At 43.6% G+C, this 70,112-nt stretch overlaps 13 protein-coding genes and 1 pseudogene across 13 annotated transcripts; 9 read left to right on the top strand and 5 right to left on the bottom strand.

The window, feature by feature from the left end:
* The first annotated feature begins 5,619 nt into the window (after window positions 1-5,619).
* Window positions 5,620-6,878, top strand: LOC131294386 (uncharacterized). The gene is made up of 3 exons (XM_058322435.1): window positions 5,620-5,628; window positions 6,050-6,551; window positions 6,649-6,878. Exons 1-3 carry the CDS (start codon window positions 5,620-5,622, stop codon window positions 6,876-6,878), a joined length of 741 nt encoding a protein of 246 aa, XP_058178418.1.
* A 2,447-nt stretch (window positions 6,879-9,325) lies between these two features.
* LOC131294387 (cuticle protein 19.8-like) lies at window positions 9,326-12,787 on the top strand. Its single transcript, XM_058322436.1, has 4 exons — window positions 9,326-9,334; window positions 9,413-9,787; window positions 12,266-12,346; window positions 12,437-12,787. The coding sequence occupies exons 1-4, from the start codon at window positions 9,326-9,328 to the stop codon at window positions 12,785-12,787; spliced, it is 816 nt and encodes a 271-aa protein (XP_058178419.1).
* A 1,868-nt stretch (window positions 12,788-14,655) lies between these two features.
* Window positions 14,656-16,995, top strand: LOC131294388 (histidine-rich glycoprotein-like). The gene is made up of 2 exons (XM_058322437.1): window positions 14,656-15,045; window positions 16,555-16,995. The coding sequence occupies exons 1-2, from the start codon at window positions 14,656-14,658 to the stop codon at window positions 16,993-16,995; spliced, it is 831 nt and encodes a 276-aa protein (XP_058178420.1).
* Window positions 16,996-18,417: 1,422 nt separating this feature from the next.
* LOC131291412 (cuticle protein 19-like) lies at window positions 18,418-18,810 on the bottom strand. Its single transcript, XM_058320623.1, has one exon. It carries the CDS (start codon window positions 18,808-18,810, stop codon window positions 18,418-18,420), a length of 393 nt encoding a protein of 130 aa, XP_058176606.1.
* Window positions 18,811-22,459: 3,649 nt separating this feature from the next.
* LOC131294389 (cuticle protein 19-like) lies at window positions 22,460-22,846 on the bottom strand. The gene has a single exon (XM_058322438.1). It carries the CDS (start codon window positions 22,844-22,846, stop codon window positions 22,460-22,462), a length of 387 nt encoding a protein of 128 aa, XP_058178421.1.
* A 1,103-nt stretch (window positions 22,847-23,949) lies between these two features.
* On the top strand, window positions 23,950-24,336 carry LOC131294390 (cuticle protein 19-like). Its single transcript, XM_058322439.1, has one exon. It carries the CDS (start codon window positions 23,950-23,952, stop codon window positions 24,334-24,336), a length of 387 nt encoding a protein of 128 aa, XP_058178422.1.
* A 1,537-nt stretch (window positions 24,337-25,873) lies between these two features.
* On the top strand, window positions 25,874-26,266 carry LOC131291421 (cuticle protein 19-like). The gene has a single exon (XM_058320634.1). It carries the CDS (start codon window positions 25,874-25,876, stop codon window positions 26,264-26,266), a length of 393 nt encoding a protein of 130 aa, XP_058176617.1.
* Window positions 26,267-28,186: 1,920 nt separating this feature from the next.
* Window positions 28,187-28,579, bottom strand: LOC131291391 (cuticle protein 19-like). The gene has a single exon (XM_058320600.1). The coding sequence runs from the start codon at window positions 28,577-28,579 to the stop codon at window positions 28,187-28,189; it is 393 nt and encodes a 130-aa protein (XP_058176583.1).
* A 1,143-nt stretch (window positions 28,580-29,722) lies between these two features.
* Window positions 29,723-30,172, bottom strand: LOC131294391 (cuticle protein 19-like; annotated as a pseudogene).
* A 1,130-nt stretch (window positions 30,173-31,302) lies between these two features.
* LOC131291432 (cuticle protein 19-like) lies at window positions 31,303-31,744 on the top strand. Its single transcript, XM_058320645.1, has 2 exons — window positions 31,303-31,311; window positions 31,376-31,744. Exons 1-2 carry the CDS (start codon window positions 31,303-31,305, stop codon window positions 31,742-31,744), a joined length of 378 nt encoding a protein of 125 aa, XP_058176628.1.
* A 1,148-nt stretch (window positions 31,745-32,892) lies between these two features.
* LOC131294392 (cuticle protein 19-like) lies at window positions 32,893-33,361 on the bottom strand. The gene is made up of 2 exons (XM_058322440.1): window positions 33,314-33,361; window positions 32,893-33,252 (listed from the first exon to the last, which is right to left on the bottom strand). The coding sequence occupies exons 1-2, from the start codon at window positions 33,359-33,361 to the stop codon at window positions 32,893-32,895; spliced, it is 408 nt and encodes a 135-aa protein (XP_058178423.1).
* Window positions 33,362-33,763: 402 nt separating this feature from the next.
* Window positions 33,764-34,196, top strand: LOC131291443 (cuticle protein 19-like). Its single transcript, XM_058320657.1, has 2 exons — window positions 33,764-33,772; window positions 33,843-34,196. The coding sequence occupies exons 1-2, from the start codon at window positions 33,764-33,766 to the stop codon at window positions 34,194-34,196; spliced, it is 363 nt and encodes a 120-aa protein (XP_058176640.1).
* A 1,484-nt stretch (window positions 34,197-35,680) lies between these two features.
* On the top strand, window positions 35,681-45,366 carry LOC131294394 (pro-resilin-like). Its single transcript, XM_058322441.1, has 3 exons — window positions 35,681-35,689; window positions 35,775-36,187; window positions 44,868-45,366. Exons 1-3 carry the CDS (start codon window positions 35,681-35,683, stop codon window positions 45,364-45,366), a joined length of 921 nt encoding a protein of 306 aa, XP_058178424.1.
* A 6,975-nt stretch (window positions 45,367-52,341) lies between these two features.
* On the top strand, window positions 52,342-55,613 carry LOC131294395 (uncharacterized). Its single transcript, XM_058322442.1, has 2 exons — window positions 52,342-52,458; window positions 54,519-55,613. Exons 1-2 carry the CDS (start codon window positions 52,342-52,344, stop codon window positions 55,611-55,613), a joined length of 1,212 nt encoding a protein of 403 aa, XP_058178425.1.
* The last annotated feature ends 14,499 nt before the right edge of the window (window positions 55,614-70,112 follow it).

A 70,112-nucleotide genomic window follows, 5' to 3' on the forward strand; every position in this document is an offset into this window, starting at 1 on the left:
TTAAAGCTCTTCACGCTTTCACGAATTGCTTAGTACAACAAGTTTAGTAGTAACGAAACACACTAACTAACGCTTTAACAGACGACTAAGAGATAAAAAAAGATTAGTATAGCGAGCTTCGTAAAGCAACGTAAATCGATAAAAGAAATTTACTGTTTCATTAAATATTCTTTATGTTTTGGCAAAACTAATCAATGCACACCTAAAGAGGTAAAACATGGTTATCTAAGATCAATTTTTAATTTGATTTGTCAATCTAATCAATTCAATTAATAATTAACAATCATACAGTATCATATTCATTGTACGACATACAACCCATCCAGAGTCCAACCTCCACAACATTGGGAAGAGCCATTATGCAACTGCCACGATTGGCCGATTGTAATATTCCCCATCGACCGACGAAGCACCTGGAAAAAACTCCAACTGGTCCGGTTTTATTGTTGTTCATCTCCTTCTGGAAAACAACATCTTGACGAACGCGCGTGGACAGGTCTGATATAAGAAACAGCGCTCGGCGTGCCCAACTGAAGTGTAGACCTGACTCCCTCAACAGCGTCGGGCGGGTGGGCGGGTGGAAAACTCTCACTCTCATTAATCATAAACAAACCAACCAACCGAGGGCCCCGGCGCCAACAACAACGGCCAACGCAAACAAACGCTCTCGATTCACCAACGCCGTTAAGCCAAACGAGAAGCATAAAGTGAAAAGCTTTACCAGAGCATCACAGCAGGGAAGATGTGTTGACGCCACGGAGGCTGGGTGAGGGTGCAATAAAAAGCAGCGGGCGGTGGAGCAGAGGCAAGCATGAAAAACGAATGCCCGCGAGGGGTAAAAGAAAACTAATAGCACAACTTTAATGCTCACAGAGAGCAGCCGAGGCAGTTGTTGAGCCAAGTTGCAGGCGGAGGCGAATTCAAGTTCAACATAATTTTCTTCACTTTCAGCTTCATTCGCGCTCGCTTATTGCATCAACCGTGCGGCTGAAGGCTCCCGGGCCACCGCTGTCGAGAAGTAGGTCAGTCGTTCTGCGCACGGCGTCGAAAGGCGAGAGTCTCGAGGGGGTCTCGAAGATCGGCGCATTTGTTGACGGTAGCATACAGTGGCCACCACATTAGGCACGCGTCGTGCGCGATTGTTTCCGCGAATTAAATTAACGTGGATCGTTGACGGCGCCGGCGCAACGCGGGCTTTTCGCGAACCACGCGAGCGACTTAACCCCGGACCCAGTGAATATATTAGACTACCTTTTGCATGTTGCTGCAAAACCGTGGTTCATTTGGGAAATGAAAGATATGCATAAATTCAATTATGAAAATTTAAAAAGCCAGGCCCAATCGGACATCAAAGGTTACTTGCCGCAAATTGTTTACTGCATTTTGTATTGGATTGGCTTCCCTAGAAATGTATGAATTTGTTTTGGAATCTCTAAATAAAATGGCGACAATCAAATATTTTTCAGGGTACAAAAATCATTAATCTTTAGGATATAAAAACGTCCATTAAAGAGATCGGAAAATCAATTCTTATTGGTAAGCATGTTATAACTAGAGTTGTGTAAATCCGATTCAGATTCATGAATCTGAATGAATCTATGCCTTATAAGGGATTCATGAATCTTTCGCCGAGAGATTCATGAATCCCAAAGACACACCAAATGGTGTAAAGTCACCAACCAAAAGTCGGTTGAGGGACCCCCCTTTTTGAATCTCGCCAAAAGATTCATTAAGCACAACACTAGTTACATATAAACATTTGCTCTTCAAAAAAAAACGTCGTGAATTAATTCGCAACCGAGTTTTAATAGAAACCTTCGCGAAATTAGCCTCCTCAGTGCGGTAATGCAATCGTTCCAATAGGCATCTATTAAAGTGTCATCAACGCACGCGTCTTGAAGCAGCGATTGTAACCGTTTGGCTCGCTGGAAAAACGCTACGATCACAATCCGGGTGAACCGCCGAAATCTACCCCACGGCCATACGCCGAGAAATAAAGCGATCAATCAGCACGCGCTCGATGCAGCAATTAAGCCCTGTTTTTCTACGATTGATCCATAACGCGGAACCCGCGCGAGCCCTTGCCCAACGGTGCCCTGGAGCTGGTGCAATCGGTGAGGCCATCGCATTCGCAGCATTTCGTTGCCGGGCGACCGCGAACGCGAAGCCTTTCCCGTGTGTCACCGGCGTTGGGTTGACTCGTGCGTGTGTGTCTCTTATGTTCCAGCGACGCTTTTTCCTTTGCGTTCGCGGGGAGTCTCCGCGGGTGGGCTGTGGAAAACTAGTAACAAAGATCACAACCGCTGCTGTCCCTGTGCCTAGGCCCTAGCGTGCATAGATGTACCGGCAGCAAAAACAGAGGCATATCTGTAACTGTTTCTTACTGCCCAGCCATCACCGGTTCGGTGCGCTTTTTGAAACATACTTTTTTTCCATGTTTACACTAATCGATCCGCCGAACAACGATGGCCCAGGCTCGCCCGCGCGATGGATGCAAATATGTATGGACGTTGCAACCTGGACCCATTTCAACAAGTAGCGGCAGTTACCGGTGGACCAGAGCATGCGGTTTAATGCTTATGCTTTTAGCGATTGCTTCACTAAATGGATCGAGCGGGAATTTGTCAATTCTGGTCCAATTTTGTTGTCGAGGTTTTCAGCATAAACTCCTTGTTTTCTCACACTATGATGAATCGTATTTATGTTGCTCGGTAAGCATATCAATGGTTGACCAAGTGCAAAAAAAGCCCTGTGGTTTTGTATTGCAAAATTTGGGTTGAACGCATCGTAAACGGTAGCATTCATTTCTATGTTTCATATGTGTATTTGCAGAACACAGTTCAAATAAAGGGAGATTGATTGTGTCATACACAAACTCATTTCTTCGGTATATGATAAGGAGTAGACAACGAAGTAGTTTTCAGAAAAAAAAATTAAATGAAATAAATGCTTTTCATTTTACTCAATGTTTAAATTCATATTAATGCTATATTCTACGTTCGCATACACCGGAATATTTCAAATCCATACCAGATTTTCGTTTTATAAAACAAACATCCAACCCTAAATCAAGCTCACATCATCACCTTGAGCCGCGCCGCTGGCGACCACCATCGGTGGTCAAAGTTTTTCCACGGCTTCACTTTTTCCCTCGGTTGCCTTGAAAATGGAACATCTAAAATTGCGCTGGTCATGGCGCGACACAAAACTTTCATCATCACAGATCGTAAAAAACCGAACCCCCCTTCATCATCAAATCCGTTACAACCTGCCCGAGCTTGACCGAGTGCCGCAGAGTACATTGGTGTACGCTTTCGTTCATCTGATTCATATGAGGTGCGATTTGAAGAAAAAAAGGCCAACCAAACACCAAGGTAAATGTGCTCTACTGGTAGAACGCGAATAATAATGGTGGATGTTACGTAATGTTTAATGTCGCACTCGGCGTTCTTCAGAATGGGATCTAATGGTATGTAATGAACCTATTCGCATTTGTTTCATGTGCTGTTTAATTGTTCAGCGGCGCAGTATCAATGGCGAAAGCGTACGTAAGGTAAACGATCAAAAAAATTGTTATCCTTTTTATTAATACCTTGGAAAAATAAAAGTTCTTGTGTGGAGCTCCAACTCATCTACCCAAGGAAATTTTTCACACTCCAAAACATTACCATTTTACATTTCTTACGTCGCTCCGGCTTATTTTTTTTCATCTTTCCTCCGCTCGGTTATTTTTCCTCTTTCCTTTGTCAGTTTGACGGAATTAATAATATCAGCACTGACAGCTTGATCGTATCTTGTAAAGGCCACCGGTCAACTCGATCTCGTTCCATCGGTTCGGTATATTGAGGGGGGCCACATAAAATTCCGAATCGTCTCGCAATGCAACGGCCATAGCCGTCGGCAAACGGATGGGAAAGCGATACTTTATGAGCGGTGGACACCTGTCATGGGCCGTTTTTCAACCGATCGGTTGACGCATTTCCGGCGCAAAATGGCCCCTACCTGTTGATGGCTCGTTTTCCGAGCTGATAATTAATTTTCGATTCCAAAACGCTCGGTTTTATCAATCGATCACAAAGCAGGTCAATGCTCGCCAGGTTGTCGGCCAATGGAAAATGTTTTGGAGGGGTTTTATGCAACTAATGCGTTAATCAATTGTATAAGACGACATAAGAACCAGAAAATAGTAACAATAAAATTAATCTCACACCAATTCAATATAAACAAAGAAATTGAACGAAATTAATCATACTTTGAGATAATTGTAATGTGATAAATTTCGAAAACATAATTCAAATACAAAGTATAAAGATGTGCTAAAACCAAGAGAGTCGTGAACCAAACGAAATTTCTCAAGTAATCATTTGATAAACAATAATAAAAGCCTTTTCATATATTTTCAAATGCAATTGGTATGAAAATGCATCGTGGCCAAGGGTGTGCTCCTTCGCCCTTCAATTAGCTCAAATTAAGGATACAATTTGCACATTCCACAGAACGATTGACACATAAACGCAAACACGCACCAGTTTAGAAGTTGATCAAGGTGGCAACAACGCTACAATTAATTCTGTTCACTTGTCGGAAAATTCATTAAGTGTTCTCACGCCTCATTACCCCAAAACTGAATGCATTTTCACGCACGATGGTACGATGCACAAAAATGCACTGGCAAAAATGTAGCACAAAGCATTCGGAAGCAAAGGGTAAAAGGGCGTTTCCGTCGGACAAGAATGTTACCTTGCAATCTACTTTAAGTGCCCCTCGATTTGACCCTCTCTGGCAGTGTATCAACCAGAAAAAATAACAAACCGAACCGAATCGACCAGCAATATGGTGGGTAATTAGCGGTGGCTTACCACTACATACCCTCTTTCGGTTGGAAGAATTGAACCTCGCGAGGTGTCGTGGTGGAGCAGACACGTGGCCTGGCAGAAGTTGATGGTACGCGTGCGTGCATTGCTTTTCATCACCCCAAACCGGTGCGGTGGAAGTGGAAAAATTAATCTCAATGGCTTCACGGTGGCTCACTGTCTGCCCTATTCGAACACACTGTCAGAGTTGTTAAAATCATTCGTTTTTTTTTTTCATTCGCTTTTGCTAAGCGGTGGAAATGGTGGAAAACGCCCGCTGAAGAAATCCATTGTACAGTCAACGGAGGTGACAGAGTGGGGGTTGAGGGTGGGTGTTGGCTGCGCTTTGGCCCAGAGGCGATGCAGTGAGAACGCGCGATACACCAACACCGCCATGGGTGGTGTTTCAATTAATTGACGGTGATGTCCGTTTCCAAGTTCTTTGAACCGGAGCGTGGGCATGGCGTTGGCAGTGAAGGAGCAGGGATGTCCTCGAGAATCAATGGCGTACGAACGGTTGTTCTGCGTTTTTTTTTCTTCTCCACACTAGTACCCTGATGGCTGAAACCATCGGAGGCGAAGGAAAAACCGTACCATCGTATAAAACCGTTGCGCCGAGCGCAGAACACCATCAGACGATCCGCTTGAGGTGTAGAGTGCAAAACGAACCAGTTCCGCCAACAAAGTTCCGAGTGTTAACCTAAAGTGTTTTAGTTCAAGAAGACAGAGTTCAAACCATAAGTGGAGTAAAAGTTCGAGCCTGAAAATGCTGCGAGTGAGTTTCTAGTGCATCATATGATGATAGAGTTTTGATCCGAAGTACTAAAACATGCATCAACCAATGAACAAAGAACATTTGACTATCCAATGGAGTCAAAGTGATGAAATCAATAGCGTATAACGTTCTCCAACCAAATAAATTTCAAAACTGAAAATAAGTAATGGCTTAGACCACACTAAATCAACTGAAGTCTCTTAGTGGTCTCATGTGATGGCGAATTTGGTCTCTTATATCAGAGGATGGGAGAGTTTCTCCAAATATATTTTCAAATTCATTCAATCCTCAACTGGTTCCGGATGAGCTTCCAATAATACAAAACGATTCCATCTGGAATCCATTGGATTTTTGATATGTGATTGAATAGTTTCCGATGTGCACTCCAACATGCAACTTACAATGTTTCGTTTCTGTTCAGTTTGTTTCCGCCATCGCCATCCTGGCAGCGACTGCCGTCCAGTCGGCCCCTGTCGAACCGGCCCAGTATGCCTTCGTAACCAAGCACCACCACGTGCCGGAGCACCATCACGTCCTCGAGCAGGTGCACCACGTCCCGGCGGAGCCCCAGCTGGCCGTCCACTACCCAGTCGAGCTGCTGCAAGAGCAGGAACATCATCAGTATCATCAGGAGCCGCAGCTCGTCCTGGCCAACGACAAGTATCTGGGAGCTGCTCACGAGTACCACGAGGCTCCGGCCACCAGCTACGCCGAAGGCAACGACTACAGCAGCCTGTATGGTGGCAAGCATGGTTCTCATCTGTACGACAACTACCAGTACGGTCAGCAGGAGGTGGGCTACGCCAAGAAGTACGACGAGTACAACGCATATCCGAAGTACAGCTTCGAGTACGGCGTCGACGACCCGCACACCGGTGACCACAAGAAGCAGTGGGAATTCCGCGACGGTGATGTTGTGAAAGGTAACGCAATGCTGTTCCTAATATCCTGTCCCTTATGAAGCACCAATTCAACTCCTGAAATGACCTCTCCAACGTTTGATCCTCTTCCTCCGTTCAGGTGGATACATGCTGAAGGAAGCCGACGGAACTACGCGCGTCGTCGAGTACACCTCGGATGACCACAACGGTTTCAATGCGGTCGTGAAGAAGTTTGGCCATGCGCACCATCCCGAACCGAAGCAGCACAACGCCTACGGCTACATCGGCAACTATGCCGGAGCGTACGCGACCGGAGACTACTACGGCAAGGGCGCCACCAGCTACGCCAAGGTCTGGAAGCAGCACTAAGCCGCCCACGCAACGACTCAGCATGGCCAAAGAAGAGCCCCGGGGGTGCAATCGTTGAGATTACAAGGAGATTATCGATATCAAGCCGCATACTGCCTTCCGCCGAGGCTGCTTATTTATTTGCTAACGCTGCGCATGACGTCGGACGAATGTTGCAACACTGTGCAATCGCTAACGGCACAATGGAGCCACTCGTTTGAACTCTTTTATAATAAACCTATCTGTGATTAAAAGTGAAAAACACATGACTATTCTTTTGCTTCAATTAATTGTGGGCTTTATTCTGCAAAAGTAGAGCTGCTTATTTTGGCTGCTAGTTTTATAGGTTAATATCGCAAATTGATGCGCAGCAATGCGAGGATCCAATAAACAATCTTTATATAAAAAACATAGAATTAAAACATAAATTAATTATCACCAAATGAAATTATTTCTCAAATGGGTACATACTATCTATGTAATATTAGTTTCTTTCACAAACTGTGGTTTAGATTAAAGAAGGGAGGCCATTGAAACCAAATTTCAACCATTTCCTATACCTACACTATGGAGGCTTTGCATCGTTGTTGAAGGCTTTGAAACCACGGAAAAATTTCATTTTAATTCATTTAACATCTTTGATAAATACCTACTCTCTAAAACTCTCATGTGTAAGGTCGATCTACAACATATTTAGCACATTGTAAATAAATGCTACTGTAGGTATTAGGTCAGTGTTTAAAACATTCTTAACAAAGTTTACCAGCTAAAAAGAATTCTCTGTATGGAAAAGCTAACGAAAAATGCTTGAAGCTGTATTGATTTGTTTGTTTAATTTTGTTTATGATGATATAATTTTAACAAGAAGTAATTACTACTTTTTAATCCTATTCTCACATCAAACTCAAGTTAGAAAATTCAAGGCATTCAAAGTTGTTATCAGAACTGTACAGTGTAAAACGAAGGGGAAATTAACCCTTTCAGGACCATAAGCTATTCAAGACTAAAATTGGCAACACAATACTTTGGCTATTTGGGGTGTAAAATACGAGAATATCACCAGAAAACCCTAGCGGTCTGTGTATGTTTTTTATAATTTCATGGGAAATATTTTTCCCTATGAACCAAAAAAAGTAACTAAATGACGACTATAGTTATGATATCGGAATTTCTTTTATTTTCGTTCCCATACAAATCACATATTACATTTTCCGAAAAAAGATCTTAGCCATTTTCTATAAAAAGTAAATAAATTCATCAAGTCTAATAAACTTTCCAAATACTTTGTTGTTGTTGTTGGTTGAACGCACGAATGAATTTTGATAGCTCGTTTTTGTTCATTGGTTCAGAAAGACATATGCCGCCTTTGACATATTGTTTACTTTGATGTTTCGTTTCAAAAGTATCGTTTTGATAATAGTTGAACAAGCCGTAACGAGTTTTGTAGATGGGAAAAATATTTCCCTTGGTTGTGAAAGGGTTAACTTAACAACCTGAAGTGTGATCGTGATTTGGAATTTCTAGTATTAACAAACCCCAATTAAAACATAATCGATTGAGTATTACACTTAAAAAATGTCAGTCTTTGATTAGCCTATTTCAAAGTTCTTGTTTCTCGCACTATATTTTATACTTTCTCAAAGAAATCCATCAAAGGTCAGTGAGAATAGTTTTGCAATCTTTTAGTATTCTTCGATATTATATTTTATCCTGGTTTAATAAAAAATACTATTTTAGTATGTTTTTTTCATAAAGACTGGTTTCTGACATGTGCTTTAGCGGATATCTGTGCAATAGTTTTCACGACATTATTAATTATTTGCTCTCCTAAGGGTGACTGGTTCTATTATAACTATTCTGATGTCTTATAAGTTTTGAGATAGAATAAACAATTACCTTGTAGAATGAAAGTGTGGTCAAAAATAAATTCAAGGTAAACTTATTTACCAGCAACAGACAAAGATCATAACATGTATCATTGAGCCTATTGTGAAACAACACACTTCAATGGACATTACAGATTAAAATCTCAAGACCACACCATCTTACTAAATGGAGGCACTCGTGTTTGCAAATCCTTCAATACATTTGCACGACCATGAATCATTACGCCGCCTCCTCACGCAGGCTTTGTCAATATGTGAAATTGTCTGCACGGCAGAGAAATTTTCAAAACTAATGAGCATCACTCATAACGTAATGCGAGCCGAAAAGTGACCCCGCAGATAATAGCCCCAGCGCCCGAAATAGAAACACACGAAAGTGGATCACAATATTGCATTGGCCAGCGTATTATGGTAGAAGAGTAACCAGCGTAATGCACGCGTCAATGACAATAATTTCGAAGAGTCGCATCTTTCTCGACGATATAAATATTCATGGCGTGAGACGAGTAATGCATCAGTTCATCGGCAGCTTTCAAATCGAAAACATCTCCGAAGTGAAAATTGTGATAGAAACACAACAAAATGTTCAAGGTAAGTTTAGAATCATCTTCAAGTGATATTCAATTCCAACGATTTTAATCATTCTCTTATCCTACATTTAACGGATAGATTCTAGCCCTTCTTGCCTGCCTGGCCGTCGCCGTCTTCGCTCAGTATCCCGGCCATGGACACGAGCACAAGGAACACTATGCGCACCCGAAGTACAAGTTCGAGTACGGCGTGAAGGACCCCCACACCGGAGACCACAAGACCCAGTGGGAAGTCCGGGACGGTGACGTCGTCAAGGGACAGTACACCCTGCACGAAGCCGATGGAACCGAGCGCGTGGTCGACTACAAATCCGATGCCCACAACGGTTTCGAGGCCGACGTCAAGAAGGTTGGACATGCTCATCATCCGCAGCACTACGCCAGCCATCCTGCGCCAGCACCTGCCCCGGCACACTACGGACATGGACACGGCTCGGGTGCCAGCTACGTCAACGTTGACAAGCACTACTAAGCGATCCACCTTCTGGCTAGAAACAACTCTTCAGACACATCCAAAACAAACAACCAAAAGAATGTGATACAATAAAATGGTCTCTTGCAAAAAAATTAAATAACAATGATTGCTTTATTTTTAAGAAAAGTATCATAACAAAGAAAAAACAGTCGAAGAAATCTATTGTAAAAAAAAACTAAAACATCTTGAAGATCAATTAGATACATAATGTTTTTTTGTAGTGCTTTACGTTGCTAAATAAAATTCAAAATTTAAATCCTGATGATACTAAATAAATGTTTATATAAAGAAAGATCCAAATAACAAAACAAAACATGTAACAAAAGAGCATGTATGAGAAGCACCTAATGAAATAAATTGATCATTTACAAAGCAATACCATCATGTTGGTTTTATGTCTTTGCTATCATAACGTAATTATTTTTTTCCTTATCATTCCCCAATAACATTTATCAGTCGATTGTTATACAACTGGTAAGAAAATGGGCATCAACCATTTTGGTTTGTTTTTTTTTATTAACCAAAAACCTTTTATATACGAAGACTTTCAATTCAATATCTGTGATAAAAACCAGCGAGAGTTAAAATAGCAATTGCAACGTGATTTTTACAACTGCTTTTATCATTTTTATGTATTTTTGAACATGAGTATTTTAAGCAAAAATTTTGCTTAAGCTATTTTTTATGGAAAATAAACGAACTCTTATCTCATTGAAAATCGCAAAAATTAATTCGTTGTTGATTTGATCACAACGATCTAACAGTTTTTAAATTGAACCATGATCATTAGATAGACATTGTCCATCTTATTCAACCCAGATTAAATCAACTTAATTCTTTAGTAAATCAATCAATTCGTTCTCTGATTTTCGAAAAAAAATCTAAACTTGTCACATATTCAATTGATTTTAACGTTAACAACAATTTATTCGTTTTCGCAGCATCATAACAACTTTAACAAAATCCTTGGTATCGTTTCGGTCCACCGGTGGCTTCTCAATAGTAGTGTTTGTCAACGCTGGCGTAGCTGGCTCCCGCTCCGTGGTGATACTCGGGCTGTCCATGGGAAACATGTCCTCCTCCGTAGACCTGCGGATGATGAGCATGTCCAACCTTCTTCACATTTGCCTCAAACCCATTGTGGGCGTCCGACTTGTACTCGACCACCCGCTCCGTGCCGTCGGCCTCGTGCAGCGTGTAGGCTCCCTTGACGACATCTCCATCCCGGACTTCCCACTGGCTCTTGTGGTCTCCGGTGTGCGGGTCCTTCACGCCGTACTCGAACTTGTACTTCGGGTGCGCATAGTGTTCCTTGTGCTCGTATCCATGGCCGGGATACTGAGCGAAGACGGTCACGGCCAGGCAGGCAAGCAGAGCAAGGACCTAAAAGCATTCCGAAACCGTTCGATATGGTTTAGTAGTCCCTTTGGCTGATCATTGTTTTACTATACCTTGAACATGATTGAAATTGGTGGCAAATGTAGAACTGCGACAAACAACACTACTTGAGACTCTTCAGTGAACTGATGAGTAATTCTTTGCTGCATCGAATATTTATACGTGCCATTCAGGGACATCTTGGGTGCTTTTTTTAAGCATTCGATCTCTTCTAGATCCATGCAATCGTGTTCGAAGCAAGAAAACCATATTCTTCTTACCCCGATCGAAATTTGGCACTCAGAAAATCTGTTGAAATCATCACTGAAAGCGTTCGTTCATACAAACAAACAAACAACCAGACCTAGAATGTCAATTAACCTGGCGTGCGTTGGAGGATTCCATTTCCAAATGGTCATCAATTTCACACCGACCAATCGGGCGACCTCGTATTACAACGCTGCTTCTCTCAAACATTTCTCGATTAATTTAAAATTGATAATTTTCCAATTGTTTTTCTTGTGTGCAACGACAACTCAGCGGACTTTGAAGGTTGGCTCAGGAAAAACCTCACTGCCTCGCTCGGGGCAGCGAAAGCAATCGAACAAACAAACAAAAAATTAAAAGCACACCAGAACATTACATTACACCAGCATTTTTCTTTTTGCCGTGCGCCCAAAACCTCTTCCCTGTTTCTACTCGCCTCGTGCCACAAAAAAGCGCCGTGACCAACGGCCTGAAACTCCCGGTACAGCCCCATGCGGCGGTGCGTGCGTACTGGGCTCTGGGAAAATCTGGGCCACTCCACACAAATGGACACCGCGCTGACCAGGCTCGTGTACCAGAAGTAGCGGCCCCCGGGGTTCGGCCATTGGTTTACGCTCGCTTTCGGACCATCCTCCTACCCATGTATGTGTGTGTGTGTGGAGGAGGTACTGGCGTCGCGGCCAGAGTTGGCGCATGCCCCACTACACTGTGACGGCCCACAGCGTGGCGATGTTATAACCGCCATCGAGTTATGGCAGCGCGAGCGCCACCGTAAAGCACCCGCACGTATAAATAACCGACCACGTGCCCCAGCCAGGTATCAGTTGCACGTCAACCGTTCCATCGTTCACATTTCCTTCAGCAGCAGCAGCAATCAAGCTAACAATGTTCAAGGTAAGTTTTCCGCACCGCTCGGCTGCAAACCGATATGCAACGCAACGGAAGCTGAAACTGTCACTTTCTATACCCTCACCTCCCACGTAGATCGTCGCCGTCGTCGCCTGCCTGGCCGTGGTTGCTTCCGCCCAGTACTACAGCGGGGGAGAGCATGGGCTCAGCGGATACGGTGGCCATCACCACGAGGAGCCGAAGGACTACTACGCGTACCCGAAGTACAAGTTCGAGTACGGCGTGAAGGACCCGCACACCGGTGACCACAAGAGCCAGTGGGAAGTCCGGGACGGGGATGTCGTCAAGGGCCAGTACTCGCTGCAGGAGCCGGACGGCACGGAGCGCGTCGTGGAGTACAAGTCGGACAAGCACAGTGGCTTCGAGGCTGTCGTGAAGAAGGTTGGACATGCGCACCACCCGCAGGTGTACGGTGGACACCACTAAGTGGCACAGGCACATCGCCAGTATGAGTTCCCGTGCCCGATGGTTTACCCCCGGTCGGCCTACGTTAGTGCTAGAGCTGGGGTCTCCTCTTTACTTCCTACTCCGAATGTGATATCTTACCGAGCTCAATCAGTTCTCTTAAACTGAAAATAAACCACAAAGACTATTGAAAAACATATCAAATGAAATGCGATGAAATGTTTTATTTCACTAAATGTATGCACCAACTGGCATACAACTGGTTGGGCACTTCATATTGTTTTTCGGAAACAAAACACACGTTCTTTTGTTGAAAACGAAAGACGATTTAGGTTTCCCGTTACACATCGTTATCGTTTCCTACTTGATCAATCCTCTATTACAGAATAGCAAATACTAAGATAACAACATAAAACGTGGGATATTCACTCGGGGACACTCGATAGTACGTAGCCTTTAAGAGTAGCCTAGTAGTACGCAGCCTTTACTTGAATGCATAAAAATAAGACATTTGCAAATTAACCAGTTTAATTAAAATTGATTTAATCATTTTCTTTCCCTTTTTAAGTGTCAGGATAAATCGTTTTCGTCATATGAGACGCCTGAAAAATCTAGAGATTTTACTTGAATGCATAAAAATAAGACATTTGCAAATTGACCAGTTTAATTAAAATTGCAATCATTGCATTTTCGATTGCCTTCATTAGAATTTATTTTCCCAATAATAATAAATAATATTTTCCTTATCTATTTTGTTGAGGCAGCCCAAACTGTCACAAAACGTGTATTAACAGAATAAAATTGATATTATCATTGAGATGAGTCAAGCTTCAACAAAGTATTCCAGTAATACAACTAATATCAAATTATGATAATAGTCAAATAATTACTGAGATAGATTTGGTGTGGAAGATCATTATTTATTAGTATCAATATGTGAAATCTCATAATCGCATCCCTTTGTCGAAACATTGCACCATTGAGCTCATATTGAACCTATTGGATAACTTACCATATCCCGAAGCATACTGCATGCGACATCCCCCATCGTTTCAGTATTATGTCACCAGGTGAAGATCGACGGACCCTACAATGGAAAAATAGCCACAGGCACACCCCTTTACGTCTGGCATGATCCGTCAAGTCTGGAGCTTAACACTTGCATCCAGCGACAAGCACAAAACTAAACCCCGTACAATAAATGGGCAAAGAGCGTGGCTTTAGCGTGGTCAACCTATGACGGCATACAAAACAACAACATAAAAATCATAACACTTCATCTCATTTGCGAGGAATGTTTTACCCTCCTGACAGAAGCTTCAGGCTTACATAAAACTAGTCACCGCACCGCCGGACAACGACGCTGGCTACATTGAAAGCATATTATTATTTTTCCCCCTAATTGCCTCGTGTGAAGCACCGCATCAAGTGAAGCGTTTGCTGAGACTCAATCTTTCATCAATATTTTTATACATACATATGTTACCGAGATAATTCATAAAGCACACATGAATACAAGAACAAGTTAAAAGGCTCTATTGCCTAATATTGCAAATCGATAACCAGGTTTAATTAAACTAATCAAGCGTACTACCTCTTTTAAACCCGAAATGAACGATACAAGAAAGCCCACTGGGAAATCAATCGAAAGTCATGACTTCTCTCCCAATCGAAACGACACCATGTCCCCACCCACAGTTCCAGTCAAAGAAAATACGAATCAAGGTTACAATGCAACCGCTGGCACGTGAAAATGGGAGCCGAAAATGACGCTTTCCACACAAGGCTGAACACTATTTAAGCTTGCGAACGCTACCGATCAAGGCACAGTCGATCGTTGAACGTATCTCGGTGAGCAGCAGTAAAACTACCAAAGAAACCTATCCAACATGATGAAGATCACCATTGCCGTCCTCGCCCTATTCGCTGTTGCCGCGTTCGGTTACGAGCACGAACACCACGATTACCATTCGCATCCGAGCTACAAGTTCGAGTATGGAGTGAAGGACCCCCACACCGGAGACCATAAGAGCCAGTGGGAACACCGGGATGGAGATGTCGTCAAGGGAGCGTACAGTCTGCACGAAGCCGACGGAACCGAGCGAGTGGTCGAGTACTCCTCGGACAAGCACAACGGATTCCAGGCTCATGTGAAGCGAGTCGGACATGCTCACCATCCGGAAGTGTACGGACACCATGAGGGAGGACACTCGTATGGAGGTCATGGCCACGGACACGCCAACAGCTACGCCAACGGCAACCTGTACCAGCATCATCATTAATGCGATTAGAAGTCAGTGTAGCCTACTGCATGTGAAATAAATAAAATTTTAAAGTAAACTAATTCGAAGTATTCATTAAGGTTTTATTCCGAAAAACAAGCATCGTTAAAAACATGCTTTGATAAAATTTATTCTGCATTTAAATCTATTTTTTCTTGTACTTCGACCGTTTCGTTCATGTTTACTCCTAAGTACATACATTTTATATTGGCTTATTCTTCTATAGAGAACATGGTTGGGTCTTGGATGGGAATCCAATTCATGGCACACCCAGTTCCTTAGGTCATTCCGAGTACCAACAAACTGCTTTGATCCAAAGCTGCAAAATATTTAATTTGCACAGCATATAAATCAATGCTACAGAACGCTAATGGTATGTTTAAAATATGGCTATTTTGAGGGAATAAATTAAATAAATGTTTTGGAAAACTTTAGAACTTTAGTATTTACAACCCTTATGCATAAGTAATACAATAAATAGTACGAAATAGATCAACAAATGGTATATTACCTTCTTCTCTTCGGTTAAGTCAGCCCATTAAAAGCTTAACGGATTTTTTTCGCTTTGTATAGGGGGAAACAGGTCTTCTTGTTGGTCTCGACTGAAATGATGTCAAAGGGTGGCCGAACGAACTTGTACCCTATGTTAGCTCTGCTATTTGAAATGGATACTAATTAACGAAACGTAGTCAAAATGGGATTATATTGAGCTCTTTTAAAAAAAAGGTTCGGTTAATTTTATGGTCACACAAATCAAATGTCTTCATACGTTAGGCAAACGACTAACGGGCGTTCACCGTTTTCCTGCCACTTTTCAAATGTAATTATCTCAAATCGATCGTCTAAAACGATAAACCTCGGACTGACTGAAACAACGAAAAAATAAAACACACCATACCATCGACAGAATTCCCATAGTTATGCTCGGAAGAGTGAAGCAACATTTCAGAAAAAGGGACGAAAAGAGATATATTAAAATAAAATAAAACTAACAATAGAGCACTAGATAAAAATAAAACAATATCCAAACATAGTACGGTTGTGCTTTTCCAGTTTAATGGCATTTCAAATTGTCATATTTCTCTACTCCACCCTGTATCATGTGAAACGATTCCGTAAAACTGAATAATGGAGAGAATGTAATGATTCAATTGAAGCATAAATTATTTAAATCACTTTGTAAGCAGAACAGGCGCGATACAGAAACTAAAACGATATATTTTTAGCTACCATACATGATTCTTGGCAAATTTATTGAGCAATTTTCATTCTGAAGAAGTTATATAGACAAACAAGTTATAAAACTGAGTGTAAAATAATGCTTAAACATTTTGCTTAACCTTGATGAGTGAAAATGAATGTTTTCATACCAACCTACAATGTTGTTTGTCTTGCAACTTAAACGCACATACACTGGCGAATGAAAGTTGAGTTTCCTTATCCACCTCCATTCTCGTACTACTTAAGCTCGCTCGAGTCAGCTACTAGTCAACAGTCGATCCACAGCCACAGCCCAACCAACATCGCATCAAAGGACAACACCAAAGAACCCTTTCCAAAATGATGAAAATCACCATCGCCACCCTCGTCCTGCTGGCCGTTGCCGTGTTCTGTTATGAACACGAACACCACGATTACCATTCGCATCCGAGCTACAAGTTTGAGTATGGAGTGAAGGACCCCCATACCGGAGACCACAAGAGCCAGTGGGAACACCGGGATGGAGACGTCGTCAAGGGAGCCTACACCCTCCACGAAGCCGACGGAACCGAGCGAGTGGTCGAGTACTCCTCGGACAAACACAACGGATTCCAGGCTCATGTGAAGCGAGTCGGACATGCCCACCATCCGGAAGTGTACGGACATCATGAGGAAGGACACTCGTACGGAGGTCATGGCCACGGACACGCCAGCAGCTATGCAAAGCTGGACCAACATCATCATTAAACGCATTAAATCAAGCATCTGCAACACTGATATTAAATTAAAGAAAAATTAAATAAATGAAAAAAGAAGTTTTTAACCGAACTTTTTCGCATTTGTCATCTGTCTGTATTTTATTCCTCAATATTCAGTTGCTTTGTTCTTTATACAACTAATTTCTAATTTCTAATTTTAGATCACACATATTGCATGACTAAACATACGACGGTCAAGTATATAAAATCCCATTATCCTTAGAATGAGAAGTAATATCCAATGTCCAATGGCAATGTTGAATTATCCGTGGTGTAGATACGAAGCTCCGGTTCTCTTATGTCTGTGACTTTATCGTGAGAAATAATAGACGCTATCGATCACTCCGTGAACTCGCGAACAGATAGAACATTTGTATAGATAGATACAGTAGATAGAACTACTGGGAAGAGTCAAACCAACCCTTTTGCTACGCGACATCATTTCGTATCTTTCCGAAGTTGACTAACTACTAACCAAAGCTGGGAGTTGTCTAACACAATTCACTCAGAGGGTCATGACAGTTGGTATACATTTTTAATAGTAAAATTGCAGGATAAATAATTCAACACACATACCAGAATTAAATATTACAAAAGGTTTAGAACCTCTATCAATGTTGCTCTATGACCTGGCCGCAATAGTGTTGGTGTGAAAAGAACAAATAATATTACCAAAACTAAGTGAAGCTACAAGCATCCTGTGCAAAACACAGCACACTGTGAAAATGTGAAAATCCTTGCAAGTGTTTTTTTCAATCCTTGCAAGTGTTTTCAGCAAGTAATAAATACGATTTGAAAAGATTTGAGTACCTTGCATTAAGTGAACAAAGTTTGGAGATAGGATTAAGGTGAACTGATTAGTTGTTAAAGACGCAAATCTACATTCTTCTTCTTCTTCTTGGCGTAACGACCTCTTGGTCATGCCTGCCCGTTAAGGGCTTATAAGATTTGTTTCCCTGATTTACGTGGATAGTCAGTCCTCTTGTACAGGGGAGGGGTCTGGTCTCGGTTGGGATTCGAACCCACGCTATCGAGGTGGTGAGCCCCGGCGCTCATGGGCCGATTTTCTAACCGGCGCTACCGCTCGGCTGTCGCGGACCCCCAATCTAAATTTACATTAAAATTATTTTTATTTCATAAACTCACGAACATAAACGTCTGCATAAAATGCATGGTAGGCTTTACCTCCCTCGAACGATGTTTGTGGTACACCCAATATGAAGATCATAGTTTCACATTACACTGTCTGAAATGGCAAAACTGCAAGCTTCTATCACTCGGTGTCGCACTGAATTTTTAATTATTTTTTTCGATTGCGTTAGCTTAAGAAATTAAGAACAATTATTTTTGAGTAATTCCTTTTACTTTTTAATATTCCGATTCAGATCACATTTAAAAAAAAATTGGAATTTTAATGATGATGCTGATACAGGTTGCCGTTGGCGTAGCTGCTGGCGTGTCCGTGGCCATGACCTCCATAAGAGTGTCCTCCTTCATGGTGTCCGTACACTTCCGGATGGTGAGCATGTCCGACTCGCTTCACATGAGCCTGGAATCCGTTGTGCTTGTCCGAGGAGTACTCGACCACTCGCTCGGTTCCGTCGGCTTCGTGCAGACTGTACGCTCCCTTGACGACATCTCCATCCCGGTGTTCCCACTGGCTCTTATGGTCTCCGGTGTGGGGGTCCTTCACTCCATACTCGAACTTGTAGCTCGGATGCGAATGGTAATCGTGGTGTTCGTGTTCATAACCGAACGCGGCAACAGCGAATAGGACGAGGGTGGCGATGGTGATTTTCATCATTTTGGAAAGGGTTCTTTGGTGTTGTCCTTTGATGCGATGTTGGATGGTCTGTGGCTGTGGATCGACTGTTGGCTAGTTGCTAACTCGGGCGAGCTTAAATAGTTAGAGAATGGAGGTGGACATGAAAACGAAACTTTCCTTTAGCAGAGAATGCGAGCTTCAATTGCACGACACGTAGCGGGGCATGAAAACAACCAGACTTAATTTCCATTTTTCAAGGTAAATAAAAGTGTTTGGCGTCTATTTACGATGTTGACATGTTTTTCACTCCTAGGCGTTACGAACGTTTTCGGTTGTGGCTCAAATTTGCGGTTATAAGTATGTTGCCTTTGCGTACGCGGAAAGCCATTCTCATCAATTCCTATTTTCCATTATTATAATTTGCGATAGTTGAAAATATCTTCTTGCCATGAAGTTACTAGTTGAACGAAAATATTTAACAATGTTTTCCATGTTAATCAATTTAAAACGACATCAAATGGAACGCTGCTTTCATTAAAGGAGAATTTTGTGCATGCAGGGAACGAAAAAATAGATCGACAGTTGGAATATTCATTATTGAATGGTGGATAATACAATCCATTAAAACGTCGGATATGAACAAATATAAAAAAATGGAAACGTTTCGCAAGCTTGTTGACAACGAAAATCGAGTGTAGTTTTCTAGGTAGATTGAACTACCTCCGAGAAGCGCTGTAGAATGGTAATAATTGGAAGTCTGATATAATTGAGACTACAAATGTTATCCATAACCACGTAAAACACAAACCTACATCCAACATATTCCGTCCACATTAAACAATCTTAAAAATCAAATCATACCATTTTAATCATCCATTGCATAATAATTAACAACCAAATCTAGGCACTGCACAGTTGTAGGCCCAACGATTGGTATGCCGTTAGCCAATATGTGCCACTTTCACACACCAACCATGGGAAGCCGAGCGACAGGGGCTTGCAGTTGATCCATTTCAGGAAATAGTGAAGCGTGAAACCGCATGATCTTCAAATTGGGTGCACCACAAGCATCGTTCGAGGGAGGAAAAGCATGGTGTAGGTATGTTTGGAGATTTGGATTCCATTGTGAGAACCGTTTTCAAGGTTGCACCGTTCGTGAGATTGATTGTGTCATTCGTTAGTCAATCAATTTATTAATAAACGCTACCACATGCTACCATCTGAGATTTGGTTATTGGAAGTTCAATATTGTACGATACATCTAAAAGTCTACCGTGCGCTCTTTCGGTTTAATAGTAACAAAGCAAATTGTCATACTCTTTTAAATGAGATTTCTACATTCATATGTCAAACGCCAAAGAGAAATTCTAGGAATATCTCGACAAAGATGCCTTTGTTAATATTGGAACTGGACTATAATTTCGGAGTTCTATGTTCAATCTTTTGTTTTCAATTTATACCATCACCATTAGGACCCAATCAAATACCATTAAGGGGCAAGGTTTTAACATTTTAGTATTACAGCATATTGAAACATGTATAAGATTATTCTTCCGGCAATTTTACTATTAAAAATTAATACCACATCAAACTGTCCCACTGAGTGAATTGTGTGGGACAACTTCCAGCTTTTGTCATTCGTTAGTCAACTTCGAAAAGACACAAAATGTTGTCGCGTAGCAAAAGGATTGGTTTGATTCTTCCCTGTTCACTAATGTTCTATCTGTTCGCGGGTTCACGGTGTGATCTTCTGACACTGATAGATGCGATTATTTCACACGATAAAGTCACACAAACATATGGAACGGAGCTTTGTATCTACACCACGGACAATTCTACATTGCCAGAGCCCTCTCCGACGCTTCTAAAACGGCTGTTTGAAAACTATCCGATTCGTACACTAACTTCAAAAGTGTATGTTAACGCTTTAATAATCCGATTGGCATCGATAGTGCTGTTGGATGTAACGGGCTTTAACAATGAGGTATTGTCAAAGTAATAGCTAATGTTTCGTTTAAGATCACATTTGTGAACAATCGTTCAAGTTGTTGTTTGTTTCCTTTAGTTCCCGAGTCGACGCATACTATTCAATCTCGATGACCATCCTTGCTACAGGAAAAGTGCAAAGTTCGTGATCCTCATGAACCAGTCAAGTTTTCGCGATAGAACGAGCGTATTTGCATTGATGAAAAAGTTAGGAATCATGAACTTCATTGTTGTCCAGGTCGAGCTCGAATCACTCGATAAACTGACGGTCTGGACCAAGAATCCGTTCACCAACCGGGAGTACTATTTTTCCGGCGACCATCGTCCAATAGCACACTTTTTCCCCAACAAACTGCAGGATCTCAATGGATATCAGTTCGTCTTGTACGGGGAATGGGATTATCCGTACATAATGCCATACGACGACGTAGTATTTGGGGTTCTGCCGAAATTTTTCGACATTATTATCCAGCAACGATGCAATGGGACTACTTTGTACTCCCAGGATGCTAAACATAGTTTTACAGCGGATTTGCGATACAACGACCAAGTAATTCGGCAAAGTTTTTCGCATACGCTGTACTTCCGTGAGCAGTCGGGCTGGTATTTGGTGTGTCCTGAGCGTAAGGAACGTGACTTTCTGCAGCCTTTGCTGAAACCTTTCTCGATGGGAATCTGGATCGTCCTCGGGGCGTTGTTTGTGACCTGCCGGGTGCTACAGTTTCTGTTTCCCAAGATATACCGCTACGATCTGGTTGGAATCACATTCTTCGGTGGAGGAGGTAACGAGTACGAGCATCCATTTCAGTTTCGTATCGTTACTTTCACCCTGATCGTTCTGCTGTTCTTCCTTTCCGAAGCGTACAACACCAAACTGATATCGCTAATGACATTCTCAAAGTTCTACAAACTACCGAACACCATCAAAGACTTTGCTCTTTCAGATTATCGCATATTGGCCGTACCGAATGCGGCAGAGATGGATCATGGTCTAAAACATAACTATCTCTCTTTATCCGAGACCCGACGTGAAGAGCGGCGGCTTGGAAAGCGTAGAAATGAAGTCCATTGCTCCGTCATGAGTCAAGGCATGGCTTTGACGATTGTCGCAATAGGCCTGAAGAATTACGCAGTGCCATTATTCATGATTCCGGAACCAGTAATAGTAGACCGTTCTCGGGTACAGTTCCACCAACGCTCACCGTTCTACGACTTGTTTGAGACTTATTTCGAGCGCTTCAATGACGCTGGGCTGTGGATGCATCTGGTTAAAACACATATGCACGCGTTGGAAAAAGTAAGACCACATATGCAGGGCAATGAGCAATTCCAGGAAGTCATCTTTTTCTTCGATGACTTAACATACATCTGGTTTTTGGTCATTGCAGGCTGGTTGGTCAGTGGAATTACATTTCTTGGTGAACTCATATGGTGGAAGTTTCAAAACAAATTTAGAGCTAGAAATGAAAAATTGATGATGTTTCGTATTTTTTTAAAATGATGTGTACGACTTTCACTTTCACCCCGCCTTTTTCGAATACAATCGAAGGAGCACAAAATAAAACACAAATTGTTATGTATACTGGATACTGAACTCATAAATACAATTAGATGAGAAGAAAAACACAGCTCATGTTTCCAAAAATTGCTTTATGTTATGTTTATAACTTAATATCGGCGTTAAGATACGTGGTTTAATCATTTAATGATGATGTTGGTCCAGCTTGGCATAGCTGCTGGCGTGTCCGTGACCATGTCCTCCATACGCGTGTCCATCCTCATGGTGTCCGTACACTTCCGGATGGTGGGCATGTCCGATTCGCTTCACATGAGCCTGGAATCCGTTGTGCTTGTCCGAGGAGTACTCGACCACTCGCTCGGTTCCATCGGCTTCGTGGAGAGTATAAGCTCCTTTGACGACATCTCCATCCCGATGTTCCCACTGGCTCTTGTGGTCTCCGGTATGGGGGTCCTTCACTCCATACTCGAACTTGTAGCTCGGATGCGAATGGTAATCGTGGTGCTCGTGCTCATAACCGAACACGGCAACGGCCAAAAGGGCGAGGGTGGCGATGGTAATTTTCATCATGTTGGAAAGGGTTCTTTGGTGTTTTCGGTTGATTGCGATGTTGGTTGGGCTGTGGCTGTAGATCGACTGGTGGTTAGTAGCCGACTCGGCCGTGCTTAAATAGTTAGAGAATGGAGGTGGATATGAAAACCGAACTTTCCTATAGCAGTGAACGCGAGCTTTTGTTACATGACATGAAGCGATGTATGGAAGAAACCAGCCTTATTTGAATTTTCCAAGGTTGTGAGAAAAGTTGCATCTATTTATGATGTTAATATTCTCCTTCACCTCGAAGAGACGAAAGGAGTCGAATGGTTTAAAACCTCTGTATTCCTCATACTACCCTTCTCTCCTTCTACCTCTTTATTGGTGTTAATTTTAATTATTCTAAAATAACGCTCATGTTTCAGGAATTAAAAGAACAGATATTATTTTCAATTTCGTATACGATGCCAATGAATAAACGTACGGTTAGTATTTGTATGAACTACTCCTACAAAAACAAAAGGGGCGTATTCCGAGTCTGTCATCATCACTGTATGATAGAATGTACTTTAGGCAACTAGAAGATAACGACGGGATCTATAAGCTGTCTCGACGCGGCCTCTCAAAATCATATATGTACCAAAAGCTATAGCTTGAAACTTTTCAGTATCATCTTTTTTTTGTGATTGTGTTTGTGAAAATTACTTAAACAAAGGTATGCTCGATACACGCAGAAATCGAATCCTCAGTTTATTATGTTAATATCTTTAGACAGCACGGGAAGCGGCATCCCGATGCCGTCTTAATATGAGAACTTTTTGGCTGATAACAAGTTTCATCAGTGAAGGTCATTGACATGATTCTAAATTAGCAACGCTTTTACGCTAAGCTTTCGACAACTTCTTTTAAACTTCCAAAGCAATTAAAAAATTCTCTCTAATTTAGCAAATTCATTCCATGTCCACAAGTGCAATTGTATCTCATGCATTCACTGCTAAAAGAAAGTTCGGTTTTCATATCCACCTCCATTTTCGTACTACTTAAGCTCGCCCGAGTCAACTACTAGCCACCAGTCGACCCACAGCCACAGCCCAACCAACATCGCAATCAACCGAAAACACCAAGGAACCCTTTCCAAAATGATGAAAATTACCATCTCCACCCTCGCCCTTTTGGCCGTTGCCGTGTTCGGTTATGAGCACGAACACCACGATTACCATTCGCATCCGAGCTACAAGTTCGAGTATGGAGTGAAGGACCCCCATACCGGAGACCACAAGAGCCAGTGGGAACACCGGGATGGAGATGTCGTCAAGGGAGCCTACACCCTCCACGAAGCCGACGGAACCGAGCGAGTGGTCGAGTACTCCTCGGACAAGCACAACGGATTCCAGGCTCATGTGAAGCGAGTCGGACATGCCCACCATCCGGAAGTGTACGGACACCATGAGGAAGGACACTCGTACGGAGGTCATGGCCACGGACACGCCAGCAGCTATGCCAAGCTGGACCAGCATCATCAATAAGTGATTAAACCACGTATCTGAAAGCCGATATTAAGTTGTAAACATAAAATAAAGCAATTTATAACAATTTTAAGAAACATGTGCTGTGTTTTTCTTCTCATCTAATTGTATTTATGAGTTCAGTATCAAAAAAAAAAAAAAAACACATGCGACCAAATAAACAAATTTAACTGAAAATAATATTGATATGATGATTTTGTTGTGAAAACAACGGTCCGATCGGGCAGTTATAACTTTTACCGGTTGGGCATCAGTAGTATTGGTGATAAGCCGTGTCCGCTAGCTGGTCAAGGACCGTAGGGTCCATCCTAGAAAGAGACGACCAGCTGTCGGACGCGATTTAAAAAAAGATAAAAAGGACTGCAGCTGGGAGACGGATTGTTTTCGGATCAGAACAAAAGAAGTAAAAACACGTGTAAATTTTTTAACACTCGCACTCGAGAAAAAAAGTTTGACCGAAAAAACTGTTGCAGGACGCAACCATGTAGATTAGAATGAGTATTGCTACCAGCAAGATGAATGATAATGAAAGATACATATTGTAACTTTTTTTTTGTTGGAAAATTTATCCGTTATTGTGATGATTTTTAAATTATAAAAACATGCATGACAGCTGACTTCACTCAGCCCTTTTCCAGATTTCCAAGAGCAACTTGAAATGATTGATTAAATAGTAATAGAATAAAAATTTATTTTTAAATGTTTTATTTTCTGACCTGCGTTTGCTGAACAAAGCTTTCCCATTAAATTAGATTCCATTTCCTGATTTCAAAACATTGAAAAATTTTAACATTTTCTTAAGAAAACATTTGTGATTTTGAAACTCGGTCTCTATTGTTCAGATCAGACCGAGTTTAAACTTGACCGGAAAAAACGGGTGAAACTACTTGAGTATTATTATGAATGAACTGAAAATGTCAACATTCTTGGTTTATATTCTGCCACTTATCAGTAGGATGAATTAGTTTTTTAAGCTTTTTGTAAATTATAAGTAAGGTAAGGTAAGTGCCGGGGGTCACCACCTCGACGGCGTAGGTTCGAATCCCAACCGAGACCGAACCCACCCTTGTACCAGAGGACTGACTATTCACGTACACAAAAGGAAACAGTCTTGTAAGCCCTTAACAGGCAGGCATGACCGAGATGGTCGTTACGTCAAGAAGAAAAAGAAGATAAGGGAATCAAAGTGCTTGCAATGAACTAATAGTGAAGAAGAAAAGGTGGATTATATTTTTGATAATTTTAATATTCAATGAACTATCCTACCTAACACGATTTTCTTTCTAAATGAAAGTAGCAACAAATTTCTTAACCTTGAATTTTGAAATGGACCTTTGCATGTCCGCATGTTTCGTAGAATTATGTGGGCAAATCGGGTCGAAAACGATTGATGTCGAAAGAAAACCGTGTTTCCATATCCACCTCCATTCTCCAACTATTTAAGCTCGCCCGAGTCGGCTACTAGCCACCAGTCGATATACAGCCACAGCCTAACCAACATCGAGTCAACTGAAAGCTTCAAAGAACCCTTTCCAAAATGATGAAGTTCACCATCGCCGTTCTCGCCCTATTCGCTGTTGCCGCGTTCGGTTATGAACACGAACACCACGATTACCATTCGCATCCGAGCTACAAGTTCGAGTATGGAGTGAAGGACCCCCACACTGGTGACCACAAGAGCCAGTGGGAACACCGAGATGGAGACGTCGTTAAGGGAGCCTACACCCTCCACGAAGCCGACGGAACCGAGCGAGTGGTCGAGTACTCCTCGGACAAGCACAACGGATTCCAGGCTCATGTGAAGCGAGTCGGACATGCCCACCATCCGGAAGTGTACGGACATCATGAGGAAGGACACTCGTACGGAGGTCATGGCCACGGACACGCTAGCAGCTACGCCAATGGCAACCTGTACCAGCATCATCATTAAATTACCGTGGTTTAAATTGTGATCTGAAATGGAACAGTGAAGTGAATAAAATATTTGTAATATTTGATAAAATCTTTGAGCTCTGTGTTTGAAATGGTGCAAATTTTGAAATGATATACAAATTTCCAGGTGAAGTTAAAGCTTTTAAAAGTGTAACCCACAAGTCGTAAGAAAACTGCTTTTGAATTCGACTATTGTTGCAGCATTAATAATGAGCTAGAGTTGCATGTAGATTGCGGTACATGAACAAACTGAATGGTGAACCTCTCGGCACCAAATGCAATCGTGATCGCAAGTAAAAGCATAAATTGAAAGAGAGATAGCGGTTCCATACATGAAACAAACGCAATATAAAAAAGAAGATGAGCGGTAATCAGCGTGCAAGAAGAGCAACATATCACATCCCTAGGCAGAACAACGCAGATGTCATACAATTTCCCAATGTTAAAAAAATAAAATTGAAACATGAGAGACATGTTCAATACGTAGGAATTGAACATAAGATAAGTTTAATAATTATCTAAATAGCTTCGTTGATTTATGCCGATTTCACTCACTGAAATCTCTGACACAGTACGAAAGATCAAAGCGATCAGATCATTAACTCAATTCAATTAAAGCAGATGCAACTAGTTAGGATTCTGTTCAAATGCACCGGCAGTGAACCAGTAGCTTAACTCTTAGTTACACACGTGTTAACAAGATGGGAGGTCTTTCTGCTTGGCTATACGTGCCGTGGAAAATATGTTTTAATTTTATTTGTTTCGGAAGCTATTCTATTAATCACTTGAAACCTATGTCACTATTTTGTGTTTGTGTCGTACATCTAATTCAACAATTATGCAACACAAAACTACCAAATCTAGGCACTGCACAGTTGTAGGGCCAACGATTGGTGTGCCGTTGGCCAATATGTGCCACTTTCACAAACCAACGATGGGAAGCCGAGCGACAGGGGCTTGCAGTTGATCCATTTCAGGAAATAGTGAAGCGTGAAACCGCATGATCTTCAAATTGGGTGCACCACAAGCATCGTTCGAGGGAGGAAAAGCATGGTGTAGGTATGTTTGGAGATTTGGATTCCATTGTGAGAACCGTTTTCAAGGTTGCACCGTTCGTGAGATTGATTGTGTCATTCGTTAGTCAATCAATTTATCAATAAACGCTACTACATGCTTCCTTCTACGAAACTTTGAAACAGAATACTTCATTTAAATGAAAGAATGTGAAAGATGGTAAAGATTTTGTTTGTTTATGTCTATTTACCACAACATATGGCCAATCTGCTTCAGATGCATCCTTGCTACAAGAAAAGTGCATAACTTCATTATCTTCGTGAATCAGTTAAGTTTTTCCGACATAATGAGCGTGTTTACTTTGAAGAAAATGTTGGGAATCCTGAAATTTAATGTTGTTCAGGTTCTGCTGCCTTAACTGAAACCATTCTTGACGCGACTCTGGATCATCTTGTTTGATCAGGGTATAACTTTACCCATCAATGTGTTGAGACTTGAGGATTATGCCGTTCCGTTATACAAAATTCCGGGACCAATATCAGTAGAAGTCATCTTTTACTTACTTAATATGTATCTGATTGTTGATCATTGTTGGTGGGCTCACGTGATGGAAGTTTCATAACAAACTTTGAGTTGGAAACGTTTTCCATATCGAAAGTTTTGCGGTCCTGTGTTTTGTCACATTAAATGTCCTTTAACTTGACTTTTCAAGAAAATTTCATTAAAAATTACTCCCTTCAAATCGTGTTTCTAGAAGCTACTTTGGTAAGAAATTCAAAACTATGGGTGTATTGCAGATTTGAAACATTGATAACATTGTTTTGAAAAGACAAAAACTTCTTTGTTTAATTTATTCGAATTTTTATTAACTTAATGCCAGCGTTCAGATACATGATTTGATCACTTAATGATGATGCTGATACAGGTTGCCGTTGGCGTAGCTGCTCGCGTGTCCGTGACCATGTCCTCCGTACGAGTGTCCTCCTTCATGGTGTCCGTACACTTCCGGATGGTGGGCATGTCCGACTCGCTTCACATGAGCCTGGAATCCGTTGTGCTTGTCCGAGGAGTACTCGACCACTCGCTCGGTTCCATCGGCTTCGTGGAGGGTGTAGGCTCCCTTGACGACGTCTCCATCCCGGTGTTCCCACTGGCTCTTGTGGTCACCAGTGTGGGGGTCCTTCACTCCATACTCGAACTTGTAGCTCGGATGCGAATGGTAATCGTGGTGTTCGTGCTCGTAACCGAACGCGGCAACAGCAAATAGGGCGAGGACGGCAATGGTGATTTTCATCATGTTGGAAAGGGTTCTTTGGTGATTTCGTATGATGCGATGTTGGTTAGGCTGTGGCTGTATATCGACTGGTGGCTAGTAGTCGACTCGGGCGTGCTTAAATAGTTCGAGATTGGAGGTGGATATGGAAACACAGTTTTCTTTCACCATCAATCGTTTTTGACCCGATTTGGCCACGCAAATCAACGAAGCATGCGGACATGCAAAGGTCCATTTCAAATTCAAGGTTAAGACATTTTTTGCTAATTTCACTTAAAAAGAAAACCATTTTAGACGAGATAGTTCATAGAATATTAAAATCATCTAAAAGATAACCAAATTTCTTATTCTACGATGTTATTTGAAATCATTGCAAGCTTACTTTGAGAGAGATAGATTTTGAAAAAATTTGTAAATGAGAGATGAGTTAATATCTATAATTAATGATGAGAATAATAGTAATAGTATTCATTCTACTGATAAGTAACAGTGTTGAAATGAGTATAATGACATTTTTATTCTAATTATTGTAGTGCTTGGAAAGTTTCACTCATTTCCAACGTCCTAGTTTAAACATGGTATGTTTTTACAAATGAGACTGAGTATGTAAGAGTAAGTGTTTTCTCAAAAATGTGTTGAAATCTTACACTGTTTTGAAATTTGAAAAAAGAATTTATTTTAATAGTAAATCGTTAATCAGTAAACGTAGATCAGATAATAAAACATATAAATTAAAATTCTTTCGTTATGTTATGAAAAAGGTACCATAAGTGAAAAGTATCATAAAAACGAACAAATCTTGCCATGGAAATGATACAACATGATTTATAGGCATAAAAGTCGATTTTATTGGTCAATACAGAACAGGGATATGAATTAATCCAAGTTTTTGAATCCACCAAAGATAATCTCCATCAATTGCGAAACTGCAATGATAAATTTAAAAATATTCTTCACTGATAATTTTAACAAAATACAGAATGCCCATAACTGTATTAGCTAAATTTAAATGTTTATCTTTCAGAATCGTCTTCGTTGCTGTAAATAATAGCTATTCTATTCAATATTCATCACCAAATACAATCATTATAACAATATTATTTTCAGTTACATTTATTTATTTGGTCGCATGTATTACAATCTGGCAACAAAGAAAACAAGGACACTTTAATGATGATGCTGGTACAGATTGCCGTTGGCATAGCTGCTGGCGTGTCCGTGGCCATGTCCTCCGTACGAGTGTCCTTCCTCATGGTGTCCGTACACTTCCGGATGGTGGGCATGTCCGACTCGCTTCACATGAGCCTGGAATCCGTTGTGCTTGTCCGAGGAGTATTCGACCACTCGCTCGGTTCCATCGGCTTCGTGGAGGGTGTAGGCTCCCTTGACGACGTCTCCATCCCGGTGTTCCCACTGGCTCTTGTGGTCTCCGGTGTGGGGGTCCTTCACTCCATACTCGAACTTGTAGCTCGGATGCGAATGGTAGTCGTGATGCTCAGCGACCGCAACGACCACCACAAGAGCTAGAACAACAAACTATATAACGAAGAATTTCCTCGAAATTAATTTATGCGTTGACCATCTATGTAAGTCTTTCGAGCATACCTTGCAAAGCATGGTGATTGATTGACGATGTAAGCTGGTGAAGCAGGTAAATTGAACTGATGCCTTCTGACAATCGGTTACTCGAATTTATAGCGCTGGAAGAAAATTCCACCATAACGCCACCGTAGGAGGCACTGTTTTTCCAAATCCACTTGCAAATCTCCAGCACATACGAGCGATAAATATTTTAGCACATGCTTTTCTAATCGTTGTCCAAAGTGGATAAGAAAAAGCAGCAAAAACATTGCGACCCCACCATAACTGGGGATTGTGAGTAAAAGCAACGAAAATACACCCCCGCGGCACGCGCTGGCCGTAGAAACGTGGCCGTGCAACAAGTCGACGGTAATTTGCACCCTTTGCCGTGCGCATGTTTTGATTTAATGCTTGAGCAGGTTGCAATGTGGACAAGTGTCCATCGATTACATCTACCTTCAAGACCTCCGGCAAGCATGGGGTCCATGTGAGCGCCCATATTGCGCTTGTTTCGTTCATCGGAAAAGTCGTTCGTTCAATCGAAAGATCAGGAAGTCAAACGGAGAGTGAATTTGTTGTGGCGCAAACAAAAAATACCCAAACAATTACGAATTATTTTTGTTCAAGATGAAAATCAAAATTTAAGATAAACATTTCAATCCCACCCCCAAGGGCTGGCACGCAGCGTGCTAGCTTTGTTGACGAAGTTTTCCCCAGTTTCCTTCGACCCTCAAATTTGCAAAGCTCTTACCAAATGTCGGACCCCCGTTGGCGTGTTGTGATCGTAAACTCACGCTCGTTCACTCTTTCCCGTCTCGGCGCCCTACTTGACTGCGTTTGACGGCGGTTTTCGTGCATGTGTGTGTGTACATGTGTGTCCCACATTCCACGGTGGAAAGTGCAGTTTATTAACGATTTCGTCACCCGTCAACGAGTGGGTGCGGTGAGCTTTTCGTCCACCCTCCGAAACCGAAAGGGAACGTGAAAAAGGGAGACTTATCAACTGTGGTTCGAGTTCGTCGCTGAGAAGCTTTGGTTTGGAGCGTTTCAGAGTGGCCAAACTGAGTATAAAGTCGCGATCGGAGAGCAGATTTGGCATCAGTACTCGACCAGCGTTCAGTAGATACAGTTCCAGTTTACTTCCAAACACCAAAGCCCTTAACAACATGTTCAAGGTAAGATTTCACTAGGGAGTGATTTACAAAGATCGTTGATCAAATTTCCTCCATCTTCACACAGATTGTTATGATCCTCGCTCTGGCCATTGCCGCGTTCGGTTATGAACACGAACACCACGATTACCATTCGCATCCGAGCTACAAGTTCGAGTATGGAGTGAAGGACCCCCATACCGGAGACCACAAGAGCCAGTGGGAACACCGGGATGGAGACGTCGTCAAGGGAGCCTACACCCTCCACGAAGCCGATGGAACCGAGCGAGTGGTCGAGTACTCCTCGGACAAGCACAACGGATTCCAGGCTCATGTGAAGCGAGTCGGACATGCCTACCATCCGGAAGTGTACGGACACCATGAGGAAGGACACTCGTATGGAGGTCATGGCCACGGACACGCCAGCAGCTACGCCAAGCTGAGCCAGCATCATTAAAGGATCAGAACATTGTGAACTGTTTTTAAAACCAGCCCTGTCTAAAACTGTGATCTTGTCTATGTAAATACATTTCTTTTCCAATGAAGCATTTGTAATACTTCTACTTGCAGTTGATAATGCGAGGCTTAAGAGCCATTTTCATAATATGCTCGGAAGAAATAATTCAAATATTGTAGGATTCCTCTTCCGAAAACCTGCGATTTTTTAAGGTACTCCTCAAAACTGCGTGAGCTAGAATACTCAAGAGTCCACGCTTATTAAGCACGTTAGTAATAGTTCAGTAACTTCTGTTATCCGACATATCTTTTTATCTTTTTTTTTTGCAGCAAATAATATAACTATCAATATTGTAAAGCTTTGTAACTTGTACAAAGTTCACAGAGTTTACTTTTTCGGGACTGTAAAGCCACTTCATTTGTAACTCATATACTCCTTTAACACGCCGCGCTTCCCCCAGCAGTGTTTAAATACTCCCATACTACCCATATCAAAAATACTCGTGCATGAAATAATCTAAATGTTTCTTTACACATTGACGCATATGTTGCAAGTGCTGTCGTTCTACTTCTTCTTTGTCGGCTGCTCCAGTAAGAGCTATTCCCCTTATATATCCACAGACAGTAAGTCCTCTCGTACAGAGAAGGGTCCGGTCTCCGCTGGTATAAATGTAAATACTCAACATTATCATTGAAACGCATGAAAAACAAAAAAAAAACAAATTAGAGATTGAATGTTACGAGAATGATTGAATATGGACATGTTTTCTTACTTTAATATTTTCCAAATATATCCCGATATGCGCTTGTCTCATTTTCCTAAGCAATGGATAGAATTCTGCTACATTTTAATAATTTCACTTGTGCAACTTGTTGTATGAAATCAAAAAACAATATTCTTGAACTGAGTTGATATATTTTAATAGGTTTAAATATTCTACATCTCAATTCGAAGAGATTGGTCGAATTTGATTGAATCAAAGAACCTTTTTGGGAACGCACTCTAGAGATAGAAAATTCTAGCTCAAGAGTCTAAAACCTGAAATTATTAACCTGGTGGAAAAACGACTTTGGCTTCAAGAAAAAAATACAACAACAAACATTTGCTTAATCTTGTGAACATGATATTTAGTATCGTCTTGAAATTTCCTAATTATACTTCGACAACTTGCTGTAGCTGTAACCATAACCGTGTCCATGCGAACCAGCGAATCCCTGTTGATGTCCGTACACTTCCGGATGGTGGGCATGTCCGACTCGCTTCACATGAACCTGGAATCCGTTGTGTTTGTCCGAGGAATACTCGACCACTCGCTCGGTTCCATCAGCTTCGTGGAGGGTGTAGGCTCCCTTGACGACGTCTCCATCCCGGTGTTCCCACTGGCTCTTGTGGTCACCGGTGTGGGGGTCCTTCACTCCATACTCGAACTTGTAGCTCGGATGCGAATTGTAGTCCTCGTAGGCAAGCGCTACCGCAAAGACGGCGGCAAAAACAACGCAAATCTGTAAAAATAAAACAAATTATAGTTAGTTTCATTTGCTACTGTCGTGTTTGTTTATTTCAACTTACTTTAAACATTTTGTTTGATGCGTTTTGTGTTGGCTGCTTGTTGAACATGCTAGTACTGATGGTTTACAGAAGGGCATGTTGTTATTTTATACTGAACAACAAACTTGAGAATGTTTGTTAGAGTGGTGAAGCTCATGGTAAAGAAAGTTTCTCCTGCCTAATTATTCTTCATCACAAACAGTCCTTTTTAATTAGTCTTAACAAAGTGAAGGCCATTGGTTCCTGAAGAACATAGGAAAAGCAACCCGTTCTCGAAATGAGCTTTGCGTGCCAGCGACCTGCAACCGAGTGTGGTTGAATCAAGCGTGCATTTGGAGGCTTTTACTAACTATATCGATAGTTTCTTTCGAATTGAATGAGTATATAAGCAGAAACTAGAAGGAACCAAATCATCACAACCCATTCGTTCTCGCTACCAACCCAACCGCTTACGAACAACTAACAATCAAAATGTTTAAGGTAAACCCTTTAAATAGCAGTGAATCAACCAAGTACCTAGATTGATAACGATTCTACAATCTATTCACAGCTTTGCATCGCCTTTGTAGCTGTCTTTGCGGTAGCGCTTGCCTACGAGGACTATCATTCGCATCCGAGCTACAAGTTCGAGTATGGAGTGAAGGACCCCCACACCGGAGACCACAAGATCCAGTGGGAACACCGGGATGGAGACGTCGTCAAGGGAGCATACACCCTCCACGAAGCCGATGGAACCGAGCGAGTGGTCGAGTACTCCTCGGACAAGCACAACGGATTCCAGGCTCATGTGAAGCGAGTCGGACATGCCCACCATCCGGAAGTGTACGGACATCAGCAGGGATTCGCTGGTTCGCATGGGCACGGTCATGGTTACAGTTACAGCAAGTTGTCGAAATACAATTAATTAGAGATCACTAGCAGCACATTCCTCATGACGAAAAATGAATAAACTATCAATTTACGTTGGAAAACGAATGAACCCCATGAATATGCAATCTTTTTTTAATGCTTTAACAGCTTCACAGTTAAATACATCAGACCCCGTTGTTTGAATTCTTATCGCTGGTACCGTCTAATGCTGCATAAAATCTGCGTATTCCTATTTCCCCTTCTTTTATCTTTCGCGGAATCGTAGGCTTTGGTTGAATTGATTCTCCAGTCACCAAAGTCTTCCGAAAACCAGTTTTCAATACACGTTTCTGTGATGCCGGTTTCGGAACGATATATGGTTACGGAAAACCCGATAATAAAATACGTATTCTTGTTTAACGTTCGCGGGAATTCCCCAATTTCGTCAAATGTTTCGTCTCACCAAGTTTTCGTCTTCTATTTTGTTTTGTTTTTTATCATTCACCTTTTAAAAAACTTGTTGAATTTAAAACTTTGTGCCTTTCTCGGAACACCTTAAATTTATGCTATTCATAACGAACACTCCCAAAGTACATGAACTTACAAATCAGAAGCAGATGCCCACATGGTAGCATCGAATTTACAGCAGCAATTTGTAAATATTAAATGATCTGTTCCAATTTCATGCCCAGTTAGCCACGCGTAACATCTTAACTGACCATGTCAAAGCGCACATTTGCCTGCCTTCGGCTCCGTCTCGTTTCCACCCATCTACTTTCCGCGCACTGGCACAGTTTTCATTCATGTTTTCCGATCATTTTCTCCCCAAGGCTCCCTTTGGCAGGAAATTGTTGCCGAAGCGTAGCATAAAACATAACACCTCGTCGCGCAGAGCGATTCCGACATCGCCCCAACACGGGGTTGGGGAATCCTAAGCGCGCAAGGTCATCGTTGCTGGCGCAAGAAGAAAAATGAGATTTTCCCCTTCTGAGGGCCAGCTAACCTTGGGCTGGGCCCCGAAATGGCAACGAAAAACAAAGCGCAACCGCTTTTCACAAACGAAGGCAAGTTCGAAGAAACCCGTGGACATAAACCAAAGTAGAATGCGGAAAGTGCAAGCCGTGGAACCGCAATGGCACGCATCGCGGCACGTCGAATGGTCGAACCGAATAGTTGTTGAACAGCCGTGAAACAGTTTTCCAGAACGCCCACTAATTCCTGCCAACAGCGCCGTCGCATGCCAAAACCAATCGCGACCTGTCACTCAAGGGAGCCACAAATTGGCGAAATCGAACCAAACCGATGGCTGTTTGTTGATTTTGCTTCTGTCGAAGGGCTTGTCGGTGATTTGGTTTTTTCTTCTCTCCACTTTTGCGCATTAATTAGCGACCATTTTTTGATTTTGTGCAAGAACACTAGACGCGGCCCGTCCGGACGTTCGGACGATATAAATAACCTACGCGAACACCAGTAGGACATCATTCAGCGGTCAAGTGTTCTAGCCAACAGGTGCCAAAGCAGCTAAAAACGCCTTCAACAATGTTCAAAGTAAGTAAAATTAAACATATCTTATGAGTCATTTAATCGAGAAGTTACCTAATGTTAAATGACCGATTCTCCATTAAATTGATAGATCATCATCCTGTCCGTCGTTTGCCTGGCTGTTGCTGCCTCGGCGCACTATTGGGGTGGAGCTGGTTACGGATACGGTGTGGATCATCATGACCATCAGGATTACTATTCGCATCCGAGCTACAAGTTCGAGTATGGCGTGAAAGACCCCCATACCGGAGACCACAAGAGCCAGTGGGAACATCGGGATGGAGACGTCGTTAAGGGAGCCTACACCCTCCACGAAGCTGATGGAACCGAGCGAGTGGTCGAGTACTCCTCGGACAAGCACAACGGATTCCAGGCTCATGTGAAGCGAGTCGGACATGCCCACCATCCGGAAGTGTATGGACACCACGGTGGTCACTATGGTGGATATCAGGGAGGCCACTATGGTCATCATGGCGCTGGCTACAGCTACAGCAAGCTGGATCAGCATTTTTAAATTGACTATAGTTTGCACGTCGTTTAATGATCACTGCCGGTTAGTTGTTCCTGAATAAATCTGTTGTTTTTCTTGCAAATCGCATGTTTAAATCATCCTTTTCCTTTTGTTATTTTATTTAAAGACGTTAAAGCTTAAAGGTTAAAGACGAAAGCTTAATATAAAGATTATTCGTGCAGCGCATCGAATCATGGGAGTTGTTCGAAAGTTCATCAAATCCGAAATCCGGAGCTCCTGAAATAGGAAGCAAAAAACATTTACATACCAGCCACAGAAATAGAATAAAGCAATTTCGAATGTTATGTTACATTACCCAAGTACGTCAACATTATTTGTCCATTGCAAGTTCCAAAGATCGTCTTCTAGGAAGTTTAAAAGATAAGAGGAAATGCTTGTACATTTTAAAGCTCCTAAATTGTGAACTAGACTCACCGCGTATTTCAAAAACAAAAAAATGACATTAAAAGAGGATGGACTTTGAACAAAACATACTGCAGTGTGCGTTCACGAACCGGTAAAACCTGACCCATCGAGCCCGTCGTAACAATCACTCTCACAAAGCGTAGTGTCTATTTCGCTAACTCGACAGTAGCCGGTAGAGGTCATGATATCCTCCAAACTACTTGTTCTTTCTTCGACAAGCCTTATTACATCTTCACTGTACTTTTCAGAGTTTTGTTTCACAACGTATTCCAGGCGATTGAGTTTTGGAATCATCTCATTTTTCAGGAAGCTCATAATGTTTGCAGCTTGCCGTCGACAAACGTTTTCGGTATGGTTTACTATTCTCTTTCCTCTAGCACGTCGCATTGGGGTTTGATCCTTGTGCCGTTTCACTTTTTCACTTCGTTCGCCCTGTGGTTCACATACACTTATTTTCACATGGCACTTTTTCAAAACACAAGTTTTCTCATGCGAAGCAAACTGGGTTTTTACATCATTCGTTAGCGAAGTTAGTCTTCTTTCTACATAGGACTCTATATGCATTAAATTCTCCTCCATCCTGGACTCAAATGAGTCCAGTCGTTGTTGCACGAGAGTCTGCATTGTGGTAAGCTTTTTTTCTATTTCAGACTCTATCTTTTTCAGCCCAGCCAGCAGTGACACTTCATCAGGATTATTATGGTTATTTTTGTCTCGTTCTCTGATTGATGCCGCGGCTTTCTCAATTATTTCAGCTGTTACTTCTAGTTTGTCGTTATAATGTTTCATAAATGCTTCGAGCTCATGTAATTTGGTAGAAAAGTTATTTAAGAATGTTTCATTTACGCTCCAACCCGGTACAACGAAAAGTAACACCACGAATAGGAAAACTTTTTCCACCTCCATCGCTACCGTTCACTACGCGCACTAATTTCATAACCCAACTTTCTGCGCGTGAATTTGACAACCAACTGATGAGGGTGACACCCGAGAGCCTCTCTACTCCCTGTGTCAACAGGTATTTTCGCATTTTGTACTGTTGTAATATTGTGTGTCCTCTTACCCACACTTCAACTTTTACGCAAAGAGTACACCCATACAATACCAGTCGAACTGGTTTCCTCCATTTAAAGGTGGCTTAAAAGACTTTAGAAATTTTTCATTTACAACAAGGGAACCGGAATTCTACAAGATTTATTTTTAACCCAATTTTACTAAACCACTCTCCTAAAGCAATAAAAAATAGATTTTAAGTCCGGTTTGCCTCCATTTTGCAATAAACATAAACATAAATCGTCGTACTCTCTTCTTCGTACTCAAACTCTCTTCGGAGAGAGGCCTTGTCCCACTAGGGGATGTCGTGCCACATAAATAATAATAAATCGTCGTACTCGTGTGGTAATACCTGGAACCATAAACATTTATCAGAATTTAAAGTTGTTAGTTTTCTTAGCCCATAAATAATATGATTATTTAAACGATACAGCTGTGACTATAAATGTATTCTAATTAATTTTATCAATTCAGTCATAGAACAGGGAAAAAAAGCCCTTGGAAGATTATTGGCTCACTATTGTCACAATACGAAATTTTCCCACATTTCAGATCAAGCTTTACGAAAACTGTCTTTTGTTACGTAAATAAGACAAGTCGAAAATTCAACAAAACATGTTATTATGTTTCAATTTATAAGTTTCGACATTTTAGTGCTTCAAACTACTTCTGCTTCTAACATTGAAAGTAGTTCGTGTTCTTGTGCTTACTATGAATAACGGAATATTTAAATTCCACCAATCAGCTGTTGTTATCGTCCATTACTGAAAAAAAACCTCAGCCGTTCCCAATTTTCTTTCCCAATCTCCCTCTGGAGACGAATCTAAAGCAAATATGCGCCATCGTTGTGGAATGACAGTCTTTGGTTGTATTATGAAACCACTGTGCATGATCGTATAATACGTGATGAACAAACTACAACCACTCGGTCAGGTACGAAGGACAGTTGGCTGCAGGTTGGAAGGTACAACGTTCATTGGAAGCTCTTTCCGTGTCCGTAACCGTGGTGCTCGTGAACCACATGCTGCTGGTGTTGTTGGTGATGCTGCTGCTCCTGATGCTCGTTTGCCTGATGATAGTCATGCTGATGATGATGATGCTGCTGCTGCTCCTGCTGGGGCTCGAAAAGGTGGTGCTTCTGGGGCTCGTGGTGATGCTCCTTGTGCTCCTCGTGCACATGCTCCTTCACCGGGACGTGCGGGTGTTCAATCTTCTTCACCACCGCGTTGAACCCGTGATGCGGATCGGCCGTGTACTCGACCAGGCGCGAGCTGCCGTCCGCATCAAGAATGGTGTAGGCCCCGCGAACCACCTCCCCGTCGCGTTCCTCCCAGTGCGTCTTGTGGTCACCGGTGTGCGGATCCTTCACGCCATACTCGAACTTGTAGTTAATCGGGGCATAAAAATCAACAAAATGATCGTGCTCCTCCTCCTTGTGGTGGTGGTGGTGGTGTTCCGGTTCCGGCTTAGCCTCATCCTCAACCGGTGCATGATGGAAAATCTTCCTTGCAGCAACCTTGGTGCTCGGGTATCCTTTACCGGAAGGTGCATAGGCGGCCGTTGCAACAGCTACCAACACAAAACAGCTAACAAACTGTCGAGCGTTCAGAGGATAAAAATGGATAACGTTAAAACTTAAACACTCACACACAAACTTTGCTCACAGTTTTGGGCGTGTACACTGTTTTCATACTCACTCGGAACATTGCACTTCGAGAGAAATATCCTGCACCACTCAACACTTGCTTACTACCAAAACTCGTTGTCTATTGTTCGAAAGCTATTGATGGAATGATGCTGACTACCGCACTTGCACCAGTTTATATACGACATTTTAAAAAGAGAGTTTTAAAGCGGAAAGCCCGAAAGAGCTGGGAACAGTGGCTGATCGCTAGTAGATCGTACCAAGCAACTCCCCGGCATTAAGCCGTCAGGCTTCCCGATTTGCCCGGGCCTTCGCACAAGGTTGACGCTCGGCGGCTCCAAACGCCGGTTACATAAAAAGAAGTACAAAAAATATACCGAACGAAAGAAATTGAATCTAAACCAGTCCGGCGAGCGAGAGCACTCAATCACCCTTCACGCCCCGCGGGAGAAAGGTCCCGCAGTGTTTCGGCAGGCGGTGCACGGTTTGCAAGTAATTTAATTAGCGTTCAGTTGCGATCGATTTGCGACGCGGAACCGATGCATCCATCCACCAGCCGGCGAAAATTGTACCCCGGGAGGGCACGCAAAACCGCCAGGAGGGAGAAAAAATGGCCACTCACGATGGGACCACGAGAAACAAAATTTTGCACCCGACGAAATGCAGCTTACCCCAAAAGGAAGGGGGTTGGTGAGCGTGAGAAATGTGCAAAACTGCTGCACATCCACCGTACAAGATATGGCAAGGCATGGACAATTTAATCCAACCAGTGTATAAGTCGATCAACGATTGAGATGGAAAAAGTTAGCAATCTTTCTTCAAAACATTCCACACAATGAAAAATTCCAGAATTATTAGGTCTGCAAGTAAGTCTGCAAGTGTTTGGGAATTCTTGTTCACTCAGATCATGTGTCAAGAACCGGCACCGGTTAAATTATGATGAGGCTTGGTTTGGTGAATACAGCCGGTGAGGTATATAACATCCTATTTCAGCGTTTCCAGATAAGTTTTCACTGTTCTAGCAACGTGAGGCCGAGCGTTGTCGCGCAGGAGAATGACATTGTCGTGCCTCTACGCGAATTGAGGTCGTTTTTCTTTTAAAATTTGGCTCAATTGCATCAGTTGTGTTCGATAACGTTCTTCAGTGACGGTGTTGATGGGTTGTAGGAGTTCGTTTGTATCCGTTCGTCGACCAAGTAGCTGAAGCATGGCGATCTCCTTGACGCTGACGGTCGTTAACATCGAATTCGCCATTTTTAAAGCGCCCAAACCAACCACGGTACGTAGTTTTACTAATAGTATCGTCTCCGTAAACTTGTTGCAGTTCCCGAAACGCTGCAGCAGCTGTTTTCTTCGAATTGAAGAAGAAAAGTAGCACTTCCCGCAAATTTCGATGATAGTTCGGCTCGAAATTCGACATTTTCCAGATAATCTCTATATCTATAAAAATGAATGTTTGTATGTTCGTGATGCTAAAACTCAAAATCGGCTGAACCAATCTTGATGACGTCTTTATATGATTTGTTCCTTCTTACCCAAGGAAGGTTTAGGAAAAAAGAGAATTTGAAAATTCCCAAGGAAAAGCCGGAAAATGGGAAAATTCGGTAAAAACGGCTTTTTTCCATATAAAAAAAATAATTTACCTTCTCTAACGAAAACTAAAAAATGGTTGGACTTTTTACTACGAAGTCTTCTTATGGCTTATTCCTTTTGGTCCAACTAAGGTTTAGAAAAATGGAAAGTTTGAAAATTTTCAAGGAAAAGCCAGAAAATATAAAAAAAAAACTCGATAAAAATAATTTTTCCATAAAAGTAATTATCAATATCTATAAAAATGAATGCTAAAATCGGCTGGAATCATTATCATTGGTACGACCAATCTTTGTATAGTTTGTTCCTCTCACCTTAGAAAGGTTTAGCAAAAAAGAAAATTTGAAAATTCTCAAGAAAAAGCCGGAAAATTCGAAAATTTGTAAAAACGGCTTTTTCCATATAAAAAAAATTTCTATAACGGATACTGAATAACGACTGGACTAATTCGTACGAAGCCTGCTGGTGGTTGATTTCTTTTGACTCAATTATGAATTTATAAGGGTGAATATTTTTTTAAATTTCTAAGAAAAAGGAAGAAAACTAGAAAACTCGAAAAAGGGCTTTTTTCATACGAAAAATCATATAAAAATTAATGTTTCTTTGTTTGTAACGCTAATATTTAAAATCGGCTGAGCCAATCTTGAAGATGTCATGGGATGATGTTCCTTTTTAACCAAGGAAGAGTTAGAAAAAATGTGAAATTATTTAAGGAAAATCCAGAAAATGGGAAGAATTGTAAAAACGGTTTTTTCCATAATATAATCAAATATACAATTTACAACTAAAACTAAGAGACTCAATCTTAACGATGTTGTGGGATCAATTGTTCCTTTTGGGCCAAACAAAAATTAGGAAAACGAAAAGTTCAAAAATTACAAATGAAAATTAGAATTGTAGAGTTAAATCTGTACTGGATCGTGGATTGTAACGTGAGTGTTGCTATTTTGCAATACACTTCATCGAAAATTGAACTCATTACAAATCTTTATCTAAACTTTGCGCATAGTATCGAAACTACGAATGGTTGAATGCGCGTGCAGCCGTTAGCTGCCTTTAAAAACTGATGCCATTGGACCATTGCTCTCATATAAATTGTTTGATCGTGATATAAGTGAAGACTAAGTCAAGAATCGTTTAGCAGAATTTTATAACATTCTTTGGATTTGCCTGATATGCCGTGTCCTAAAGATGGATCTGCTATTGATATGTGTCGACATCAACGAACATAAGGGACTTCCTTTGAGTTCCAATGCTTTGTTATTTCAAAATTAGCTGGTTATTAAAATTTGACGAGGCGAAGTTCGTTGGGTCAGCTTGTATAACTATATTATGCAACAATTAAATCACCAATCTGATAAGACAGTTTGTTCACTATATGTCTAAGGTAAAATTATGGCGATTCAGATACGCCAATATCGGCCAACTGTCATTACAAGCGATATTTTTTGACAAACAGCGAGAACTTAATTGCAGACCTAATATTTTCTTAAAGCATTTAAAAAAACAAATTTCGTCTTAGGAAACGTGGATACAATAACACTACTGAGTGATCATGTTCACTCATTCGAAGTGCTGCACAGAAAAAATGTTACATAGCTCAAAGGGCCGAAATCATCCAAAAAACCTAACACGAACAACAAAAATACAGCATGGCCCCCGCGGTCAGCTATATTGTTCCAATTTTCATGCACCGGTCATAAACCGGCCATAAGCCATCCACCGTAAGAAGCTTAACACGGATTTCCTCCTAATTGGTGCTCGACGGTGGACGTGCCACGTGCCTTGTGCTCTATGGCTGTACAAGAGATCGTTTAATCCAAACCGGTTCGTTTCCTGGCGCCCCCCGGGCCACTAGACTCTGGTTCACTTCACCGATGAAGTAATTGACGTTTCATTGTTTCGTGCCCCTTTCATTTTTTCTTCTCCCCGCTAAGCGAACGGAAAGCCCTCGAAAACTCTCCAAAACAAAACTAAAGCATCGCAACGCATTCGCAGTTGATCCGAGCACGAAGACACATATGTATCATAAGAAAAATCCCACGCAGAATCTGTATTAGTTTGAGGCTCCCCTTTTTAGATGCTGTCTAATGTTGGACTGCAAAACCTATCGACCCAGTGGAGGGTGGTGTGGCTTTAGGTTCGTAATTTACGTACGCTGGTTGCGCCAAAAAGATCACACGCACCTGATGAAGGTGAAACGATGTAAAGGCGTAGGCGAACCTTTGGTGATGAGCTCGGCGTTCGAAACGGTGCCAATTTACACCTCCACGAGCTGAAGGGTACCGTTTTGACTGGAAATGAAACAGACCGACGAGCAAATCGAACCATTTGTGAAATCGTTTGCACTTCATCATTCATTTTCTCTATTGCCGGGGATCCGCGGTAAAGATCGCGCTCGACAAAACGATTGGAGATGGGCGGCCCAAACGACGAGACGGGTATGCGCAACGACAATTGCAGACGAAGGCGGAAAAAATCTACGCAACGTGAAACAACCCATTCATGGATCGTCTCATTAAACGGTCGATAACAGTGGAAATGTCAGTGCAGATGGGTAGCGATCTCAGATGAGGGTTCCCACCATGCGGAAAACAAATCGATGCCAAATCGGTGCCAATTGAAATTGGTTGTTTTTCATCGGCACACCTTGGGATGGAACGTTTTCCACAAAGTGATAATAGAGGCAATCGAAAAACTGTAAGCAAACTCATGTTGTGTAACGACAAAGTGATTAAACAAGGTATAAAAGGAATTTATTCACGTCAGTTAAGGTGCCAAAATGAATTCAAATGTTTTCTTCCATTGCACAATAATAATTAAATCTACGGTTATTTAAAAATAGGGATCATTTTGGCAAACACTTTGGAAAACTTGAAAATAATCAATTAGTCGAACATAAATGAGCTAATAGCACCCAATCAACAAAGTTATTGGCATTTTCCTTCCTCTTTTACGACTACTTTTCGCTACCGCTTTGAATGGATTATAATTTCCCACCCAAACCGAACAATATTACGTCCAAAATCAACTTACTCCACCTTCAAATTTGTCCATTTTTTCGGTCACTTTCATAAATTAGTCACGCAGCGCAGTTACCCGGCTACGCGGGGCAAACGATAAAGTTATTAGCAAGCCGAGTGGTACGTAAGGCAGCAAAGCACCCCCAAAAAATTCCACATCTTGTGTGCCCCTCTCTCACTCCCACTCTCCGATTCGTTTCCCTGAGTTGCATTCGTTTGCATTGGCACTATTGTGCTCCAGTTTCGGCATAGCGAAACCAGCCAAAGAACAATAATTGCATACGCCTCCATCTCGTGCCTTGAACGCTGCAACCGGAGTTTGCTGCACACGCACCACGCAAGACGAACTCGTTCTCACTTTCTGCAATTTCCCATAGAAAAAGGCTCCCGTCCACACGCTGGCCTTCGATTGTGTGTGTTCGGCTAAATTTTAAATACAATGCGTGTGCGACCGGTTTGCAATACATCGTGGGTATGACACCTGGCGGCACGATAGCTGGAACTCACATGGATGGGACAGAACCCGCGAAGAATTGCCAATTTTCCGGACATGATTCTCTTTGCGCCGGTTGAGGTGTAACCAAGATGGGAAAACAATTCTCACGCAAAGTGAAATCCCTTGCCGAGGGATGTGTGTTTAGGGTGATCTGTTTCACAGATGGTAGGGGCGCACGTTTTTCAGAACAGTATATATACTTAAGCCAATGTCTCAGAACGGTATCAGTCAGTCTCTGCTCTTTGAGTTGAATCAATCAAAACAAAGTTTATTCGTTTGTCCTGTGTGATCTAAATATATCCAAGATGAATATGATTTCGGTAAAGAGAAACGAATCAACCGACAAGAGTGAAAACCGTGCGGTGCAAGTGGAAAACGAATAACATCGTGTCTGTCTTCTAGGTTCCTACGGTGGTGCTTATGTTGGTGGCCACGGGCAGTGCGTACGTCGCCGGTAATGGATACAAAATACTCACCAAACATTCGTCGCAGTATTTCGGCAACGGGGCGAACGCCATCGACTCGTACCAATCGTCGGGTATCGGGTCCGGTTACAGCGAGGCCGGTCTGATCGGCTACAAGTCATCGCAGGATGCGCAGGCGTACCCAGAAAATGGATACGACCACAGTGACTACTATACGTACCCGAAGTACAAGTACGACTACGGAGTACAGGATGCGCACACCGGGGACCACAAGAGCCAGTGGGAGATCCGTGATGGCGACGTGGTGAAGGGTGGCTACACGCTGTACGATGCCGATGGTACGAAGCGGGTGGTGGAGTACTCCTCGGACAAGCACAACGGATTCCAGGCGCACGTGAAGCGCGTAGGACACGCGCACCACCCGCAGGTGTACAAGACGGAGCACGGAATCTCCGGTGGAGGCTATGAGGAAGCGGCCGGATATAGCTACAGCAACATCAATCAACATTTGTGAGGTTGAAGAAAATGCAGGAAACCTTCTATTATATTTTATTTATTCACTTTTACTTAGAAATCTGCTTTCTGTCGAAATTTTTAAAGTACTCGACTTACTTACTCGACTGAAAATAAACAAGCCTAAATGTAGGCAATTGCGCTGAACATAGCGTGTGTTAGAAAATATACCAGTTTTCTGCCGTTGATGCTAACAGCTTGAGACGACGTCTAGCGAAAGAACGTCCATCTGTACATTTTTGTCTCAGTGTATCGATCATCTTGGCTTCAACAGAAACCCTGCTTTCTTATGTTTGAAAAATTAACACATGTATAAATCATGAGATGACACGTAACTGGTCAAGGTTTCCCTTGTCCTGTTTGAGGTCTTTTGCGCACCGCCAAGAAACTGACCGTTCGAGCAACCCGGTCGACATACATTGATAATGATATCAAATCAAGCACGTCCCACTCCACCACCCCTCTCCCTCCCTCGGAAGGAGCTTAAGTTTAATCGACCAGCTGATTAAGCAATTAAAACCAGCTCCGGTAAAACAAAACCCTTCGCCCGGTTAAGGGAAGACAACGGAAAAACTGGCCACGGCGTAACGCTCGCATCACTGCCCCGCAAAACGTTGAACCGTTTGAAAGTGTACTCCCGGGAAAACTGGTTCCTGCGCGATCGAGAGGTTTCCTTTTTTTCCCCCAACCCCGAGCAAGTTCGGCGATGGCTGCGTCACCGCAGTTACGCACGCCCGGGTAACCGACCCGATGGTGGTTGACCGTTTTCCCTTTTTTGCGAATATGGCCGGCCAGGAATGAGGGGAATTTAGCCCCGACCTAAACCTAGTGCATCGAGGCAGGGGCAAGGGCCGCACTAGTTTCTAGGGCCCGCTTTTTCCATGCGGATTTTATCGTTCAGAAGTGGTAGACTTTCTTCTGTTTGAGTTCGTCGCTTTATCGGAGATTGAAGTCTTTTGCCTTGGACTGACGAAATTGTGCTTCTTTGTCATATCTTTAACAACAAACTGCTAATTTAATTATTTATTGTAATTAGTTTTGGTTACTAAATGCTTGTTATTATATAGATTCATTATATATTATTAACGCAAACCAAATTCAGGAATGAATCAAATCATAACCAGTATAGTTTCATAGAAAATACACAGTTTCGCTAGCGCTCCTCAAAGCATTTCTCTTTTTGCTCATCCTCACAAAGTGTCAAACAATCATCATTAACCAGAGAAAAGTGCACCATATTTCTTTCCACCGAACAGTGAACCACGCAATAAATGAAAATAATGTCCTGCTCGTCAATTGAACAAACTTCGAAATCAACCATTAGGTACCCGTTCCATTAGCAACCGTTCGCAACCGGTAAAATGTTGCACCCCACGATCGAAAGGGAAATTCATCCCACTGGACGATATACGTCTTTCGGACGGAAGCTGCAAGACGCCCGGGAAAGTGATGTGCGAGGGATGGGAAAAATGGTTGCGAACGACGCGAACCGGTTTTCCACTTTCCATTTCCATCCGTGCGCGGGCATGGTTCTCCTACCGAGGGGCCATTCCAACCCTTCAGGGAGGACCTTTTCCCAATGGGGGCGCACAACTTGAAGGAAGTTGCCGCTCTTTACGATCGTTCGCGCGCGCCCATTCGTTTGTTCGCTTGCCCGGCGTTTCCGTCGCGCTTGCGCACATCCTCCCGATCCGGCCCGAACGTGGCCACGTTCGACGTCGTCGTTGTCATCGCCGTCGTGATGTCACTAAAGAGTCCAAGTCGATGGTGGAACCGAGGTGCACGAGAAAGACAGCAAGACATCAGCCAGCTCGGGACGGGAGAAAGGCTTTTACCATACCGTTCGGTGAAAACTTCGCTCTTGATCTTGCCCAAGAAAACTAACGCACGAAGCCGCTCGGTGCCTTTGCACCGTTTGCCGAGCAGGCTGGGGTGGTTATTTTTTGTGTTGCTCCACCTCGCAGACGTGCGCCTACCGTGGACTGGCACCGGCGCTGCTTGGTGGCGTGTATATAAACGTGCAAAGAAGATGCACACCGCTTGACTGGCGAAAAGACCTTCAAACGGTGCAGACGTTGCAGTGAACAAACAGTTGCGAATTGTGGCCATTTAAAAATTCGACCCGCTATTACGCAGTGCGTTGGAGGAGAAGTAATTTAAAGTACACAATTGAAGTGCATCGAACTATCTGGTGAAAAGTGATAAGAGTGAGAAAATCGGTTTGAAAATTTGTGACAAAGATTTTTCGCGGGCTAATGTGCTGAAAAGGACCATTTCAAGTGAAAATCCAAAACTTTCTAGTGAACCAAGCATCAAACGGCTTTTCATCAATCGGCTGGTTGGTGAAAATGTTGCTTTTCAAGGTGAGTTAAGTGTTGCCAAAACGAAATATACAAACATCAGCATGTATACACATCTTGGTTGGAAAAGTAAAACGTAATCCGTTCTCAACTCTTAGTTATCAACGTCCGTAATTTTCAAACAGCAAACCAAACATCCCTGGGATGAAAATCCTTCGCTTGTCCAAAAGTAAGGTGCGATAAGTCTCCTTCATTTAACGTCCCTGTTTGCTTGGAAGCTATTCTACCACATTTGTATGGAATTTCACCAGACTTGTGCTTTTTGGCGCAAGTTCAACACACCGTGCCTTGATGCTGCAACTTTGCCAAAGGAACTCCAGCTTTCCACCTTCCCCTGGCAGGCACATCGCCGGAAAGAACCGTTGCCGATGCCCGTCCTCGCACACTGTGTATACACTCCATGGTTGGCAAGTTTTGCACCTCGTTTCATGCTAAATGTGATTTTAATCTAACATTCGTCAAACGCGGCCACATTTACCCGGTGGTTGTCGTCGCCGTCGTCGTCGTGGTTGAGGTGTTCTGCACGCTGGGTGGCAGAATGCGCTTGGAACCGGCGTTCGGCGACGATGCAGAAAAAAACCCTCCTCTTTCGTAAAAATTCAAGGAGCGGAAACGACTGAGCGACGAGGGGATGTGGAGGGGTAGATAAATCGATCGTTTAATGGCAAGCGCAGAGCTTTTCGGTGCCGGCCCCGCGAAAGCTGTAATTATTTCCACGCTCCGAAGTGCCGTCAAGATCGCGATCGCACGCAGAGAGTGTGTGTGTGTGTCAGTGTGTCCCAGAATGTTGATAATGCGTTTGCCAATCGCAAAACCCGTAACTCTTGCGGATGCAAAGCATTGCGGCCACCGTAATGGGTTCAAACAATTAATTATGGGCCCTGCCCGCGTGCGGTTTGACACGGTCAGGCTCTTGTGGTTGCATTCCTTCATGTGCATGTCACAACGAGAAAATTTTCGCAAAAACAAACACATCAACAACAGACGATTGATTATGGACAGAGATCGACACATCGAATCACAGATAAACAGAAGGACAAATCGCAAAACTGGTCGATAATCGTGGAAATCCGTAGCCCCCCGGGCCATTTTCACGCCCTCAACCCCACTCAATTGCGTGCGTTTAGCACTCAATCGTGGCCTAATCATAGCGATTACTTCGTTCGATTGAGTGGGTCAATCGATCGATCAATCCGAATGGGAAACTGTGAGAAGTTTTTCCCTCTGCAAACGACATATCGATTTCGACTGCTGGAATTACGGGGAGGTACCACAGGGTACGGAGGGTGCATTATGCTGGCGTGTGCATGTTCAATAGCCATCGGACACCAAGCATACGGTCTAGGGCGCCTATTAGTGTTGATTAGAAATACATAAAATTTAATAATCGGCGCATAATGAATGGAAATTAAACGCGTCGGTACGCTGCGTAAGGCTCCATATTGGCTGTTAATTTAGATTAGAAGGCATGTTTACCGAATTTCGTATGGAGAAAACTGTGTTCAAATGAATTCAACGATGAGGATTCATAAATCACGTTAGCTGAAAGCTTCCACTGTAATGTCTTGATGTTGATGCCCTGTCGCTGCCACGATCCATCTGTTGTGGGGCGCCCATTTGAAAATCACATCAATCGCTTTTCCGTTCACCAGAAACCCTCCTCTCAAATTACCTTTCATCAAGCTGAACCAAACGTCAAAACGATGCCAGATAGTCGCGCGCATCTCTTCCGTGCTTGTGATTGAATGTTACTATCGATTCCACCAGTTCAAATCCACGCCCGTCTTCGATCCAAGCATCAAGATGATTCAGCCTGACTGGAAATGAAATATGAAGAAACGAAACGAAAACAAGAAAACATTCACACAACATTTCGGCGCGTACGAAAAAACAAAGTGGAGGAAATCAAGAAATGGGTTCCGCCGATGACGTAGGAATGCGATTGGCATATTTTAGCATATGTTTAGCGAGCTTTGAACGCATTTGAATGGCTGTGACGTGATTCGGAGCATCTTGGAACACAGCTTTTATCGCTTCTTTTCTACCTTCTTGATTTCGACCACCGCACTTTATTTCCTTTCTTTCTCTCACAATTCGCCTCCCATTCTGGATGTCCCTCTTGAAAGCAGCGCATCTGCTTCCGCCTACTATCAAGGAACCCCAGCCACCTACGTATCCTTACCTTAGCCCATACCGGCTAATGGTGACGCGCCAATCTTTACTCAAATTCGTTAGAGAACTTCATAATTGTCATGCAAGATGACTGGGCAAAGGTGTAAGAAATGGTAATTTAGTCACGATAAACTTGTCAAACAGTTTAACCATACATTATTGACAGAAGAGATGACATCTCTGAATGGAGAATTATTACGATACAAAGAGATATTTCTCTTCGGAGTAATTTAACAGACAGGTGCTACTGAAAACGAATCAAAATCGAATTTGATGGTATAGAAATGAATATGGATATTTGTGGAACGATTGGAATAAATAATCAATTCATTCTCCCAGTGTGATTTCCCATAAGTCAACCAGCCCGTTAGATGTCATGTCACCGCGAGTTAACAACTTGCTGAAAAATAAACATTTAATAAATCTCTTCCTACGTCGCTATGTGTTTGCGTTTCAATTACGCCCTGCCATAGCAAAATGTTTCCTTCCGTCCGGGACTTCGTCAGCATACTGCCGAAGCCGGAACTGGTCCCCCCTCCCCCTTCCCATCAACTTGTCAGTCGCTCGATCCACTCGGTGTCCGCTGATGCAACATTTTAATTCGCGAAAGCCACACAATTTCCCCTGGCGAAGCTGGCGAATTTTTCGTTCCCAGACGCGACCCTAGCTGCTGCTCCTTAACCGATCGTGACAAAGTATCGTTTGCTTCATTCGAATGCACCCGACGGTGTCCGTATGATTTACGTTTAAGATTAGCAAACGGGCTGCCACCTTCAAGATAGTGTGCAGCCGGTCCGTTTCGATGCACTTCCGGCACCGGTTTTGAGTTTTACTTTCCTTTGGATGGTTATCCAACAATTGCACATGCACCGGACTTCACACTCACCCCAAGCGGGCGGGATGGGTGGAGAAAATAAAAAAAACCGACCGAACGGCAGAAACAAAACACCCCTAATCCATCCCATGCGGCCATCGAAGGGGTGCTGCAAAACCCGTTTCCTTCAAACCATCGCCAGGGCCAGGGACGGACCGTTTGCGTATGCAGGCAACGGATTGGAAAGCGGTGCCATAAACCGGCGCTGGAAAGCCACATCCGGCGGGGCTCGCAGTCCGGGAACTATACTACGCCCTCCGGCCAACCGGTTCCCGCGTGCAGTTCGAACCGCGATTGTTTGCAAATCGTTAACCGGTCCGGGGCGAAGTAAGATGATTATCTTTTCACGCAGACGGCCGAAGGGAAACCGGGGCGTGCATCCTATCGCAGTGAAGCGTTTTAAATAAAATGGGGGAAACTTTTCCCGGGTACTAAACACTTCCTGGACCGGCTGCCAAATCTTGACAAATTGTACCCGGTTCGCTTGATGGCATAACGGGTTGCATCATTGCGACGTTGCACAATTTGTGTCATCGTAACAAGGATTGGTTTTGTAAACAACTTTACAGGAAGAACTACACATGGTTCAACACCTTTTACGAATGAGTTTCATTAATGTTGTTAGTGTCTGAGTTTGCGTTGTTATTCGACTTAAAACTTACACGATATTTACGATTAACAATTATAACAAAGCACCACTTTGGTTCCACGTAAAACAGCATGGAAACATAACTTACCACAAACCTCCCCAGGTCATTCCGTTCACAGCGACACACCCCAAAAATCCATCTTCGGCCATCTAACCTCGTCCACACACACACACAATCACCCCACGTGTGGGGAGCACCCATTTTTGGCCCTCGGCCCAATCCGTATCGCTCCAAAAACGAACATGATTTAGCGGCTCCGGCCAGTTGCAATGTTGCACTTTTCCTGCACCGAAACCTGATCAAAGGCACCCACAGATGGGCACACAGATATTTTATCAAACTGTCACCGTCCACTGTGATTGTCTGCGGCGCGGGGCCACTCTCCCACTGCTTGGGAAAACCGCGCCACGATGCCGAATTGAAGATTTATGAACAGCGTTCTTCGGCGCGTTCCATGAGCTCAGGCCCAAAGCTGCTCGAAGTGGTTCAAATTAATAACGCCCCAAAGACAGAAATAGGTGCGTTTTGTCGCATGCATTGCTCTGGTTTGTGAGCGCGAGACCCCGGGGTGGCTCGAAGGAGTCGAGTGGGGGGGGGGGGGGGGGGGGGGGGGCGAGTAAATTTAGATTTTAATTGGATGGGAAACAGCAGTTCGGCGCTAATAAATCATCAATGAAATTTCTTTCAACGCCAACCGATGTCGTACACTATTTTACGAGTGACACTGAAGGACCTCCCTCCGAATGATAGCTTTACTTGACGATGCTGGGGGAAAATCGGTGGCCTACTTTGTAGCGAAAATGCAATGCATATAGCAGTAATATTTTATTATGTCCAAACATTAATTTCTCGCGTGTTTTAAAACACGTTTCGAAGGATCAAGAACGTTGACTCATGCAATCCGACCGACGCTGTAGCTCATGCGAATTTATTTTATCGTTTACTTTCAGCACTCTCTACTGGCAATTCTGGCGGCTAGTTGCTTCGGCCTGGTAGCCTCCTACAAGGACTCGCTGCACGCCTACGCGCCGGAGTATGTAAGTAACTATTGCTCAACACCTAGATCGACCTTGGCCCCAGAGCCCCAGCCTATAACCGTTCATCAAACGTTCATCGAGCGCGTTGAGTCACTAACCGAGTCCATTCCGTGCGGTAATTAGCGCTGCCCGAGAGCGCGATCTCATTAGCTGCCGTTACTTCCACCGGGCGGAATCGATAAATTCGGCACTTTACGGCAAAACCCACACCCGGCGGAGGTCAAGCGAGGCATAAATATGCGATTTACCCTCGGTGCGGTCGTTATCGGGTTGACTTATGAAACTACAATCGACCGGGCTCCGGGTGATGCACTCTGCCATATGCAAAATTAAACTCGTGATTCAAAACGATATCGTTCGGGTTAAGTAATTATTACGTGCATGAAGCCTACTCGACATTCGCTTTTCCTTCAAGCGTTCAATTTTGGTGCTCACAAACATGCTTCAATCTCCCAAAAACTGTTTTGCACCAAAAAGTGGGCATGATTGTATAAACACACTGGTGGCGATAACGAAGCCTACCCCTCGAGGCTGGTTGATCGTAATGAAAATCATCCGGCTGGTAGAGAAACAAAAAACCCCACTCAATCGAGACGCAATTCCGCGAACCCGAGCTCCACTTCATTTCCCACGAAAGGCTTCCCAAAAGATATCGCTACCTTATCGGTCCAAATATAAACTCATTAGCAAGCTCACTCCGAACTGGATTGCGAATGGTACTCAACGATTGCGATAAGTAACAACGACTTATCCCGTCATGGCCGCGGCCAGTCTGCATGCAGTTTGGATTTGCATTGCAAAATTGTAAAGTTTATTTTAAGCCGCATACCACTTTTTTCGACAGACTTGCACTGGCGCCATAAATAAACAGCAAGAATTGTAGCTGAAAAATAAATCACCCTTATCGAAGGCTCACGGTCTGCCAAGTCAAGATTTGCCGGCCAAACCAGTGTGCTGGTTTGGTTTTAGAACGCGTGCGTATCTTATTTTTAGCGTTTAGTAAAAACGGAGTGAGCCGAAACGTACATAAAATCATCGCCTACTTCGGTTGATTAATTAAACGTAACACAGCACGTCCCGTAGCAAAGTAGCAGTACTTAATCAAAATTATCGAACAAGAGGAAATGTCTTATTAATTTTACACACACACACACACACACACACACACACACACACACACACACACACACACACACACAGACAAGTGCACGAGCACCCAAGTCGATGCCGTACTGCAGCTAATAAAATCAACACCGAACCCTGCCATCCCTCGCAACATCTTCCACACCGTGAGCATAAACAAACCCTCCATCCGACGTGTCCTTCTCACGCACGCACGCACGCACTATCGCATCGTAACAAATAAAGCTTTTTATTAGCGTTAGATTTAACATATTTTTCAAATTAAGAAAATTATCATAAACTTCTTATTATCCGATGTGTGCTACGGCACGCGCAACATTGTAACCAAGCAAACCGTTCAAACCGCAACCGGGGCTATGTGCACCTCTCCGCGAATCGTGCGTATGCGTGTCTGTGTGTGTGTGTCATTTGCATGAAAACGCATCGCCAAAAGGCAGCTCGACGGCGGTCGATCTCAAAACGCGAGGGGCAAAAAATGGGCGGTTCAAAGCCGGTGGAGAATTAAATTAGACCAAGTACCGCCGACGAGATACGCCAGGGGTGGCACATTTTCAGGTGCCTCATTGACATGCATTCCGCCGTGATTTGCACGTGATTAATTATGCATGTTTAGCCTGCCACCTGCATGCGGTCGTGCCTTCTTTTCGCGCTACTCTACGACACTTGCTCGTACATCTGTGACATGGTCTAATTATTTTGTATCTGCACCTTTTTTTCTTTCCACAAAACGTTCAGTAGTATCTTCATTGGATTTATGATTAGCTTGTTAGAGCACATGTTTGACATTTGTTGTTTCGTCTACACAACCCAAGGATCGTTTCACAATCTTGGGCAAATGATCTGACAAATGTTTCGGACAAATAATTTTGATCTTTTACCGAAATTCTTACTAATTTTCTTTCTTCCACCTCTTACAGGCACATCCTGCGTACTCCTTCAGCTACGGCGTCAAGGATCTTCACAGTGGCGATGTAAAGTCACAATGGGAAACGCGTGACGATGGCATCGTCAAAGGACACTACAGCGTCGTCGAGCCGGACGGTTCGATCCGCGAGGTGGACTATACGGCCGACTCGAAGACCGGGTTCAACGCGGTGGTGAAAACGCACGGCCCGAACGCACATCCCGTGCGAGACGAACCGTCTTCCTTCGACCAGCACCACCAGCATCACCAGCACTACGACGAGCATCACTCGCAGTCGAAGATCAATCACTTCAGCAAGGGCCAGGACCATCTGATACTGAGCTCCGATCTGCCGCAGCGCGAGAAGGACATCGCGGAGATCAGCGAGAAGAAGCGCCCGATACCGTCGATCCTGGAGCTGAAGCCGCACGTGAACCTCGAGAAGCCGCTGGTAGCGTACAAGCACTACGAACCGCCGAAGACGCTCTACAAGCAGTACGCGTACGACGAGCTGCGGCCGCACGTCACCGTCGAGACGGAGCACAGCCACAAGCACTACATCTCTTCCAGCGACCCGTCGAACTTTTTCTCCGAGGCCGCCGACGCCGAGCAGGATCTGTTCAAGCCAAGCATCCGCATCGAGGAGGTGAAGGCGCCCGACCTGTCCAAGCTGAAGCCCATCTCGCCCGACGTCGACTTTTCGCAGCTCTCCGAGAGCGATCTCGGGCCGTACTACACGAAGGATAGCTACCGGCCGTTCGCGCAGTACAGCAACCACGTGTCGCACCCGGTGACACTGCAGAAGGCCAAGGTGCACACCATCCAGGTGGACACTAAACCGAAGAAGAACCTACTGAAGCCGCTGACCACACCCGGTCTGAAGAACTTCGCCACGCCAACCGTGTACAAATTCGCCGCCCGCAGCGGTCCCCAGACCAGGCCAGACTATGCCAGCTACTTCAAGGCGAAAGCGACCCGCCAAGCCCGCACCGGTCCCGTCCTGTTTCACCCGGACGAGCAGAAGCGGGCCTCACTGCGGATGGTTCAATCGATGCTGTCCCGCCAACCAACTCGCAACTTGCCAGTGTACGCGAGGAACTACGCCTAAGGGACTCGTTCGATGTCCAGGTTCCAGATAGTGCAATAGTAAATCCCTTAGGGTTCTCACCCTAGGGTAGTAAGGAGTGTTCCGCTTGGATGACCAGTGGTATGCTTGGAGTATGACTGGATGATACATTATTTAACTATGGCCCGAACACCAACGGACAGTTGGACTGAGAAAAGGGCATAACCTAATATTCGCTCGCGAACCAACCAGTCTGTGTGTATGTGCTTGTAAACAGTACATTGATTTTATTAGAATATTAGGATCGTTATCTATTTAATAAACATGTTATAAAAACTGCCAAGAGTCAGAGGGAAAGAAAGAAGTATGATATTCAAATGTTTACACCTCAGGATTGATTTTCGGGTAGTTGTCGAAAACGGATTGGAAAATGTAATCCTACCTTGCTTATACAATTAACGAGTATCAGAGAACAATTTAAATCTATGGCTTGGACTAAACAGTCAATACATTTTTTACAGCGTAGATAATTTCCATACAATATGGCGACCAGCAGCGCGATTGAGGTGATCTCTTGCACCCACAATGTGGCTAAGTGAGATCCAATTTCCAGTGCAGAATGGGACAAAGTGCTGATCATAGTAGTATACGCTGGACAAGGTCTACATATAAATACACCATTAGCTTCACCTATTACCATGTCTACCGACGCAAATCAACGCAACCCTTACCGAGAGTGCGGTATACGGAGTCATACGAACCCTACCGCGAACCGGATACGCCACACAAGCACAACGGAACGACTGCAGAAAGTGGATCCATTCCGTCCAGAACACCCCCACGCTCATTCCATCCTCGGAATGTGTCCGTCTAATTATCCCTCTCTTTGCGCACTCCAACCGATCAGTCGTCTCTCGATCGATCGACCTTCGTTTCCGGGGGGGTGGGGGCTTCGCAAAATGCGGAGATAAATTATGGCCGTCGCTTTCTGCGCGATCGACTATGCGGATAACCTTATAATTAACACGCGGCAGCAAGCACTGGACAACCCATCGAAAGGACTACCCAATGCCGGATCTAAATCGAACAGGCAGTCGAGAGCCTACTAAAATGAAAAAATTGACATAGAGTGAGAACGCAGCTGCACGCATTGCTACTTTCCAGACTACCACTTATTATTGGCATTAATGGTCTACATTGCCGATCAGGGGACTTTCAGTTCTAGTCAACCATGATGTCAATAACTTGTGCTTCTTGTGCGTCTTCGCCTTTCCTTGCATTACATTTTATATGACAATCATGGAGACAGCTATGGTGCCAGGGTTAACGATTGAGTTATCGCATCAAAGTGTCGCGGATACCGTGGCAGGTCAAAGATGGAATCAAATAAACGCAATAGTTATAATAATCATTCCGTACTTTGGCTAATCGTTGGCACCAGTGGGGCCTTCATGACATGGGCATAGGAATTCTGTGCACTTATGAATGACGTGTAGCTGATTTTAACAGCCATGCCCAAAGGCAAAATTTTTGGATTTGCTTGGAACCAACTCAAAATTGGACCCACCTTTGAGAATGGAGACCGGTAAAAAACACATGACCCCCGGAAAAGAAGAGCGTTACCTCTAGCGTCTGCACAGTAATTCGAATTTTGTACGCGTTTGCGTCATATTTGGCCCGTTTTAAAGGCCATGTCTCACGGTCAACTTGTGCGATACCAGAACCCGCACGAAAACCGGAGCTCCCTTTGAAACCGGAGATCCGGGGAAAAAAACAGCGCCAAACCCCGAGGTCTGTTTTGTTATCAAAATTTCGTGTGCTGATTTCATCAGCCATGCCTCAGGGTCAACTTATGGTTATTCGGAAGCCGGATAAAAACTGGAGCTACATTTTGAAGCGGAGATCCGGCAGCAGAAGAGTCTGGCAACATCCTGTAGTTCCAGTAATCTCGATGTAACCTTCACATGTAAGCTTAGATTATCGGCTTGCTTTGGGCAACCCTTTTTTCTAGCTTTCTTATGAATACTTGTACCAAGAGTTTAAATTCCGCACAGCTCCCTCCCGTTCTCAAACTCCCGATCAAACAAAACCAAAACAATACAAACGGACTCCTTTCCTGGCGGTTGGATAATGGCCCAACGACCTCCGGTTTCGTCTGGTGGTGGCGTCCAGTCGGCGGATCATTTTTCTTTTTGTTTTACCAGTCCGCGGTTCCCCGTCCTTGACTCCACCAGACTTAAGCCGAGCGAATGCTCCAGTTCCAGATATTCGCACGCCCCAACTTTAGAAGGGAAAGTGGAGTGAACCGAATGTGCAAGGTCACTCAGACGTTACGGCCGTTACGGTAACTTGCGGAACACTGCACTCGGGGCAAGATTTTTCTTTCCGCGAACCGTGGTGAATGAAGAAGGATGAATTGGTGCAAGAAATAACAGGAGTAAGAGCAGCTAGGATAAGGAACCCAACTTAAGTCTGGCAAATCTGGCTGGAACGTGTGTTGCGTGTTTTGGCGGCACCGGCCAAAACGTGACTCAGCCAAGGTGACACGAGACGCCGAACGGAGCTATTCCGGGGCATGTAGCTCCAGTGGCTGGACTTTTTTGAGGTCACCACTTCCAGCAGAATGGTAACGTTTGTGGTAGCGCGCGAAATAATAGTAGGTGGACCCTCGGAAAGAACCTTCTGCGGACGTAATGTCTGCAAGTAGACCAGAGACCATCGAACAACAATCCCAAATGCCACTCAAGGTTCCCCGGCTCGATCGATATCGGATGTCGAAATGTTTGCCGTCGGGAGGGAAACAAAAAGGTAAACATCATAAAACTCGTCTATCCCTACCCACCGATAAACGACACACACGCATTTGTGAAGTGTTGGATTCCAAAAATTGACAACACAATGTCACAGCGAAGCCCGGCGCGGCCAGCGTCCTGGCAGACAACCTTGCTGGGAGATAAAACTGGGCGACACATTCGGTCACATTTCGATTCTGTTTCTTTTTTCTGGCCCACTGGAATGCCATCGATCTGTTGTGGTGGAACTTGTCAATCTCGCAATGACAAAACTTGAACGGAAGACTTTTGGGTGTGATAAATTCCTCCAGCCAGAAGAATTAGTTCTGCATGGCTGATTCCAAACATAAGGACCTGACTCAATACTTAACCTATGGGGCATTGAAGTAAACCCCTTTCCAAATATTCAAATTAGCAGAGAAAGATACTGATGAATTTTCAACAATGCAATAAAAGATGAATGTATTACACCTTTTAGGCTCAATGCTGCAAAGAAAGTGTAGTTCTCCTCAAGAGTTGCAAACATGACCCAACTATCACTTAATGCAATGCATAATATACAACCGAATCAATAGAAGTAATCTATTTAACGAGCTTTTCATTAGACGTCAAAAAGACTGCAGTTTATCGGCACGGTCCTTATCCTTTTGCGCCATCGGAGAGACCTCCAATTCGCCTGTGTCCAATCGGATTTGTCAGCAACAAAGTAGCCGATTGCTTTCGTTAGGTCTTGTTACTGTTTTTTTGCGCAAATTCCAATCACTTTCCGAATGAAATGGTGAAACAAAAAAAAACACACATACACAAGTCTCCATCATTCCCTGCTATCTATCCATTAGACGAGGTAAGTAGCAGTTTGTGTTGGATGATTTACAGTCACCATGCAGCTACCGTCGCGGCAATCGAGGAGCTTAAGGCTCTTTAATAAAATAGAGAGAAAAAAATGTCCGCAAAGGCCCGTTTCTTATGTCCCTCGAGTGTTAGCGAGCTATTAAAGAGATTAAATCGAGCGGAAAAATTATATTACCTTCTGCAAACTATCTCCCTGTGTGCACCACCATCACCCTACGTCCAGTCGTTTGGACTTTAGGGCCCTCGGGGGAGGGTACGAGGGCAATCATTATCGGCGAATCGATCGGTATCATTAGGAAAGGTTTTATTTTTATGCAATAAGAACCAAGATCCAGTGCGTATGGTAAAGGAAGGCACCCAAAGGGCTCTTGCGAGACTTGATCGATCGCTGTGTGATCCTCTTTCTCGTTCACGGTAAACTGTTTCTATCCTTGTTCGCTGCGGCCAGAGGTACAGAGGACAGCCCAGACAAGCCGGTACCAGCGCACGGTGGTAACCTTTCACCGTGTCAAGCCACCTCGAGCAGGTACGCACGTCCAAATTCCAGCCACACATAGCTGGTGTGCGAGCTGGCGATCAAGTCTTGATTTGACATGTTTCTGTCATGAAAATTGCTACTCCGAGCGTGTGTGTGTGTGTGTGTGTGTTGTGCTAAAGGTGCCTGCAGCAAAGCGAAATATGCAACGCACTGCACCGTCCGCAGTGCGGCATGCAGCTAAACATCAAAGACCAGTGCACCCAGTGCTGTCCATAGTACAGTCCACAGGTCCAGAACCTCCATCACTACCTTCTCCATTCCTACGGCACGATCTGGTGTACAGCGATCGAGTGCATATCACCCATTGCTCCAACGAAACGGATCAAAATCTGAAGACAAATCCACACCTCGTGAACATCGCCTGTGGAAGCATCGCTGGCCGACGATGGTACGGTCGGGCAAGGATGTCGTTGCCCAAGCACAAGCACAAGAATGTCCAATCGAATTAATTCTAGTCACGAAATCGAAACCTGGATTAATAGACACGCATGCACGAGAGCCTCGCCACAATTGGAACGTCGGAATTCTTCGCGCTCATAGTTCACGGTCCGGTGTAATCGAGCCGACGCGGGGAAGTAGTATCGACGACCAGGGGGGAAAACCAGTACAAATTGGCCGACCGTCCGGACCGGACTCTAAGTAATATAAATGAAGCAATTAAAAGAAAATTTAAATCAGATTAGTACAGCAAGAAGGGCAAGAGTCATCAGCCGGCACTTTTCTTACTAGTCGATAACGCAGGTTTACCTTTCTGGTTTGCCCTTTCGTTGGGCCGGGTGGCTATGGAAAAACCCGAGTACCAGTTCAAACCAACATGAGAGTACAAGCTTCTAGGAGGCTACCGTAGGGCCCAATACCTCCATCACTAGCAAATGATACTCCAACTAGACCAACATTGTCCTGGTCGAAACGGTACATTCTTACAGCCAATTAATAATTTATCAACAGGGCCCCAGAAGATCGGGCTAACGATCGTCGAGGTCTCACCTGACGGACCGCAACACTGTTTTCCACTGTGATGAAATCGTCCACTCGGACCACCAGAACCCCCGAGCAAGAATCTAATTCTGAGCCGAAATCGACTGGAAAGACCATCAAATCGGATCAAACCCCAGCCCTGGCTGTCGAAACCTCGCGCGGTCGCAAATGGTCTCGTTCCATGGTGGCGCTCGGTTTCGCTAAGGAGCAGGTTGGAAAGATTTCTGCAATTACCTCTTCGGCGAAAATTCACCATTCAACGACCGACCCCCGGCGGGCACCCGGTCGCGATACCGTTGGGGAGGGAAGCGAGGGGCCAGCAAACTGCATAAGAGTACGCACCACCACGAACCTGTTCGCGTCCATTACAGGCCATAATTTGATACCGGAGCCACAAACGGAAACGTCAAAAGGTGACATTACGACCGTTCGATTCTGTCGATGACATGTACGGTATTCATTAAACGGAATCTGCAACCGTTGCTAATTGATTTGCACAACCGGCGCGCCGCGTGAGTGAATGAGAAGATTAATTGGGCGTGCAGGTAGGAAAGGTGACAAAGCGAGATGGTGATTTAATGCAAGGAGCGTTAATGGGCTCGTTTTCTGAAGGAGACCATCAGAATAAAGTCAATTGTTAGGAAACGAAGTGAAGCGTATCCTTAAGAGGACTTCATAACTTTTTTTCAAATTAACATTTTCTAAGCGAAAAACTATCGCAACGTACACATGCAAGGGTGAAATCAGCGTTTTCTTGTGGTCCACTCAATATCTATAACCTACGGAACGTTCATTTGGGATTCTGTAGAATCCTTCAAGGCAAAGTTTCCTTGGTCAGTGCAAAGTTTGAATGTAACAACTTGTCCAGGATCCGCGGGGGGTCCGCGACAGCCGAGCGGTAGCGCCGGTTAGAACATCGGCCCATGAGCGCCGGGGCTCACCACCTCGACGGCGTGGGTTCGAATCCCAACCTAGACCGGACCCTCCCCTGTACGAGAGGACTGACTATCCACGTACAACAGGGAAACAAGTCTCGTAAGCCCTTAACGGAGGCAGGCATGACCAAGAGGTCGTTACGCCAAGAAGAAAAAGAACTTGTCCAGGAATCAGAAAGATATTCGATGTAACTTTTTTTGAGGAAATTGAAACTTTAGTGTAAATAAAATATTTACATGCGTAGAGATCTTCCCTAACAGGATAATAGCTACTTAGAAAATAACTTACATCTTTTGAAGAGATCAACAAAAATTGAGTAATGATGTGATTGTTGCTCGAAAGCTTGTTTCACCACTTTATATACTAATTTATTGCCCTTTTACACGTTGACTGCCAAGCGTTTTAGCGCACTATTTTAGTGCAGTCGTTTTTAATAAAATTTATTCAAAAGGTCAAGCCAAAAAGACTTAGTTCCCGAAAGAACTTGTTTTGTGTATAACTATAGTTTTTATGTTGCATTTCATTTATTTATCGGTCAAAAACGTTTTAGAACTGACTAGTTACGGATTGATTCATGTATTGATACAAGCCATTTAGCTCTTGTTGAGATATTTGTAGAGGTAGACCGGTTGTTTGGAAAAATATTCAATTGTTTCTGCACTCTCGATAAAAGTGATCAACTTTATCTGAAACTCCAGTTTTATAGAGGTTTTTGTGAAGCTTATTGTAAACTATTTTAGATAATTCAACATACACCAGATACCTTATAGATATATGACCTTTACTCGAACTGAACTCATTCATTCATACCAAGGCCTTGTCACCTGTGGAAGATAAAAGCTTCATTAATCAGATAACGATGCAACATCGGGTTTACTCGCTTTTCTTCAAATGTTTACCCAAACACCAATTCGCGGCGAGCGATAAATCGCCCGCTCGCTGCGATACCACACATAAACACCGTCAAATAGCCCGATCGTTACCCCGCGCGATCCCAACCGGAGATAAAACGTGCCCAAATCAGCACCGTTTAGCCTAAGTATAGTACTTTTCCAGCATCCATCCAAGCCCGTCCGCATGACGGTGCAGCAATGGCGGCGATCCGCCTCGCCTGGTGCAAAGTTCAAATTATAGGATTCGTACGCACGATCAACACCTCCACGCTCGAAAACTCACCCCGGGTTTCAAGGCGCGGACAAAAAAAAAGCCGGGCTAAGCGAGAGATGGTAATCCATTTGCTTTTTGTTTTGCTTTGTTTTGTTCTTTCACCCTTTTGCGCCAACATGGCGACCTGGAAGGGGTCGCTAGTCGAGAAGTCGCCCGTTTGTGTGCACGCGTGGCGTGGCGACTCCTCAGGCTTTCAGCAGCGGACCGCCGATCTACCGGTCTCCGCCACACACTAACCAATCATTATCCGGTGATCTAAATTGATTTGTTACAATTACAGACAGCATAGCGGCTGGTTACATGTGTAGTGTATTAGCCTGATAACGATCGCCATACACTGTGTGTAATGTTTGCTGTTCTATTTATTCATAACCCCCCTGCGTCACCTTCCTTCCCTCGGCCCACGAAGGGGGCATGTTTCGCTCCCACCCCCTCCATAGCTCCCTCCCTAACGAGATGAATGGGAGGCGAATAAAACGAGAAAAAGAATAAAACACACACTTTCCGTGGACATTTGAGCACCACAAACGTGTTGTACCTCAGCCGGTGGTTATAACACATCGGTGTTGCACTTCTAGCCGGGGCCCCTTCACCGCAGATACGCGTCGCATTCGTGCCCCCGGGGGAGGAAAACCTCCGGTCCGGCCAGTCGGACCAGCTTCAAGCTTCGCCTCGGCGGCCCTCGCACGCACTCATCGTTTCACCTGATTTTTCACGATCTTTATCTCGAACTTTAATTGCACGGCGAACAAACGGTCTTACCGCGGTCCTTTCCTATACGATTCCCGGCGTATGCTTCTCCAGCATAAGACACCGTCTCCCGGTGGCCCCCGTGCCGATGCGCACGGTATCATTATCATATTGATACCTGCTTCGATTTGATCGGTGCGGTAATCCAGAGGAAATGGACGGCATCACCGCTGTCATTACGCAGATCGTGCTCGAGGGTGCTGATCACCTCGATCGACCCACTCGCGGCCACTTTGGTGTTCCTCCTCCCCACGACACCCGCCATCGCATCGAACGACAAAGAATGTTCTCCCTCGAAGGAATCTAAGTGCGCCCAAAATCAGCACGCGCGTGCGTGCGGCACGAAAACCCCTGCGTCGGGCGCGTGGGACATCGGGAGTTGGCGCGTGTTTGCGCGTGAGGCGTAATCCAGGCGCGTGTGCCAGGACCTTGTCCGCCGGGGCCGCGAATGATTATTTATGGGCGCGATGATTTATAGCACCGGATTCTTCGGAGCTGACCCGCGGGATTAGAAGAGCGCGGGATTTTCGCGTGACCCGAACCGGGCCATTGCGAGGGCCATTTTCTTAAAATAAAAAACAGGGGAGACTAATCGAACGCTAACATTGAGCGGCGCCATGGTATTAAGATTGGCGTAACAGCAAACACGATAGCCTTAACATACATCACGGATCACCAGAATGTCACTTCTCATTCTACCATATCTTTATTGCACGCCCGAGTCAACCAAACCAACCGAACCCAAATGCGTGGCACGAAAAGCTGGCTACCTTTCGAAAAGAGATCACGATTAGACCAAAATGGATGTTGTGGGGCAACATTGATGGTACATATCATTACATTTTCCTACCATTGCTCGAAGCCATTTTTGGCCATAATTACCTCTTTTGGAGCAGAATAAACGAATTAACGGTGAAAATAAATCTACTGCATATTTTAGATTTTTTTTTTATGCATGCAATATCAAGGTGTATCCAACATATTACCCTAAGGTCTGTACATTATGGGGAAATTGATAAAATATCAAACATTTTAAATATGTCGTTATTGTAACCATTAAATTCAAACATATCATTGAAGTAATAGTTAGTTAAAACCATAATTCTTTTCTCAATCCCTTCGTCACCGAGCAACGCCGGGGCGTCAAGCTAGTAAAAAATATTGGAAGAAATTTAGTAGTTAAATATCGTGTAAACACGATAACTACCTCTTGTACCAACTTCGATAAAGTTTCCGATTTATCCCTGCTTGTGGAAACCAAACCAAATCATTACTGTTCGAGATATATTTTCTAATCTGTTTTGTCAAAAATGATTGACGTGATATAAAAGAAAGAAACCCATTCTAGCACATCTAGACAAATTAAAATTCCATCAACCGCCTGCTCCACATTGATAAGCCCGCCGTCCGTACAGCTGTTATCGCACATTCCACCACGAGAACGAAGGATAATGATGAGGACAAGGGGTGGCAAGCGGGCCTTACTCTGGTGGCGGCCACTAGAACACTTGCTAAACTTGTTCCAAATGGCATGAAAACCCCTCCAACGCCACCACTTCTGTAGCAACCTCCTCCCCAATCCCCGGTTTGCACGGGGTTTTCCACGCGCTAACGATCTGACACCGATTCTGTCGAACGTGAAACACATTTATGCTATTTAAATTTATCTCCACTTTAATAAAGCATGACAGTGGGCTGACGGCAAGTTTGAAGCGTTCGGTTCACCCGGCTCGTGGTGCGGCGGCAATTTTTAACCCAACGGCTTTCGACTTTTGGCGGCCGGACCGGCTATCTTCTGCACCGCGCGGTGCACCGAATGCGCCCGAAGGGTACCTCACTGCATAATGCTGTACCCGTAACGCTTTTTTGCGCGCACACACAGCTTTCAAACCGCAAACGACCCACCGCGTGCGGCGTCCGTCTCGCGATCCAGTTGACATTTTTCGCACTCCTAATCCGTGACCGAACCGACGCCGATCTCGAACTCCTGGCGCGGACTCACTCGGCCGGGTGTGGATCCTTTCGGACAGCCGCACACCCGGCTCCCCCCGTTGGTTCGCCCGTTTAATCCTTCCATCCACTCGGTCACTTCTTTTCGACCGATCGTGGGGCGTCCAGCAGAAAAAGCATCACACTCGGCACACACACACACACACACTGGAAGGAGTGGCGCCCGCTGTGACACTAATGCTGCTGCCAGCGGTCGGATTCGATAAGCAGTTTTCCGTTGAACCCGAGAAACGGTTCGAGGGACGGAGAAAACTCCGTATGATAAGCCGTAATTGTGCCCCAAGGGTGACTTCGGTTGCGGTGGGATTTCTTTCACTAAAAACCGATCAGCTTCGAGTCCGTCAACTATGTTGCATGTATTTATGATTTCAATATATCCCTCCTCCGCGCTCGCTTTCGGTCAAAGAGTAACCGAAAGATTGCGCCTTGGCAAGCACTGTGTGAATTTCAACACGGTTTCCACCGAAAAACGGACACTTTCAAAATGGACCGTTTGACAACTAACGATCGAAAAGACAATTTCCTTCACTCGCACGAGGTGCCCGTTCCGATCAACAAGGACTCTGGGAGTACCAGCAAGCGCGTGCTCGGGATCGCGCCCTTAGGCTTGACCCTTGTCAGCCACAATGCCACCATTGCACTCCGCGCGCCTCCCGCCTGCTGGTAGCCAAAATACTGACAACATGTACTACAAAACCCCATCCGGGCCGGACCATTAATCAAGCGCTCAATTATGTCAGCCACGCGTCAAAAAATTAACCAATTCACTCGGTGCCACGGGGACCCGGACCACACCGCGGCCTGGGCATCAAAACAAACGGTCGCTGCCGATTATGCGCGAGCTCGAAAGAATTATGATGGCTTACGAGCGGCTCCGGACCACTTGACCCGACCCGATCGCCTTCTGGCGCTGGGGCCTGGAATGATACGCAAAAATTGGCGAAACGAAATGCACCTGTGACGGTAGGGATACGAAAGGCGTCGGGAGGCAAAGTTCGTTGTCAGTGGTGTGATAAAGTGCCTCGTAGACAGGACAGTTAAGTGCTATTTCATGCAAATTGTATGCATCCACCGCATGACTAATGGGTGCCGATAGTCGATGCGCTTCGACGTATGCGAACAAGGTGCGTGTGTGAAGGGAAAAAATAGCGAAAACACCGATCGACACAATAGAATCGATTTGTTCAACAAATCATTTACCACAAAGGTTAAACAGCTACACTGAACGGCACAATAACAAGAAATCTTGTAACTTATTTTTAGGTTGACTACGGTATTTTGATTGGGTTGCATGGTTTTTTTGGTTAAATAAGCTCTCTCAATACACTGCGTCCCAAAATGATAGCCTCACCTAGTTTTTTCTGTGCAGGGCGAATACCGAGCATATAATTTTTTTCAAAAAATACACAAATATTTACAGCGTTTTACAGCTCACCTAGCAACCGGGGCAGTGTATGTAGAACATCAAGAATGATAGCTTACTGCAGAGTATTTGATGTAGAATAGCAAAACCCACAAGTGGCAACACAAACTGGTAAGTAGAATATCCATCACTTTCTAGGATCTACCAGAATGAAAGTTGTCGCGTGGATGTTCGAAGTAGGCACGACCAGTCTAGGGGTGCAGGTAAAAGTAGGGGAAAATCGCTTTCCGGTCGAAAACATACTTTTGCGAGGATTGTTGTGATTCGCGCTCGTTTTCTGATGCGAAAAAGCGATCATAGCCTACCTTATCCTGTTCCTTTCAACTGGTCGTCACTACTTCGAACATCCATGAGACAACTTTCATTCTGGTAGATCCTAGAAAGTGATGGATATTCTACTTACCAGTTTGTGTTGCCACTTGTGGGTTTTGCTATTCTACATCAAATACTCTGCAGTAAGCTATCATTCTTGATGTTCTACATACACTGCCCCGGTTGCTAGGTGAGCTGTAAAACGCTGTATAAGCATACACTGACTACTTTGCATAAATATTGTTGAAAAAAACGAATGAACAATCCCTTTCGGTCCAAAAAACTAAAATCTGTGGTGTCCCAAAATGATAGCCTCACTTAGGATTTTGATTAAATTATCAACAAAAATAGCATAAATGGATTCAAAAGTCATGATATAATAATCAGTGGGTCCCCCATTACGATTTATTGCTTGAAAAATTCGTGATGGCATGCTCTCCGATAATTTTTCTAACGTATTTACTGATAAGGAACGCCAAGCATTTCAGATAGCAAGTTTAAGGTCCTTTATGGTCTCGTAATGTCTCCCATCTTCATAAATCTCTTGAACTAACCTTCCACAAACATTTTCTATTGGATGAAGGTCTGGGGAAACGGCTGGCTAAGACATTGTTTTGATATCCGACCGTGCAAGGTGAGTACTTGTTGTCTTGCGTGCGTGTCCGGCAGCATTTTCTTGCTTAAAAATGAGCTGTTGAGTGTTGTGATTTTCCAGATAAGGCTACAAATGATTCGCCAGGATGTCGATAAACAGATCGCTGTTCATACGTGTTGGTACAAGAGCCAATTCACTTCTACTATGACCGCTGAACGCAGCCCAAATCATGACCGAATCACCTTCAAAATTGCGACGATAGAAAAGTCGTGCTATCGTCTTAAATCTCGCCATTAATGGATGTAACCATCCGATCCATCAATATTTAACTTTTTTTCATCAATATAATCCACCTAACATGAATTATCAATTTAAAATTTGAACAAGACTACAAAGTGACAACTTACGTTTCTTCACTCATTCTTCCATGTCATATGTGCTGTAGCAAACTCCAATCTATCGACTTTTTGGTGAAGTTTGAGGGTAGAAACTTTCTTCATGCACTCTCTTACAATATCAGAAAATGAATTCAAAGCTCGTAACACAGCATTTTTGTGCACATTCAACCAGAAATCGTTTTTCGTCCTACGGCAACCTTTGGTTGAACTGAAAGCAACTTAAAAAATCCTCCGATTATCACGCGAGGAAAGATTTTGAAGACGACCAGGAGACTTCTGAAGCTCATATTAATTGGAATCTTTTACATAATCGTTAATGACGTTTGTGAATCTATTTATTAGCACACCAATCTAATGATTTGACTTGCCATTAAAGCGATAAGCATCAATTTGACTTTTTTCTCGTTCCTAGAGTTGTTTTCTGCTTCCAATGTTCAAATTAAATTACAAATTAAAGTAAGAGAACTTAAAAATTACTTTTGGCAACGGATAACGTGGCTAGGAACTGGGTTGCTTTGTTAATTTGAATGATTTTTGAAGTGAGGCTATCATTATGGGACACTCCATTTTTTAAGTTTTTGAGCAAAATGATATAATTAAATTTTTTTCTGATAAATTAGAAGTGAAACACATTTCTTTTAGATTAAGGAATATGTTTCTGTCGTTTTTTTTACCTTGCGATCATTTAAAATAGCATATGAGTGAAGAAACTGGGTGAGGCTATCATTTTGGGACGCAGTGTATTATCTCATGAAAAATTCGAAAAACTGCGAAATAAAAAGTAAAACATTCATTAAAAAATCAATTCCCAATACCTTCCAAACTGCTACAAATTAGAAGACTTGGGAGAAGAGAAGACTGGTTAAATAAGCTCTCTCAATATTATCTCATGAAAAATTCGAAAAACAGCGAAATAAAAAGTAAAACATTCATTAAAAAATCAATTCCCAATACCTTCTAACTACTACAAATTAGAAGACTTGAAAGGACGTAGGAAACCAAAACTTAAAAAGCACAAGTCCACACTGCTTTCAATATGTATTCAACAGAATGCAAGGCCACTATTCACACCAACTTTAGTCTATTTTGGCATTGCGAAAAATGCCAAATAAAAAACGAAATGGTAATGTACGACCTTACAAAGTAAAAAGAAAAACAGAAAAGATTTTTATATAATTCATGTTTGCCTTTCCAGCAGCTCATTCGACAATCGAAGATTTAAGCAAACCCCAGCCCAGCTCCGGCCGCTACCAACACAACACAACACAAACGGCAAACGGGCTTCGATTTCGATCGGCAAACAGGGCTGGACAGAACCAGATCAACTCGATCTAATCATTGCGCGCCGCGGCCAACCAGCGGCCATTGTGAAAGGGACCGACCGTTCCAGTTTCGAAGGGTACCCAGATAAAGATCGACCACTAAGAATGTGTACCATGGGAACCGCGGCAAAAGCCGATCGCGAGCCAACGGAGCAGCGGTCCGTGGACCTTTGGAGTGCGTTTGGCGTTTCGGGGCCGGCGGTCAGCCATCGACAGCTTCATCTTCGAAACTGCCCGAGCCCGGTTCGTGGTCGGCTCGAAAACGGTACGGCACACGATAAAAATCCGAATATGGAACCCAATTGTTGGCAAGCAGCTATTCTGGGGATGCTGTGGAGTGGGGGTTGGGGGTGGTTTACCAAAAGCTTTTATCTTCGCCAGCGCCAAACCGAAGCCTTCGCGAAACCGTCCACTTTATGGGTGAGGTGCATGAAATTTGCACGGCACCGTGTTGAGCAATTCTTAACG

The sequence above is a fragment of the Anopheles ziemanni genome, chromosome 2 (genome assembly GCF_943734765.1).
Source record: "Anopheles ziemanni chromosome 2, idAnoZiCoDA_A2_x.2, whole genome shotgun sequence".
NCBI lineage: Eukaryota > Metazoa > Arthropoda > Insecta > Diptera > Culicidae > Anopheles > Anopheles ziemanni.

Coding starts and splice junctions, on each gene's coding strand:
- LOC131294386 (XM_058322435.1), top strand. Junction 6,552..6,648: donor CGACGGTGATGTTGTGAAAG/GTAACGCAATGC, acceptor TCCTCCGTTCAG/GTGGATACATGCTGAAGGAA.
- LOC131294387 (XM_058322436.1), top strand. Junction 9,788..12,265: donor CGGGTGCCAGCTACGTCAAC/GTTGACAAGCAC, acceptor CACGTGCCCCAG/CCAGGTATCAGTTGCACGTC. Junction 12,347..12,436: donor TCAAGCTAACAATGTTCAAG/GTAAGTTTTCCG, acceptor CCTCCCACGTAG/ATCGTCGCCGTCGTCGCCTG.
- LOC131294388 (XM_058322437.1), top strand. CDS start 14,656: ATGATGAAGATCACCATTGCCGTCCTCGCCCTATTCGCTGTTGCCGCG. Junction 15,046..16,554: donor ACCTGTACCAGCATCATCAT/TAATGCGATTAG, acceptor GTCGATCCACAG/CCACAGCCCAACCAACATCG.
- LOC131291412 (XM_058320623.1), bottom strand. CDS start 18,810: ATGATGAAAATCACCATCGCCACCCTCGTCCTATTCGCTGTTGCCGCG.
- LOC131294389 (XM_058322438.1), bottom strand. CDS start 22,846: ATGATGAAAATTACCATCGCCACCCTCGCCCTTTTGGCCGTTGCCGTG.
- LOC131294390 (XM_058322439.1), top strand. CDS start 23,950: ATGATGAAAATTACCATCTCCACCCTCGCCCTTTTGGCCGTTGCCGTG.
- LOC131291421 (XM_058320634.1), top strand. CDS start 25,874: ATGATGAAGTTCACCATCGCCGTTCTCGCCCTATTCGCTGTTGCCGCG.
- LOC131291391 (XM_058320600.1), bottom strand. CDS start 28,579: ATGATGAAAATCACCATTGCCGTCCTCGCCCTATTTGCTGTTGCCGCG.
- LOC131294392 (XM_058322440.1), bottom strand. CDS start 33,361: ATGTTCAACAAGCAGCCAACACAAAACGCATCAAACAAAATGTTTAAA. Junction 33,253..33,313: donor CATCAAACAAAATGTTTAAA/GTAAGTTGAAAT, acceptor TTTGTTTTATTT/TTACAGATTTGCGTTGTTTT.
- LOC131294394 (XM_058322441.1), top strand. Junction 36,188..44,867: donor AGCTACAGCAAGCTGGATCA/GCATTTTTAAAT, acceptor GGCCACGGGCAG/TGCGTACGTCGCCGGTAATG.
- LOC131294395 (XM_058322442.1), top strand. CDS start 52,342: ATGCGAATTTATTTTATCGTTTACTTTCAGCACTCTCTACTGGCAATT. Junction 52,459..54,518: donor ACGCCTACGCGCCGGAGTAT/GTAAGTAACTAT, acceptor CACCTCTTACAG/GCACATCCTGCGTACTCCTT.